Raw genomic sequence first — 72,089 nt, forward strand, 5'->3', positions numbered from 1 at the left:
ATATAGAATAGAAGGCCGTAAACCAAGAAAAAGAATATATATTAGAAGTCTCGGCCGTAAGTAAAGGTAAAACAAACTAATGTTCTACCGGCTATATCCGGTGGCTCAAAAGGTTTCTCGGGGACCGTTCGTCACTGCCCGCCGCTCCTTCCCCAGTCGGCCAGTCCCCACCCGACTCACAACAAGATATAGCCAAAAGAGTTTTCGTTCTCTCTCTCTCTCTCTCTCTCAAGCAGAGAACAAACAAAAGAGAAAACCTCGATCAGTGTTTCAGACCCAATAAACGTCGAAGTCAAAGCCCATCTGTGTATAACACCGTCCCTCCTTTCTCTATCCACCAACCTGACAGGTTTGCCTTTGCCATTCTTCCATTCTTCTCTTCTAGTTGTCCTCTTGAACAAAAATAAAAAATTTGAGTCTGCGAATCCTCCTCTTGAATCTTCTTTTTCTTCGGTTGAAAATTTGTTCCTTGGTATCATCTTGATGTACATGGAAGAAACTGGAAAACCCAGTTCAGAACTATTCAAGTGGGTTTTGCTGGACATCGGTTTCTGTTCTGAAATCATCCCTTTCTCCTATTAATTGGCTTAGAGGGTTTTCTTTGTGTATTTAGAGATGGGCGTTGGAGGTTTCTGGTTGCTTGTTATTTTTCTATGGTTTTGTTTCCAAATTCAGGTCTTGAATTCTCAGAAGGAGTCCTGCAATCCAAATGACTTAAAAGCATTGCAGGGTTTCTTGAATGGTTTAGACTCAGGGATTCCTGGGTGGAGTAGCAATTCATCTACTGATTGTTGTGACTGGGTTGGCGTTCGGTGCGAGGAGGTGAGGAGTTCAACGAGTTCTGAAGAAAGGGTAGTAAAATTGGATCTTGGGAATAGAAAATTGAAAGGTAAATTATCCGAGGACTTGGCTGGTTTGGATCATCTGCAGTCTCTGAATCTTTCTAACAATTTGCTCAGAGGTACTCTTCCGCCCAAACTGTTCCATTTGCAGAGTTTAAGGGAGCTGGACTTAAGTTATAATGACTTGTATGGCTTGATGCCGGTTGATATTGATCTACCCTTCCTCAACGTTCTCGACCTGTGTGGAAACTCATTGAAGGGTGACATTGCCACGGGTATCTGTAAGACTGCCACTCAAATTCAATCCATCGATCTCTCCATGAACTATTTCAATGGAAGTATTCCCGCAGGTTTCGGTAATTGTGCTTCTATGCAGAATCTCAGTCTCAGCTCGAATTATCTTTCTGGGAGTTTGCCCGACGATTTATTTTCACTGCAAAAGTTGAGCCGGTTGTACCTTCAGGAAAACATACTCTCTGGGTCGCTCAGTGATGGAATCGGTAAGCTTTCAAACCTGGTTGAGTTGGATATCTCCATGAATGGGTTCTCGGGACCTCTCCCGGATGTTTTCAATAAGCTTGGTCAATTACAACGTTTTTCAGTCCATTCAAATAATTTAAATGGTAGTTTGCCCGATTCGTTGACGAAATCCCCCTCACTCAACCTGCTTAATCTTCGGAACAATTCACTGAGAGGTCCAATTAGTTTTAATTGTTCATTCATGGTTAACCTTGCCTCCCTTGATCTCGCTTCTAATCGATTTCAGGGCCCCCTTCCTGATAGCCTCTCCTCCTGCAAAAATTTGAGAAACGTAAATCTTGCTCGTAACAATTTCACGGGTCAGATCCCTGAGAGCTTCAGGAACCTTGAGGCCCTCACTTACCTTTCGCTCTCAAATACAAGCCTGAGTAATATTGCAGCTGCTCTTGTCACCGGTTCAATCCCAACATGGGTGAGAAGCAGCAGAAATTTACAGTTATTGGATCTCTCATGGAACCGATTGCATGGAACCATTCCAAACTGGTTGGGCGAGCTAAAGTTTCTCTTTTACTTGGATTTATCTAACAATACGCTTTCTGGAGAGATCCCTGAAAGCTTGACTAATCTAGAGAGCCTCATCAGCCGCAATATCTCACTCGAAGAACTCTCCCCTGACTTTCCGTTTTTTATGAAACGAAATGAGAGTACAAGGGCATTGCAGTATAATCAGATTTTGAGCTTCCCTCCATTATTGGACCTTAGCTATAACAACCTCACTGGACTGATCTGGCCAGAGTTTGGGAACCTAAAAAAGCTCCATGTCTTGGATTTGAAATGGAACAATCTCTCTGGATCCATTCCCAGTGAGTTGTCAATGATGTCAAGCTTAGAGACTTTGGATCTGTCCCATAACAATCTATCAGGGATTATACCCCCTTCTTTGGTCAATCTCAGTTTTCTCTCCAAGTTCAGTGTTTCTTTCAACCACCTGTCTGGAAAAATACCCTTGGAAGGTCAGTTCCTAACCTTCCCAAATACAAGCTTTGAAGGCAACCCGGGTCTTTGTGGTGAGCACTATTCCCCTTGTCATGATGATGGTTCTAATCAGATTCCTCTTGCTTCACCTAGCAAACAAAAGCTAAACAAAGCGAGTATTATTGGAATGTCAATTGGAATTGCATCTGGGACAATCTTTCTTCTCACACTCATGTTCTTGATCATGATAAGGACGCATGGCCGGAGGAATGAAGATCCTGAAAAAGATGACATTTATGCCAAAAACAAGGATCTTGAACAATTGGGATCAAAATTGGTGGTTCTGTTCCAAGATAAGGATAACAATAAAGAGCTCTCCATTGATGACCTGTTGAAATCCACCAATCACTTTGACCAAGCTAATATTATAGGGTGTGGAGGCTTTGGTCTTGTATACAAAGCTACCCTTCCATATGGGAAGAAAGTAGCAATCAAACGCCTCTCTGGTGACTGTGGTCAGATGGATAGAGAATTTCAAGCTGAAGTGCAAACCCTTTCAAGAGCACAGCATGGGAACCTTGTCCTCCTTCAAGGTTATTGCATATATGGTAATGACAGGCTATTAATCTATTCTTACATGGAGAATGGGAGCCTGGACTATTGGTTACATGAGAAGATTGATGGGGCTTCCTCACTAGACTGGGAGACAAGGCTTCGAATAGCTCAAGGGGCTGCAAGGGGCTTGGCTTACTTGCACCAATCCTGTGAGCCTCATATCCTACATCGGGACATCAAGTCAAGTAACATCCTTCTAGATGAGAACTTTGAAGCACATTTGGCTGATTTTGGACTTGCTAGGCTTATATTTGCTCAGGACACCCATGTTTCCACAGATCTAGTGGGGACACTGGGCTACATTCCTCCTGAATATGGCCAGGCTTCAGTTGCCACTTATAAGGGAGATGTTTATAGTTTTGGTGTTGTTCTCCTGGAGCTTCTCACGGGGAAGAGGCCTATGGATATGTGCAAGCCAAAAGGGTGTCGGGATTTGATTTCATGGGTGCTTCAGATGAAGAAAGAGAAGAGGGAAACTGAGATTTTTGATCCATTCATCTATGACAAGGAAAATGACAAGGAAATGTTAAGGGTTCTTGAGATTGCTTGTCTTTGCTTGAATGAAACCCCTAAAGCAAGGCCTTCAACTGAGCAGATAGTGTCTTGGCTTGATGATATTAATCTTGATGGCTGACTGACATATGAATTGAAGTGCAGTTGTTCTTGATGGCTTCTGAAATCACCATCAATGGTCTGGTTTTGAGCTTCCTCTTGGACTAGGCCCCCAGCTTCTGCAATGACTCTGATATTGAATGGAGATCTGGTTGTAAATACTTATCTATATTCTTTAATCTTCAGAGTTTTGTTTCCTGACATGAAGGAGAGCAATCTAACAAAGACGGAGAAAAAAATCTCAAAATTTGTAAGTTTCATATTTTATATTAGTTTTTATTTGTGCTTTAGATAAACGGTGCTTCTCAAACATGTGTAAAATAAAAATACTGAAAATTTCCTTATATTACATTTGTCAATAGTTTATACGGTTGTATAAACATCATTTTTTACTAGCTTTGTGCTTTTGACAATGTTTAGCTCTTTATATAATATATCTAGCTAACCTCCAAGTGCCAATTAACCAGTTTCAAATATCAGTACATCATTTACTAATCTTGATCAGTCCAAGACTGAGAAATTTTCCATTTCTAACATGGCCTGGTGAGTTGGTATTGTGTTGCCAAGCTAAGTTAATTTTCAAGAAAATGATTGAATCAAATTGCAGCTTGGTTGTTGTCGGAACATCCTCTTCATTGGATTGAACTGAATGGGTTATGTTAAAGTTCTACAAACTAAACATTAAGCCAGTTTGCCAATTTGAAATAAAAAAAAAAAGGAAAAAAAAAGCAGCTGAGACAGTTGTACCTGTTGATTCCTTTCTAATTCTATTTGTAGCTTTCTAAGACCTTGGGGATAGATTTAATCTAATTAATTAGTGCATTCATATTTGCTCAGTGATACCAATTGTTTATCTTTCAAGTAGCAGGTAATTTTCTCAAGCTTCAATGATGCACAGTGCACCTATATCTAATAAGAACTCCTGGATGGTTTCTAGGTTTTGAGATTCTTAATATTGTTTTATCTTCCAAGACTAAAATTACTCCATATATCTTCTTGATGCAAAACTATGGTTTTAAACAAAGAACTTTGTGCAGTTAAACAAAGAATTTTCTAGGTTACCTTTTTTTTGCTGAATATTTTCTGTTCTTCAAAAACTACGGTTATAATTATGAAAGGACAATCAGTTCTAGTAACAATCAATCCAGAATGGATGAAATACAGGGAAGGGCGTAGCCTGTCTTGCCGCTTATCACTGAGAAACCAACCCATAATAATAAACTATACAAGACATAAATCAATCAATATGTAAACGTGGCAAGAAGAGCAAATAATCAAAATAAAGCATCCGGATATGAGTTGGAAGGCACTAACGATCTGTGCTAGACTCCGAAGCCAGACCAGCTTGTAATTTAATGCAACAGAATTTGAAGTATCTACTTCCCAAGTGAAATTGGTTGACTGCTATTGTAATTAATAGTGATTTTATCATGAAACTCTGTAGAAAATTGCAGATTATCGTAAGAGGGTGCAATGTATTATCATTGCATTGAGATAATCTCTATGTAGTAGCTCTAGATAAGAATTAAGCAATGAGGTTCCGGATCATTTGTAGGATATTACTGATTGGTTCATCTACCCTGGGCATCACCCAATTACTGTATTACTGGTGTGCAAAGAGAGTTCCAAGGAATGTAGAGATATTGAATGACCTTCTATTTAGCAAATGGTCAGGAATAAAGAGAAGATGGTGAAGGACTTCATAGCAAGTGGCACATATGGATAGCATATCTCACAACAGTACCTGGCTGCAGCCCCTTGGCCCAGACATACCTTGAAACCAGCCTAGAAATAGTGGATCAATAAAGTCAGGCTTGAGATATGATAGCATTTGGTGTTAATTCAAACCTAAATCTTTGTTGAAAGGCCAGTGCCCAAGATTCTAGTTTGGGATTCTACAGAGGTGGAGTTATGCCAGAGTCACAACATGGGGTTTAAAAGGGTGTGGCTTTGACTATAAACATGCTGAAGTCTGGTCCAGGTTCTGGTGCTGGAATGCTGTAAAGAGTTGTGGCCTGAACCACCATGTTCAAGTTCAACTGGTTAGCCTGGCTCAACTTGCACCAACAGTTAATGCCATTAACTGAGATGGAGGTAGAAACTGAACCAGTGTCCCTCTGATTTTTACATTGAACATGAAGAGAAAAGAGATGATAGTTAATATGAAATAAGAAATCTCGTGACTATTGTTTGTAGATGATGGTTTTAATTATAAAGGCGGTGCAAAACTCAAAATCTGTGGAATTGCTTTCAAATTGTTTCAGGCTCAATAAGGAATACCGGAGCAATAGGCATTGAATGCTTACACGCAATGGCAGCGGCAGCATTTAATTCGAGGCAATACAAAGCATAACTACATGAACACCCACCGAGAGAGAATAGACAACCTGTACTTGATGTAGCGTTGTATGCATTTAATGTTCGGTACCTTGGCGTTAATAAGGACTCGTTTGAAAGGGCCGAAGCTTTTTAAAAGAAGCTTAAACAGAAAGCCCTTGTCCTTTTTGGCTAAAGGACGGCAGTTTTGGGCTTTCCATATTTTTCACCATATATTATTGTTTATAGGCTGTTTGCCTGTTGGGTGGGTTTCACTTTCACCTCACAAAGCCAAAAGCTGCCACGGGAAAACCCTCTTAAACAACAAGAAAAACTTTGGCTATTGAGAACGTTATCGTGTGAGTGGGGTAAAATAGTTTTTTAACCAAAAAATTAAACATGGATATAAACGGGTTAGTGTCCAGTCCAACAACACTCTCAAATCTCAACAATTTAGGCTGTTAGCCCCCAACAGCCGAAGTTAACTCTCTCAAACAGGCATCGAATATGTTCCCGTATGGGAAGGCTGAAGCACAGCAGCTTCTGGCTTTCCGATGTGGGCCCTGGATAGATAGACTTTAAGCTACGTTTGGTGAAAAATCTGGATAGACCAAGTTGGCTGTCAATCAGTCATTTTTTGAGCTATCTGCTTCAGCCTCTTTAAATAACTTATCTCGTGCGCTTCAAATCAGCCAAACCGGCTTAACTCTCCCAAACAGATCTTAAATGGCTAAAGTGCTTCGATAACTTCTGCATTCAGCGACCAGACACCAGATATTGCGAAGGTGAATCAAAGGAAGACAGAGACGGAAGATCAATCATGCTTTTTGCATCACCCTAATAACAAAGAAGGAAACTCTCATTACCTTCATAAGTTGTAATCCAAACAACAAAGCTTTGCCATCCATTTCAGCGGGGATTTCTCCTTTTATCATAGCTGTACGTCTGGGTATGAACTGGTCCTCCCAATCTTGTATAACAATTCCAACTCCAAAACTAGAATATCTTGGATTTTGTGCATCAGCTCTATGATCAGAAGTTGGTCCTAAAATATTAGGCATTCCTATGTTCCCACAAATGCCAAATGATTATCACCCACTTTTGTAGCTTTTCTGCAACCCAAATAGTCGTCCAGTCCTCAACTAATTTGCTTGACTCCACATTTGGTTTGTACCCAAATATTTTTTTATAACTTTTTGTATTTTTGATAAATTTTTGTGTTTCTATTTCTTTAAAATTTTTATTATTTAATTATGACATCATGAGTTGAACCATTTGACTCATCACCTGAATAAGAAAATTGTTTGTTTTTTTTTGTTAATTTTAAATTTTATAGTTAATTTTCATCATTAATAAAAACACTTCTTGTTTATCATACTTATTTTCAGAAAATTTTTATTTTTTTTTTGTAATTCCTATATGTTTATTTGTTTTTCAATTTTATTGTTTAAGTTCTACATTTATGGCTGACCCATTGCAACCTAGATGGTTAAACTATTTACCCATCACAGACCAAAGAATGGTTTTAAATACATAAGTTTTATATTCTTAAAATTATTGTATATATATTTAATTAGTAGAATTTATTGCTGAAAAATAAAAATACCATGGTAGACATTATGTCCCTTGAGGATCCAATAAGATATTTAAACTGTTTTGTTTAATAAATGAATCATTTCATGTGTTATTGGGCATGTTTTTATGTGTAGCCCTTTACTTACATTTTAAGTTTATCTTAATTATGAGAATAATGGAGACAAACATAATCAATATGTAAACTAAATTATTCTTAGCTAGTGGGTGAACTTGGACAGCAGCCTAACAATAGGGGTGCTCATGGTTCGGTTAACCAAATGTAGACCTATTTTCTAACCAAAATGGTACCATCAGTTTTTGGGAAACTATGAACTGAAATCAATCAATTAACTAGTTGATTGGTTTGGTTTTATGACCGGCTTGGTTCTTCAAATTTTTTTTTTGGTTTTTTTATATTTATAATATTTTTAAATATGCACATACACACACACACACACCAGTCAGTTTGATTAATCACTGATTAACTAAAATTTTCAAATTGGTTTTTCTGCTTTTTGGCATATGATGAGAACTCCTACCTAACAAGGTTTATACTTGTGCTTCCTTGTGGAATGAACAATTTGTCTCAATTGCTAGGGTGAGATCCAAAGCACACATATAGATGTTTGAGAAACACTGAATTGGACCATTTCCAAGTTGTTCTTATACTATATGATTAGTGGAACATCTGAATTGTTGAATGTAATCTCACACTTGAGAATGGTACTTCGTTGATCTTTAAGCTTATCTACTTTTGATATACTAACTATAGATGTAAATTGGGCCGGATTAGGTCAGGTTGAGGCCAACCCTAGTCCAACCCTAACCCTAACCCAACCCGAAGCTAGGCTCAGGTTGGGGCCAAGCCAAGACTTCGGGTTGGGCTAGGCTCAGGTTGGGGCCAAGCCAACCTTCCTCCCTTCCCTTAAAATCTCGTAGAACTTCTTAATCTTAAATCTTAACTCAATTTTTCACTACATATATTAATTCTACACTTTATTAGTATTTGTTTGTTGATGTTTTTATTGGTTCTTTAAGTACAAAATAAGAAAAAAAAAGGTGTTTGAAATGATTATAGTTATTATGAGTTATAACTTATAATAGATATTTTATGGACAGCAAGCTATGGGTGGCAAACAATGAAGAGATAAATAATAAAATATTCAAAAACATAAAAAATGTTATTAAGGTTGTGATATTTCCAATTAGGATTAAGTGAAGCGATTATTTTAAAAGAAATAAATGATAGTATGTGATAGGGGCAATACAACTATCATGCATCTAAAAAAATCAATTTATGATATCATTATATATAACATATATTTATATATGATATGTACTATAGAATCAGGTTCGGGTTGGGTCGGGTTGCCCAAGGGGTCAAACCCTAACCCAACTTGAAGTAAAGTCGGGTTCATAAATTTTAATCCTAACCCTAACCTGAGCATCAACCCGACTTTTTCGGGTTGGGTTAGAGCCAACCTGGCCCAAGTTGCAGCCTTAATACTAACTAGTGAAGTCCTTCTGGGGTTGATACCTAGGTATGTTGGAGCTCATGAGAATAAGATCGACAAATGATCATTATGATAGGATCTATCACTCTGTTAGACAAAGACAACTTCATTGGTAATGTCATCTCTAATGAAAACTTAAATATACCAATAATGGATTTCAAATGATGTTTGAAATCTGTTTTGCAAAATATATATTATATTAAGTAAATAGTTTGTTTTGAAATCACATTTCAATATAAATTTCCACGAGATTCTATCATGGTAGAAGACATAAAATTGGATATTTTAGTATGGGGAGTAAGTCCTTCCCCAATTTAGAGCCTTTAGGCCCAAAAACCTGATAGATACATTTTTCAGTTAGAACCAATAGCTTTGGCATCTAAAGATGGTAGAGCCCAAAAGCAAAATAATGGTTAGTGATTGGGCCATATGATCCAATTCTCCTTATATTGGAAAAGATGTTTGATCATAGTGGAATCCCTTTCCTTCCAAGATTTGATACAGAAGAGGGGACATCTATATTGGCTTCAACCAGAGTCTTGTGGATCCCAAATATTTTCTTAAGATTTAGAAACTTTCTTGAACTGGTATAACCAATTTTTTCAAAGTCCTACTGACACTATGGACCTGTTTAGGAGGGCTTCAACGTTTCTTGAACTGCTGCATCGAGTGAGCCACTCGAAGAAGCTACCAAAAATAGCTTCATCGAAAAGTTGATTTTTCAGTTTATAAATATGCACATCTTTTGCTTTCTGGGGTTTTCATCAAATATGGCTAACAGCTTCTGGGCTTTTGCATGTGGGGCCTACCTTGCAATACCATAAGCTGTTGCATGAAATCCCTCTCAAACGGGCACTAGGATTGTAACTAATGACTATCTAATAGCCAATCTTAATCTTCTAAAGACTTTGTCCTACCAAGCTTTATTACAAATTTTTCTAGGTATACAAATAATCATAATCTTCACACCCCCTCCATGTTATATGTATGCTTAATTATACTCAATAGGAGTGATAATTTTTAACACAACAAACTTGTAAGTTATACCTACAGGTTCAAGAAGCAAGAAGCATGTCTAATGTCCAATATGGGTTGAGTACTTGAGTCACTCGTTGGGTCAAATAAAAGGGATGGGCCAGGTAGGGTTATGACTTATGAGTACTCATTGGATCAATTACATGAGAGAACTCGCCCTTTTAGATGTATTTCAATACATGGTTTCAAACCGTCATTGACCCAGTCAGACCATTTGGCCCAGAAACTGTTCAATCAACCAGTTCTGTTTCTCACATGAATCGGAATGTTGCCAAAAACTGTTGACTTGGCCAGCAACATGCTGACCTGGGCCATCGAATCATCAACCCATTTGACCTAGACAATGGTTTTAGCCATTTTTATTTATTTTTAAATGCAACTGGTCATCCATTCAGACTGGACTATCGACCACTGACCCAGACACCGGTGGCCAAAGTGGTTTCGGTTCCGGGCCAGTTTTTAAAACATTGATTCAATATGTTCTTCTCTCTCTCTAATTCTTTATTTATTTATTTATTTTACAATTGGGTCTAATTTTTTATATAAATGGGTTGGACAAACCTAAGTGATATGAGGCACCTTGTGAGAAACCCAAAGACATTTCTCAAATCAGGTAAAATTTTAGGTAAATGGATTGCCACGTTCCTACAATGGCAATGCTCTAATGCAACAACGATTCATGAGTTTCAAATATTTAAATGGGTGGATTAGTTGGGTTGCAACCAATGGGTGTGGGTAGTTGGTGGATTAGGTTGGGTTGCAACCAACATACATGTTAGAAATATGTGTTACTAATGGGTGTGGGTAGTTGGTGGATGGTTTTTCTTTTTGAGTTTTTTTTTTTTTCTTTTTTTCCAACCGGACACGACCCAACCCAACAGAATTCATCCATTTGACACCCCTACCCTACCAATAGACTTTTTGTTTTTTTTTTTGAAGGCCTCGTCATGGTGTAGACTAGTTTAAAACCTTAGCACATTACTTGTGTTGAAGATGATTTGAGACATGAATTTGGTGCTCCGAATATTTGTTTAGAAGATCATCACTATAAATCAAAGAGAGCACAACACTTGCATAGAAGATCATCCTTAAAACTGCAATATATGTCTGGTTTCAACTTTCAAAATCATCAACAAGTAAGCATTTTACGAGGTTCCTTAAAAACTTTGATACAACTTTCTGCATCTCACTTCGCTATTTCAGTATTAGATGACTTCTCTTGGGAAAATTGAGAGAAACTTATTGAGCATAAATATAGGTGTGGGTAAGTCAAATTAATTGTGCTGTCACCCAGTTCACAAATGGAAACGTGTCTATATAAGAAAAATATAAAAGGAAAATCTTAAAAACAATGCTCATGCTAAATATATAACATGATCACATTATCTAACTTAATCATATATCCCAAGAACATATAACAGGCATCAAACATCAATGTCATCTTCCATCTCATACACTGCTTGCAGGGGACCGCTTCCTGATACAAAACTGGTCTCTATAGGATTGGTAGGCCAGTTTCCAAAGAGACACACCTGTGGTTCAATCCTGTTCAATCGATTCCATTCCTCATCTGAGAGTGACCAGTTGAAAATGTCTATGTTTTTCCTGATCCTTTCAGGATTCAGACTGCAAGGTAGGACACTTGTTCCTCTTTGCAGTCCCCAACGCAGAATAACCTACCAAAGTTTAAAGTACACAGATCTTGTTAGTTTTGCTATTCTATCATGAGTACAAGCATTATGCATATGGATATACCAGTAAATGTGTATGTGTGTTGCACATTACAATTCTGATGATGAAGATGATGATATTAATAACAATAATTTTATTGTCCTTATCAGAATCTCCTTGTAGCTTTCTCTCTTTTGGTTTGCTATGTTCTTCCTTATAGTTTATATCAATGTTTCCAACCTGCAATCCAATTGGAATGTGGACTGGCTAACCTATCACCTAGCCAAAATTTTGGGTTCATTTCACTCCAAACCTCTTTTTTACAAAATACCATGGACCCGGCTCACAACCCAATAACTTCACTGGTTAGACCGCTAACCTCTTTGATATGATCAATGGGTCATAGTTTAGACAACTATTTTGTTTTTTCTTTTTCTATTTTTACCCATTTTCATCATTAATAACAATTATTCTCATTTACGACACATTTTTATTTAGTATGATGATTAATATAATATTAAAAGACATGCCCAATTTTTAAAAAAAAATTATGAAAATTTCTATATTTTTTTTTGTATTTTGTTTTTATTATTTAATTTATGGCATCACAAGTTAATTTGTTTGAGCTGGATGATTGAACTGCTGACCTACCACCGGGTGGGAAGTGTAGTTCCAAACTTCCAATTGGTTTCAAAAGCATTGGTTATATACCAGTGTTTTTCAATACATGGTCAAATTGGCCAATTAGACCAACTATCACCCAACTAAGATTCTAGGGTCCTTTTTACCACTAAACTGCTTGCCTGCAATAAAAATAAATAAATAAAAAAAAATAACTGTTGACTTGGTCAATAACTTGGTGGCCGGGCTAATTGAACCATTGAACTATTTGACCAGGTTAGTAGAGTCATAGATTAGCTATTAATTCTCAATCTTTATTTTTTTTTGGTATTTATTTTCATCTTTTATAAAAATAATTATTATTTATCACATTTACTTTTGTTTAATATAACGACTATATAATATTAGAGATGTGCCAAAAATTTTCCACAAAATTTCTATAACTTTTGTATTTCTATAATTATTATTTATCACACTTACTTTTATGATTATGACATCATGAATTGACCCATTTGACCTAGTGGTTAAACTGCTGATCCGCCGTCATGATAGTAAAACCAAAAACGGTTCTTTTTCCATGTCAGTTTTAAAAACATTTGTTTTTATACCATTAAAAATCATGGGGTATATGGTCAATTATGGAATTTAATGGTTAGAAATAAATACTTTAGATATAGGAATTAATGAGAGAGAATGGGAGTTAATACCTTGAAAATAGGAGTTAAAGAGATAGAATAGGATGAATTGAATCTGTTTTTTTTCTTAGTTTTCTGAATATGAAATGTCATTTATCAGCAGTCAGTAGTCATATATCTTCTGGGTTATATGTATCTAATGACCAGAATGACTCGAAATATTCAATGAACTTTGTATCTGTTTCTCACCATAGATATATTCTAATCAAAAGGGATGTTTTTTTTTTTTCAGTTTCCTTTTTTTCTCTCTAAATAAAAAGACCATTTCAACTCAATGTCCTTTGAGATAATTACCACATCATGATAAACTGTCCAATTCAATAAAAAAACATAGAGGAATAGTCAAGTTTCATGCTTTAAACATGATAATTCGTACAAATATTAATGAGCATGCATATTGAAGCACATAAAAGAAAACTACTAGTTTAAAGACTTAAAATCTCACAGAACAGTGTTTTAGCTTATGCCATTAATTTTCCTAGGAGAGTTAACTAATGTGGCTAAGAATGTGGATCAATGAAGTGGTGCAATGAGGAAGTGGGATTGCACCCTAGAAACAAAGAAGAATCTCCTAGGTCAGATGTGTCTTTCTCAAACAATAGGCAAAATTGTTCCATTTTTAATTAAAAAACACTAACATGAAAATTTCCTTCCATGATAAGGAAAAAAAACTCTATGTATGTTTAAAACTTCAAAATGCTTTTCTCTAATATAAGCTTCCTAAGAAATAGATCATCCACAGAATTTATCTGCGGTTATACTTAAAGGAATATGTTTTCCAAAATATAAATAGGAAAATTGTTTTATAATATATAAGAAATAAATTTCATCCGGGACATGACAAGAGCTCTAATTTTAAGCATACAGAAATCCATTCTCTTTTTTTTTTTGTAATAATTATAAGCATAAGAAGAAAAAGAAAGTGAAAAACCAGTCCAAAATTTTGCATCTAAAGCTCAATTTCTAGAATTCAAAGAATGACTGGAATAAAAGCAATTAACCAAGTACCTGCTCAGGTGTTTTCTTGTGGCGATCTGCTATTTGTGCAACAACAGACAACTTCATCATGGGCCCATGTACAGATCTTGATCTTCTGAATGTCATACGTGGAGTTCCAGGTTCATCTTCTCCACCAGATCCACTGTCAGGTCCTCCAGGATTGGATGCTGGTACACCTAAAGGAGTGTGAGCAGATACATGGATTCCTTTTGATTGACAGAATCTTACAAGTTCTTCTTGTCTCCAGAAAGGATGCAACTCCACCTAAAATAATCCAACCATACATTAATCAGGAGCCTATTCAACAGTCCAAAGCTTCAACTGCAGGTAAATAAAAGGAATAATGGTATTCGAATTGTATAACTTCTTTCTAAGATCTATACAGTTCAGTGTGACGAGTAACTAAAACTGCAACTTCAACATGGACTGCTGTCTGGTATGTCTAGTTATAGTTTGTTTATGTTTAAAGCTTCGGAATCGTTGAATAAGTAGGATTAGAGTATTCTTTGAATTGAAATAGGACTTTAGTTTGAATCCTACTAGGATTATTTTCATTTTTTTTTATTTGATCAGAAGTTCTACTAGGATTGTTATGAGCCTAACAGTATGAGTCCTAGAATTATTATGAGTTTGAAGTCTACAAATACATACAGTTCAGTGTGACGAGTAACTAAAACTGCAACTTCAACATGGACTGCTGTCTGGTATGTCTAGTTATAGTTTGTTTATGTTTAAAGCTTCGGAATCGTTGAATAAGTAGGATTAGAGTATTCTTTGAATTGAAATAGGACTTTAGTTTGAATCCTACTAGGATTATTTTCATTTTTTTTTATTTGATCAGAAGTTCTACTAGGATTGTTATGAGCCTAACAGTATGAGTCCTAGAATTATTATGAGTTTGAAGTCTACAAATACATATTGACGTTCTAGACAAAGATCAATGAAGTTTATTGAGTTTATGCTAATTATGGTGAGTGATTTCCATAATTACTCTACTACCAGCACCTGGATGAAGCATAGACTTATCCTACCAAATTCTCTGTTTTACCTCAAGATCTTGAGATTGATTGAATGAGTAGAATCTTTGCAAGTTCATATGCAAGTTTTGCTTGGGTTCAAAAATTGGATGGGTAATACTAACCTCCCTGCTCTTAGGAAGAGGTTAACGAGAACATTCCCACATTTATCTCATAAAAAAAATGCCCTTCTAGATTATCATCTTTCTATCCAATCAAAATTCATTCAGTGAATCCTTCATCTATTTTATTTTTTATTTTTTCAAACTTAATACTAATTTTTTATCTATTGGTACTTTGGTAGCATTGCAACGACATTGTTTACTAACTTTTTTTTTCCTGATCATTGTGTTTTCCAGAACATTGCCTCAAAAGACAATTAGGTTAATAGATGGTGTTTATACAATTAGGTTAATAGATGGTGTTTATATCCTGGATGTTGGGTCCTCACCTTTTGTTACCAGATGTCCTCTTCATGTTGGACATAATGTTTCTCCAGAGTCTGTTGATTGGATACTGTTTTGGTATATTCAATTTGGTCAGTTGTCCTTTATTCCATTGAAGTTTTTGTTCCCTGCTTTGTTTGAGTCCATTAATTTATTTAGTCTTCAGTAGTTCAGTGTAAGAGTTGTCAACATTGATGCATTTTATAATCTAAATAATAGAAGATGTTTCATTGTCCTTCATTTCATTGATGTTCTCCTTTTGATCTTGTTCATACAAATGTGTGGGATCTTATAATGTTGCTTGTAGGTGTGGATATTGTTATTTGTTATTGTTTGTGGATGATTTTTCTTGTTTTTCATGGATGTATTTAATGTATTCCAGGTATTAGGTTTTTCAACTTGTTTAATCTTTTCATCAGATGGTATTAACATAATTTGGTGTTAAGAAAAAGTTTTTAGATTCAATAATGCCAAGGAGTATTTTGAGAAAAATCTTGCATCCTATTTGAATTCTTATGGTGTAATTTATCCAAGTTCTTGTGTCTACATTCCACAACAAAATAAAGTGCAGAACACAAGAACAAACATATTCTTGTATGTTGTGTTTGTTCAAACATATTCTTGAGGTTGCCAAGGGGATTATGTTCAGCAGTTAGATACGTAACACCTTTTAGTTTGATTTATTGCAAAGTTTGTCAAGTGTGTTTTCTTGGGATATGCATTTATCCAGAAGGGGCATTATTGTTTTGATCTCATAGGTGGTATACAATTTGTTTCTATACATGTCACTTTCTTTGAGTCGACTACTTTTTTTTTTATACTTTTAGCATGAGGGTCGACTGGTTTCCAAATGATATATTCAGATCTATGGGATTGATTATGAAGAGACTTTCTCTCTTATAGATAAGATGATATCTATTCATGTTCATCTATCACTTGCTTCTCATTATATTTAGCCTCTTTGTCAACTAGATGTCAAGAATGCATTTCTTAATGGAGATCTTTATGGAGAGTGTGTAAGCTCATGGATATTCCCACCTGATTTTTACAATGACTTACCTAGGAAGAGTGTGTAAGTTCAAGAAGTCACTAAATCATTATATGGCTCAAAACAGTCTCCCCGTGCTCAGTTTGACTGTTTCTTGGTGCTTTGCTAAGGGTTGGTTATTCTCAACTTCAGCCTAATCATATACTATTTGTTAAGAGGCAAGAACAGTCCAATACATTTTGATTGTTTATGTTGAAGATATTATGTCCTTATTGGTGATGATGAGCATGACATTGCTAATCTCAAAAAGTTCTAGGAATGGGGTTTGAGATTAAGGGTCTTGGACAACTGAGGTATTTCTTGAGGAACAAGGTAACTCGATCTCATCATAGCATCTATATCTCTCAGTACAAGTTATGTATTAAATCTTCTAAAAAATACAGGGAAACTAGGAGCAAAACCCGTTGATACTCCTATTGATCTTAATCACAGGACCAGTGCCACAGAGGGGGAGTTTCTTGGTGATTGTAGGATGTATTGAAGGCTTGTTGATAGGCTGTTATATTTATGCACGACTCAACCTAAAATAGCATATTCAACAAGTATAGTGAGCCAGTATATCATATCATGCACCTTGCACCACTCATCTTGCAGTTGTGTACATGATCCTTACATATTTAAAGGGCTGTCCAAGGAAGGATATTCTATTATCTAAGCATGATTAGTTGTTTTCTCCTGATAAATTTCTAATCATGCTCTAAGCATGATTAGTTAAGGATAAAAGTGTTTATAGATATAGATTATGCAGGCTCCTTTGAAGATAGGAGGTCTACTTCAAGTTTCTATGCATTTATTGGAGGAAATTGGTTTCTTGGAACGGCAAGAAGCAATGTTTGGTAGTTCGTTCCAATATGAAGACAGAATACATGGACCCTCAAAGGATTTATGGCACATCGGGAGAGTTGGGCATTTCTTGGGATATGACTTTAGTGCTTTATTGTGATAACAAGGTAACAATTAGTATCGCCTATAATCTAGTTCAGCACAACTGCACCAAACATATTGAGGTGGATTTTGTCATTTTGTTAGAGAGAGGGTGTTGTTTGGGAAGTTTGTCTCCCTTATGCGAGGATAGATCAACAGCTAGTAGATGTTTTCACCAAAGGAGTTCCTTGGCTTACGTTGCAGGCTACTCTTGGCAAGTTAAGAATGCTAGACATTTACTCCCAATTTGAGGGGGGAGTGTTGACAGATTGACATATATCTTTTTATTTATTATTGGATCTTATATTATTTGATTCTTATTTGTGGTTAGTGGGCTATTAGAATGTTTTTATTATTGGGCCCATTGGCCATGTTTTCTTATTTGTTGTTGCCACCTTATTAAGGATATAGATGTAATTTACCTTTTAATAGTAAATTAATATAAAAAGTAGTGGGGACTCCTTCAACCCCCACAACTTGGACTGTTCTTTCACTCTCTTCTTTATTATCTCCTTTCTCTTCTCTTTATTTGCTGCAATTTCCTGCTATTTTCAGTTTTCTTGCATTGTTCTTCATTGATTTTTCTTGCTGAACTAATTCTACTAAAAGCTTGAAGTAACCCAGTTTAAGCAGTGGATCAAAATCTTGATCAAACATAATTTTCTTTGATAGCTCAAGATCAAACATAATTGCATCTTTCTTTTTGTCTATTGAAGATTTAGTCATACTCACATATAATAAATAAAATGAAACTGCAAAACTAGTTAACTACATGGCCTTTTAGATTGCAGTGATTGTCCGAACAAAACAAAAAATCTTGTCAAATCCTCTTTTTTTCCTTAATGATTGGTAGGCTTTGTAGAAAGATGAAACAGAGTTATGCAGTGAGATAAACATGATTGCTGTTGGATCACTTAAGAACAGACATGAGAGAGAAAGATAACACCAGTTTGGTTCATGATAGAGTTGAAGAAAGGGAAAGTGACATGGGTTGCTTTAAAAAGACCTGCCCTAGTTTTAGAAATTGTTTCTAAAAAGGATGGATTATTTGGTTGTAAAGATCTGGGAAATGTTGGTAGCCTTACCTTAAACCCGGGGAGATTAAATTTTCTCAAGTTGAATTGTCCAGCTTAATAGCTACCTAATTTGATTTTGGGTGTACATGTTACTACACAGAAGCCTGGAAATAGGAAAAATAAAATGAAAAATACAGTTTTACTGCACTTTCTAGTAGTATAACATCATGATGGGTATTACGATAAATGAACTTATATGAGAAGAAGAAAACAAAATGGGGATAAATGAGGTGTTCTCACCATTGAACTAAAGATTCAACTTTTGGAGAGTGATTTGGTGCAATATGAGGCCTAAAAAGTTAAGAAATGGTTGAAAAGGATTTTAGCTAAGGTAGTAATGATTTGAACGGTATTGAATGCTATCATATCATGAATTGGAAGATGACGTTATATATATATATATATAGCAAATCTGGAAACCTGTTTGCAATGAAGCCTTTTAAGTAAATCTTCTTTTCCTTATTTCAAATTTCTACAGCATAGTGCAGGGGCCTTGCTGTTTTGACCAAAGCTATGTTTAAAAAGGAGAAGCTGGAAAAAATATGACAAGAAAGCTGCAAAAGAAGAACCAGAAAAGAAAGGCAAATGGAGGTAAATTGAAAACTAAAGATTTTATAGAGGGTAAAATGAAATTATGGCCCAATGGTAAAATGTGTATCTTGGAAACTAGGCAACTTGGGTTGCCTGAAAGTCTAAGTAGCAAACAGGTTTCCAGGTTATATATATATATATATATATATATATATATATATATATATATATATATATATATATATATCCAAATCCAAGTCTTCTTATCAAATGTTGAAATTCAGCCTCAGATGATGAAATTTTCAACTGTGCCCGGTAGAAGATATAGTCCCTGATAGACAAGAACCTTTCTACATGATTCATGTAGTCAACTTCAAATAGTTTTCTTTTTTTCTCTTTTCTTTATATTCTCATCAAATGTTGAAATTCAGCCTCAGATGATGAAATTTTCAACTGTGCCTGGTAGAAGATATGACCCCTGATAGACAAGAACCTTTCTGCATGATTCATGTAGTCAACTTCAAATAGTTTTCATTTTTCATTTTTTTTTCTGGTAAGTATAGCTAATACGCAATTCTGGTACATACAAGTTCTGTGATCTTGGCTTCTCATGCTTCTAATTTTGAAGAAATATGCAAGTGACCATCCATTGAGCAAAACAATTGATTCTAGTGGTATGTTCAATTCCTAGAAGAGAATAAAAAATAACAAACAAATAAACATTGTGCTAACCTGATTTACTGCTGGTACAACTTTTGAAAATTGAAGCAATTCTTTGATCTGCTGAACACTGAAATTACTGATGCCAATAGCTCGAACCAAACCAATCTCCACTAGACCTTCCAGGGCCTTCCATACCGGCTTCAATCTGTGAGAAAATTGCCGATATTCACTCCCCGACTTTGAAGGAGGATCGGTAGCATCACCAAATGCTGAACTCTCAGGCCAATGCACTAAATACAGATCCAAGTATGATACTCCAAGGTTCTTAAGAGAAACCCTGACAGAATTCTCAATTCTCTTGACAGAATTGGTTGTACAATACAGTTTAGAAGTTAAGAAAACATCCTCCCTCTTCAGGCCACCTCTGAAAGCTTCACCCAGTGCTTCGCCAACTTCAATCTCATTCCCATAAAGGTGGGCACAGTCTATGTGACGGTAACCAACATTCAGAGCCATTTTCAAAGCTTCAATGCAAAGGTCTCCACCACTCTGCCATGTTCCAAGCCCTATGGCTGGGATCTTTTGCCCAGTATTCAATACATAGTAATTTCCTGTCGCCCCTCCTTTTCCTTTCATATTCCTAAACTCCTTGAGAAGAATCAAAGGGAAAAGTAAAACCAAAACAACAGAAAAATACTAACAAGCTGTAGAACAGAACAAATTGCAGAGATTTAAACTTTTAGAATGGAAGACCTAATAACTTGGATACTCAACCAAGGAAGAGTAAAACCCAAATCAATGAATTAACGAAAGAATACAACAGCAAGACAGAACAGTAGAGGGGAAAAGGGAAAAAACACACAGAAAAAAAAATCCAACAAATCAAGAATTATGAATATCAAAGAGTAAGACAGTAAGGCAATCTGAGTAACAAAGAGTAAGACCGGATAATCCTAAACCCTGGGGAGGAAGACACAACTGGCCGAAATCAAACAGAATGTCCTTACAAAGTCAGCAATGGATGGAAGAAATTCAGTTCAAAGAAAAAAAGACGAACAATCCAAATCCTATGCAGGAAAAAAGAAAACTTTGATGAGCCCCGAGAAAAAAAAACTGCAACTACCCAAACAACTTCAGCAATGGAAGAAACAAATCCAGATGCCGAAACAGCTCTCCTTTCCCTCCAAAAGAACCACCCGGGTAGGCTTTCACCTCCGAGAATCCCAATCTACAGGTGTTAACATAGCTGCACAGTAGTCCAACGACCATAAACAAAGAGAAAACAAACCCAACTCGAGCTCATAATTTGCTAACAGATAAAGCAGCTCCTCAAGCAACTTTTTCCCCAAGATATCACCCAAAAGCCGAAAATCCTCTCTTCTATCGTCCTGTGCAGGTCACTGTACCCAGAGCCGTGTCCAACATCACCATCACCAAAGAGAAACAAAAGCAAGAGAAAAACTTAAGCAATATTAACATAAACCTCTCTGTATCTTAGAGGTTCACTATTCAGAAAATAAAGAGGTCTAAATAAATATTTGCAGGCAAAGAAAAATAAAGCGCGAGAAAAGTCAGGAACTTAGACAAAATTTCCAAGACTCCACCTTTCCACACCTAACTGAGACGACTGGAAATCAACCAACCACCTACCATATAATAACGACATTCGTTGACGAGAGAAAACTCGTGAGCCTGCGCGGATTTAACGGAACTTCCCTTCTTCATCTCTCCCTGTCTGGGTCTCTGTCTCTCTTCCTCTCCGGGGTGTTGCTTCCTTAGAATAATATTCTGAAATCTGAGCAAAGGAAAGATGTAACGAAGCATCGCTTCAAGCCTTCCAACGGTAAAGAAAGATGTAAAAAAACTAAAAACGCTATCGTCCTCTGAACGTGTCGCGAACAACGAGGGTGGTGCCTTTTAGCCGTCGGATGGGTACCAGATTGGATCCTCGGCCGGATTCCTATCCGAGGGACAAGATAACCCCCCAAAGCATCGCTTTATATTACCAACTACCAAGATTCTCTTTTAACGGACAACCATTGTTAACTTAAACCGTTAATTTGAAGTCGATCTCGTTTTGGGCTGCTTGCTCCAAGCTTCCACGTGCAAGAACTGTTCATCAACAGAAGTCCCAGCCTGTTTGCTTGAGATGGGTCATGGGATGAATCTTCATTTCATTTCTGGTTTCTTTGTGGCTAAATTCCTCTCTCAAGAATAAACATGGTCCCATGGATTTGATTCGATTCAATGTTCCTCAGCACCATCAACATGCAAGAACATTGATTCAATCATTCAATGTTCATCTCCACACCTTGTATTGAACCATGTTCATGAAACAGTGCCTTAGACTCGGTCAGACTGGTTGGACCGGTCGGTTCTTTGAACCGGCAAATGGATAACCTGGCCAGGTCTGATTAACAGTCCCTAACCGATTATTAATCAGTGCCATAAATTAGCCTCAGAACCAGAACCAATTAGGAGCCGAATCTCCTATCCACAAGAACTCTGTCCACACCTACCCACAATACACTACCCCCCAGTGAATCGAGAATATCTCCCCCTGAATAATGCTATAAAGAGGATGAGATGTCCTCCATGTGTATTGCGATAAACATGAACAGAGTTTCTCGTAGACGGAAAATCTGGATTCAGCCAATTATCCAATACATACCCGATTATAGTTGACATCCAAATTTCCCTATGATAATAACAACTTAAGACTTTATTTTTGTATAATAATAAAAATGGCTATAAAATAGTAAACTATATATGTTGATAGAAAAAGGGTTTTAACAAAATTATCTTGTATACCGTCTATCATATTTGATCCTTTTTTTTTTGATAAAATATAACAAAAAAAAGAAAGCCAAAAAAACTTTTATATATTATTAACTATATAATCGGTTTAGTTCTTAATCCATTTGAAACAGTGACTGACCCAATTATTAAAAATCTTAATCAGAACTGATATAATCAGTTTGATCAATTTAGTTCAATTTGATAGACTTCACCCATTGACAGCCCTGCCTTTGGTCTTAAATCTAACAATACTGCGATGGACGGTTAATTGGAATATTAGATGAGATTTCTTTTTTCTTTTTTTATATTATTTTCTTTCCTTTCTCCTTAAGAATTGCAATTCTAAAAGCTTATAATCTTGGGCTTTGAATTCAATAGAGTGCATTTTTCACCAAAAAAAACAAAAGAGCTCCTAGTTGCATGAGTACAATTCTCTTTCTTTTTTTTCAATTAGTGGATGCAATTAATATTAATTAATACTGTGAATTGAGTTTTATGATGTGATGTTTCTTGGTAAAATGGACCGAAATATTTTAGTTATTATTTCTACCCTTTTTATATATTAAAAAAAAATATTTTCCACTGCTTTTAATTTAATTTTGATATTAATGGAAATAAAAGAAGTCTTCAAGAAGTGAAAATATAGCTCAATTTACAAAGTAGGAGCAGAGGATAGAGATAGAACTAAGTGCTTTAGACCGGCAGGAGCGTTGAAGAAATAGGACTGGTTGATTGAAGAACCATTCAGGCAATTAGTTATATTTTATCTTAAAATTGTATTTGGGCCAAAAATCATTGATTTGATCAGCGACCTGCTGATACGGGATGTCGAACTGTTGATTTTTCAACCCGAAAAATGGTTTTAGACATTTTTTATTTTAATTACTTTTTCTAATTTTTTAAATCAGAACAGACTGTTCATTCGAACTAGATGGTTGAACCGATGACTCAAAAACCAGTGGCCAAAACAGTTTTGGTTGTAGGTCGATTTTTAAAATATTATTATTGATAAGCAAATTCTTTCCTTCTTTGCATCATATAGACATCTATTGAGCTCTAATTCTCAGTTTTTGTTTTCTCTTTATTTATTAATGTGATTCTTGTGGTTTTTCATTTTAACAAGAACAATGTTAAAGTCATGGTTTTCAAAACCAGACCAGACTGGATAGTCGGACTGGAGAAACTGGGAACTGGTCTGTTTTACACCAAAACTGTTATTTTGTTAAAAATCATTGATTTGGTCAACAAACCATTGATTCAGGCGATCGAACTGTTTGAACTGTCCAACGGTTTTGGCCGATTGATCATTTTTTATTTATTTTTTATCAGAACCAGACCAGACCGTTTGAATGACCGGACCATTCAACCCTAAAAACCATAGACCCCTGACCATTTCATTGTCCGATTCGATTTTAAAAACCTTAGTTAAAGCTGCATAGAATAAGAAATCAAGAAACTCCAAATCCAATGGACTAGTCCCAAAATGAATATTGAAAGCCTGCGACTACATGATCATCAACCGATTAATTGTTGTGTTCTGTCCACTTCACGGAGACAATACAAACTGTGTTCTGGGACCAAACAACAGATGGACCATTTAAGTTTAACACTTCAACTCGTTGATCATCAACCAACTAATCGAAGAGTTCATTTTTGCTAGGACAGTGTTGTAACGCATGGCTAAAATAAAAAATTACGACCTTAGATTTATTGTTATGGGTCTATTAAGACGTTACACTGACTTTATAGATACATGTGTCTTCTTAATTGAGTATTGAAATTAGAAAATAAAAAAACCAGGGACCTATCTTATAAAAGGACTTAATTGTCCTTTGAATTAATTTCATCTATCATGAGTTGATGGTGGAAGGTATGTTTATGTCCTTTGTGAAAAGACAGGGTATATGTTTTAGTTTTATGAGAAAACCCAGGGGCCTTTGAAATAATTTGACTTCTGCAAAAATGAAGAATGTTTTAGGTTTTTTAAGCAATTTTTCAAATTCCTTGCTTAGGAAAAACAACCAAAAATATGGAATTGACAATTCCAATTCCACTTTGATAGTTTTTACCGAGAAAGATGAGAACACAATGCAATTAAGGCATTACGTATAATTGCTGGCTGTTCCAAGTTGACATCTAGTCATCTAGATGAGAATCCTAACAGTACTACCTAGGGCTGCCATTCTGCCCATGTTTTTCAAAATAGGACCGGATTGGACGGTCAACCTGGAAAAACCGGGAATTGATAAGATGACCGGTTTCGTTTTTCTCAAAAATTATTGATTTTGGTCAGTGAACCGTTGAATTGGGCGGTTAATCGTTTGAACGTTTTGAGTTTTTTTTTGTCATAACAGGGCGAACGTTCGGTTCAAACGGTCAGACAGTTTTGACCCAGTAATCGGACCCCTGACTGGGTCGGTTTTAAAAACCGTGATTGTGCTAATGAATCCGTTCTATTTGACCAAATCTAACTGATTATATTGATTTTAGTTCTGTGATTTTATTGCAATTAATTAATTGGATCAGTTCTGGTTCTTACTTGTTTTTGAACCAATTAAGACCCAAACATTGAGTTAATAATATATAAAGGTATCCTAGTTTTTTTTTGTAATTTTCATTATATTTTATGTCTAAAATGATAAATTTAATAGATAAGAATAAGATAATTTTAATTAAAATACTTGATTTATTAACATATAAACAATTTACTCTTTTACTATATTATCAAAGATAAAGTTTTAAGTTGTTATTAACACGAAAAATTATTGATATCAGTGCAATCAGGGGTCAATCCAATTATCTCAATTAATAATCGGGACAGTAACCAAAATACTTGATTTATTAATAAATCATATAAAGAAATTACTCTTTTACTGTCAATTTTATTACGATTATATTATCAAAAATGAAATTTTAAGTTGTTATTAATATGGAATATTATTGATATCAGTGTAATCAGGTCTAATAGGGTTAATCCAATTATCTCAATTAATAATTGAGACGGTTCTGGGTCTATGACATTGTTCCAATTAATAACCGGTTTAGGACTGGTACACCTTGCCCCGAATCAGATCCGACCTGTTGACAGTCCTAAAACTATCTTATAAAAAGTATGCCCTTGGCCTAACCACTGATCCTACAATATAGTCATGATACCCCCTCTCCTTTTCAAAAAAAAAAAAAAGGGCTTGTCTAGTCTGCCTTTGATGGTGTTCTGGATTTGAGTCAAAATAGAGACCTTATTTAGACTTTGCCCAATTGAAAGTGTAGGCCTTCAGTCAAGCACCTCCAGCCAAACCAAGATGAGAGCTTTCTTTCAAAAATATAAAAAGTAGTTTGGGCATCTCAAAATGAGACTGAAGTACTACCAGACTTGGTACCATTTCATGATTGTCACTAAATAGAAGGATGTTTTGGTCCTTTTGGATACCCAACTTAATTAAGATTGAAGGAAACTCAGTCAAATCTTTCATACTAGGAGGAATGGAACCTAAACTTGTTCTAAGGAACCTTTCATACTAGGAGGACGGTTGATGGTTTGATCGTTTGGTTCGAATGGATGGTTCGTTTTGATAATAAAATTTTAAAAATAATTAAAAAAAAATGGTCAAAAACTGTTGAATGGGTCAACGGGTTGATGGTTAGACTGCCTGGGTCAATGACCGATTCAACAGTTTTTGGCCAAGGATCAGATTTGGGCTAAAGTGGAATCAGTTGCCTAGATGATTCTCGGGCTAAACCATCCGGGTCAACGGCGATTCAAAAACCATGGTTTGTGTTTCATTGGAGAGTCACAAAAAAGTTGAAGCAGATATGCTCTACCAGGGGCTAGGGGTGATCATGGCCCGGGCCGGGCTTTGCACTTATGAAAAGGGCTATAGCATAGGCCCGGGCCTGTAATACAAGCCCTAGCCCAGGTCTACACGGTCCCAGGCTGGGGCCAAGCCTGATTCCGGGCCAATGTCTTTTATATATAAAACATTACATATCTATAATGTTTTATATTAAATGACATAACATGCATATAAACTTTTATTATATATATAATATAAAATATTACATATAATATAAATTATACATGTCATGTTATAATATATATATATATATATATATATTATAATATAATGTAAAATAATATGTATACATTATACACAAAATGTGTAAGTTTAAATATATACGGACCAGCCCGAACTTAAAAAATTAAGCCCAAACCTGACCCTAAAATTTACAAGCTTAATATGGGCCCGGGCCTGGGCTTGTACACATTGGGCCAGGCCAGTCCAGGCTGAAATGATCGCCCCTAACTCTACCTATACATAGGACTGCGAATAGGTCGAGTCTACCCGATACTTAATTGAATCGAATGACTGTTTACGTTGGTTCCGGGATGCATCTTCCTGATTAATATTTGGGTCAGGATTGGTTTCTTGCTATTTTGAATTGATTTTATAGTTAATAATTGGTATTTTTTCGCATCTTTGGTTATATTTTATGTTCAAAAGAACAAACTCCATAGATTGTATATAAGATAATTTTGGTTAAAGACATATTTTATCAATATTATTATTTTTATTAAGGTTATAATGTTATCAAAAATAAAGTTTTAAGTTGTATTTTTCATAAAAATATAATTATCGACCTCAATTCTCAGGTATAACCGGGTTAACCTAATTGTCCCGATTAATAAATGGGATGATTTCTACATGTCATATATATGGAACCGATCAATGGTTCGGGACTGATATGACTGGTCCGAACCCATCTAGGATGCAGACAGACTGGATCATGATCCAATTCGAATTAAAATCAGATCCTATTTTACCTCCCATGGTAAGCTACAATTTGACCAAAAGTCACATGATTCGAATCTCCTACACTTGGATGCATTGGCCTACACTAATTCACGGAGTTAGATCACCTCCCAACAAAAATCGTTCCAACAGATCCTCACTATAAGATTATGATGCGAGTCTGATTCACCTGCTAATAAAAGATGTTTTAACACCCTCTCGACATGATCTAACACTGCAGGTCCCACTTTTAAGATGGGTCCCAGTCTCATGGTAAGATGTGCGGTATGAGATCGTATTGGAAGAGTGTGGAACAACTTTTGTTGGTAATCCCAACTCTTCTTATGATCCACTTTAAGACTGGACCCATTATGTATGAGATCTACAGATATAGACTATGTTGGAACATATTGAAATGGTTTTTTGTTGAGATTTGAGAAGACATCCGGAACACACAGAGGCAGTTTTAATTAATCAAACTCTTGAAAGTAAGAGTGGGTGATTATCATACTAGAAGATATCTTGTTTGAGAGTCTAATCAATCAAAATTATGCCTTAGGTAAGAGTTGGAGATCTGGACTGAAGTAAAATTATTAACAATAATTCTCACTTTTCTTTGGGCCCTCTATCTTCCTTACGTGCAAACGTGCAAGGTTTATAATATCGAAATGCACGATACTAGTAAATTTAGTATTTAGTATTTAGTATTTTATACAATGTGTAATTTTGTATAAATATTATATGTTATAATATATATAAAATATTATGCATATTGTTTCATACATACAACATATAGAAAATCTGTGCTTGGGCCTAGGTTTTTTGTTAAGGCCCAGCCCGGGCCCGTATCAGGCCTGCAAAATTTAGGACTGGGCTTGGGCTTAATTTTTTAGGCCCGGTTCGGATGTTTATATATATATATATATATATATATATATATATATATATGTATGTTATTTAAAAATATTTAATAATTGATGTATTATATATTAAATAGAGATTAAAGATTTTAATCCTATAGTCTTAGACCTTAACAAATTCTAATTTAGTATTTAATGAAATATAAAAATTACTAAAAACAAATTAATAAATCCTAATTTTCTCGGCTCTCTCTCACCAATTTCAAAAAACCACCGTCGCACCCAATCTCCCCCTCTCACTAAAAGACGAATCTTCTAGTGATGAAGACTCCATTGGTGAAGATAAATCTGAAGTTTAGAGTGGTTGCAAGTTTTGGATAATTTTGTAACAATTTTAAATATTTTATTACTTATTTATTTACATTAATTTGAACTATTTTTTCTTAGTTTGCTAGTATCTTTTTTATTTGTACGAGTTAAATGGAAGATGGAGTCCCTTATAGAGATGTTTAAAGTTGTTTTGTGGATATTACATGACAATGGATGGTTATTTTTTGATAGATATTATAGGTTTTAGGTTGATTTTTTATTGATAGAAGAATTGGTTTGTTAAAATTATCATTTTTAGCATACTAATGACCAATTGAAACTTATAAGTTACAAGGTATAATTATTTAATTTCTTTTATGTTAGAAGCTTTTATCTTGATATTAAGTTTAAAGTTTCTTACAAGTTACTATAATCTCCATGACAATAAGTGAAAAAAAAAATACAATTGTTTAATTTTGGAACTAAAATACAATAATTAGGCCCAGAATCTTGGCCAAACCTAGATAGGGCCCGGGCTTATATTTTTAGGCCCATAATACAGGCTAGGCCAGGCCCTAGCTTAGCCTAAACCCGTTGTTATGAAGGCAAGGCTCAGCCTGGACCGGGCCCGGGATTATATTTTTAAGCCCATAATACAGGCCAATCGGGCCCTGGCCTAGCCTAAGCCCGTTGTTATGAAGGCAAGGGCTAGCTTGGACTGGGCCCGGGCTTATATTTTTAGGCCCATAATATAGGCCAAGATGGGCACTGGCCTAGCCTAAGTATGTTGTTATGAAGGCAAAGTCTGGCCCGGCCCATGATCACCCCTAGTTTCAAGCCTAGAACATGGACCAAGCCGAGCATGAGCCTAGGTTATAGCCCCTATAGAATTGTAAAGCCTACACCATCATTCCCCCTATTATAGGCACAAAGTTGGTATGCAAAGAGTGGTCGACAATAGACCATGGAAGATAGAACTTCATCAAGCAATTAACCATTGAGTAAAAAAACAGACCTAGTATCAATACAATTCAGCCATGGTTTACTTTGGCTCAGTTTGGAAGGAGTACAAATATAAATTTGTAGAGTACAAAATCTTACATTTTATATTTATTTTGTACTGTACATATTTGTATTTGTACTCCTTTCAAACTGAGCCTTTGGATCAAAATATACATCTTACCAATGAAAGCAAAAAAAACCCAATCATGGGGATTAAGGTGGTGGAGGCAGAAGGGTAGCGGTTCTCAATGGTTATATGAGAGTTCAGGTGGAGGTGGATTTGACAATCACTGCGAGTCAATGTTTTCAAACTGCCATTGACTAGAGCGGTTGGATCATTTGGCTCGAAAACCATCCAGGCAACCAGTTCCATTTTACCCCAAACCCGGTCCTTTGCCAAAAACCGTTGAATTAGTCAATGACTCATTGACTTGGGCGGTCGAACCACCGACCCGTTTGACATATTCAATGGTTTTTGGTTTTTTATTTTATTTTGTCAGAACGGATTGTTTGTTCAAACTGGACGGTCGAACCATTGACCCAAAGACCGGTGGCCAAAATAATTCCAGTTTAGGTCAGTTTTTTAAACATTGTTGCAAGCTACAAAAGGTTTCAAACTGAAAAGAAGGGAGCGCACTTGATGGGTTCAGTTTTTCTATGAACATCTACTAAATAATTCTTACAACTACAGACCTTTTGTTAATTTAAAGGATTTGTTGCAAACTTGCAATGCACACTAAAGCTGCATTTGGTTGCAGTGAAATTTTATTTGTACTAGTACAAATGTATAAGAGTGCAAATGAAAAAAAAAATGCAAGTTCCCGTTTAATTTTGTTTTGGGTTTTAATTTATATTGTTTAATGTCTTAATTCATTTTAAAACCAAACAAAATAAGCTAAAATTTAAAACAAAAATAGGTCAGAATTTACATTCAAATCATTTTCACTATCATAGTTTTGCATCAATAAAAATTTATTTGAATTGCAACCAAATACAGCCTAAATAATTAACCTTAGTGCAATGCGTGGCCATTTTTATAAGAGTTTTAAGGTGATTCTTTAAAACAGTCATCATATCAAAAGGGAAAAAGGAAGAAATGCTCCAAATAAAAAATAAAAAAACACACTAAGGAATTGGTAAGATGAATTAATTGGTAGATTAATTAAAGAAAAAAGGTTGAAGGAGTCAAACTCTATTCATATTCATTAATATAGTTTAATAATTTTCCATACTTAAATGCTGATTAAAATCCAAAAAACATCAACACAAATGTTTTGTACATCTTGATACTTGGATTGTTCCTATATTTTGAATATTGTAAGAAATTGTTGTATTTTTAGTGGTTTTGAGGAAAATTCAAAATATATAAATCTCTCTCTCTCTCTCTGGTTTTGTCATTTATTTATTTTGTCTTTATCTCTTATCCTAGCCTCCCACTTTGCCTAGGAAAATATGTGTTGTCCAACTTATAAGTTACCTTGTTATCTCTATGGGTAGAAACCCATTAGAACACGCTATACATTGTGTTAACATATTTGTGTGAAGTTGGGGGTGCTTTCACACCTGTGCACACATGCCAAGCCAATCCGGGCCAGGATAGGTTGAGATTTGGGCATGGGTGTAGGTGCAAGTATACAAACAGCTATGTTTTAAACATAAATCCTTTTTAACCGTTGCCTAAGGGAAACACATTTATCTATTGAAGTGCTTTTGTGTTTGTACATTCTCTATAAATAGGGAATTAGACAACACGATGACACACAATTACTGCTATTACATTATTTCAACACTATCATCCTAATAAGAGCACCATCTAAAGTGATTCAAGGAGGACTGATAAGTGAGTGTACATCCACTAGAAGCCTATAATTTGTTTCATCTTATAAATTGATTTGAAAAATCGAATTGTACTACAAGGGGTGAATGCAATTTTAAGAAGAATGACCAAGTGACATGATTCAGGTCATTTCACACCGTTTTTGCACTTTCAATTTACAATTTTGCAATTCACAAACATCTTTTGCTTTGTTTCACACCTCAAACTTTTGTTTTTTTTTTTTTCGCGGCTTACATGGGTTCAAAGAGTGCAAAAATGGTCAGTTCTATTCACCCTTTTCTACCTCTATATTTACAATAGTTTGTAGTTGTCTTTCTAGATGTCTTGAGAAGTTTTTGTTGTTTTTTAGTTATAGGTATTTCTAGTGTCATGTGTTGGTTGTTTATTTGTGCACTTGTCCCTTTGTTGGCTTTTAATGAGTACCAAAAAGGTAGAGGAATTCAATTTGGATAGAAACATATTGGAAAGAGCAAAATCTTTGTGTATGCACACACGTGCTCAAAATGCCTCATTTGATGATTTTAATGGTTAATAAGTTGGGCAGATTTGGTTGGATCCAACCCATTTAATTTCAATTAAATGCATTATTAATGGGTTGGTGTATCATATGGTTTGGATTGAGGCTCAACTCAACCCGCAACCCACCTAATTGCCACCCCTAGGTTGGATAAAGAAGAAAAACAAATAAGCCCTAGTGTGGCCCTATTACTTGGTGCAGAATTTTTAAGCATATCCTGGTCTAATAAAGATGACCTTGGGAGGGTTCAGCTACCATATCTATATTTATACTACTTTTAAAAGTAAGAATGAGAGTGTTGAACTTTTGTTTGACTAAAATACCCCTATTTTTGAATTTGGTCCCCCGTTAATTATGAGGACAAAATGTAATTTGAACTACTACTTTGCACCTCCTCTAGTTTTTTTCTCATTAAGTCTTATATTTAATGCACCAACTCCCATTATCTTTCAATGAATCCCATGTTTAATTAAAATACACATTTTTTAATTTGATACCTCTTTAGTTGTGAGCGGACAAAATGTAACATGAACTACTACTCTTGACCCTATTCACATCCCTCTCATCAAGTTTTATATTTAAGGTTTTAACTCCTATTCTTTATGATTGGATCCTACATTTAATCTACTTTTCTTCGTCAATAAATTCTATCATCAATATATCCAATACTTTTAACAATATAAAACCCATAATTTTTAAAATTGACCAAGAAATAATATTATTTTTCTGTCTAGCAGCAAGTAAGCATTTCAACCATCTAGGTTAGATGGGTCACCCATGATGTCATAGCTAAATAATAAAATTTTCAAAATAGAAATAAATACAAAAGATATAAAATATATACAAAAATTTGAGCACATCTATAGTGTTTTATTTTAATCAAGTTAAAAAAAATAAGTGTGATAAATAATAATTTTTTATTGATGTTGGGAATGAAATACAAATCTTAAAACTGGCCCAAAATGAAATTAACAAAATTTTTCTCTTATTTGGTGGCAGGTCAACAATTCAACCTTTTGAGTCAAATGTGTTAACCATTCATGTCAAAATTAAATAATAAAATTGAAAAAAAAAGGATCAAAACACAGAAAAAATGGAAATACAGATATTCAAATATATTTTATACTAATATTTTTAAAGAAAAATAAGTGTGATAAACAATAATTGTTTTTTATTAATTATGGAAATGAAATACAAAATTTAAAAACCAACTCAAAAATAAAATTATTTTCCTATTTCTCAGCAAATCAACAATTCAGCCTTTCAATTCAAATGTGTCATCCATTGATATCATAATTAAATAATAAAAATAAAAAAGATAAACAAAAAAGGATATGAAAAGAATACACAAATCATGTAAAGAACATTTGGGCACATTCCAATATTTCATCTAAAATTGAAAACATGTTAATAGTTTATTACTATCATCATCATAATTACCATCTAAAATTGTCATGAGAGTATACATACTTTCCTGTATATAATAAAGTCCAAATAGACCCCAGGATTGCATATCTAAGTAATCTAACCGTTGAATGAGAAACCCCACACTCCCGTTTAGGCCTTGACTCAATTGTATCTCATGATCTATAAGTGCAAAATTTTGGTTTGGTAGGCCATAACATTATTAATCTTGACAAAGGCACTTTTCCTTACCAATGCTTTTTCACTCCGATGTTGTCATTGAGATGTCGACTTTAAATGATATGATTGTTGTTGTTTACTAAGAGATAAATTTGAATTTAAGAGCTAGTTTTAAATAAAAAGAAAATATGATCCCTAAGTTTTTTCTCTTTTTTTACTAGTGTAAGGACATAGGTTTTGCATGTGTACAAAGCTAAAGATATAAGTTAACTTTTATGACATGCACCAAAACCAACCAGGGAAAGCATCCACTTTATATGGTATAGATTTTTTGTGATAAAGAACATTATTGCTGGTCGCCTGGTCCCTCTTGATAGAAGTGTTAATTTTGACCCCTTTCATATCCTTCTACACTTGGGATTCTGTTTCTTTAGACCTGAGAGAACTTGAGTTCGAAAAGGGCTTTCTTTTGCATGGATCGCCACCAATCTTACCAAGAATTGTTGCAAAAATCCAGGAGTCTTCTGCTCTCAACTTAAAGCGAAGTATGCAGTGGAGAATGATTGTACTCCCTCTTCTGCCCTTGCTCACAGGGCTTCAATTTCATCAAACGATCAAAATAAGAATAGAATGACACTAACACCCGATCCCATTACAATCAACGAGCATAGGTAACGGTATGGAAGGTACCGATATCTCGAGCTCTGGAAGTGGTATAAATTAGTTAAAGATTTTTGAAAACATGGCTCTTTATTGAGTACAATGGGGAACAGGATTTATTTGGCCAACCCCACATAGTTTAGTAGACTCGAACCAGACAGTTTTTAACTGGTGGCTTGGTGAGTTTTCTAGGCCTCGGTTTATTTTAATGGCACATACAGGTTGACCATTGCAACCGGACGTTTAACCAGCAAAACCATGACCCAGTTAGTTTTTTCTTTCAACTTTAATTTGACAACATTGACCACAATGGCGAGTTTAATTATACTGTAGGATAGGGAATCATGTAGAACAAAAGAGTTGGAACTTGGAAGTTCTAACAAAACCTAACATTCCAGGACATTGAAGACTGTTAGACACAATAATGTGATCCAACAACCAGTCCATTTGCAAAACCAGATATTTCTGCCATTCAAGCATCCACGAATAACTGTTTAAGGCGAAGAACGATGCTCTCTCTCTCTCTCTCTCTCTCTCTCTCTCATGGATCGTTGAGATACAGCTGCAAACACGCAGGCCCGATGGGAACCCCGTCTTAATAGAGTAACAGGCACCAGGTACGCATCTTTACATGCATTACGTCTGCAACTGTCGAATTTTAGCTGCAACTCTTTTGACCTGATTAACATGCGACCCTTTTCAATTTCTTCCTCCCGGAGTTCTTCCATATGTGTTCATCTCTCTATGTTCTGAATCACGAGGTTGCACCCCAAAATAGAATACGGTCACAGAAAAATAGGCACCATGTTTAACAGGTAATCCATTTGAAAACAAGATCTAACGTGTTCGAGTTTAGTTACCAATAAATATATGAATTAGAACGACAAAGCATCTCTTAAAAACATCTCTATTAACCAGACCAAAACAAAGGTAATACTACCTTTCTCTCATCAATGTTTCACAATCCTTTCAAATATATTTCCCTTCACAAATCTACAACACTTATTGGCCCGTTTGAATCCCACATGACAGCGTTGTGGCTCCACAGTGGAGCTTTAAATTTTTGCCTTTGTTAGCTTGCATCCTCTATCTAGAGGGTAGATGAGCTTCTCCAAAAGTCAAGCCATCCCATTGCCCCTAAGCAGGTTTTCCAACCAGTTACTGATTTTTCCTATCCTCTCAACGAATTGGATGATACTGAGTAATCCCACGCTTGGGAGGAAGCTTCCTTAAAATGAAAAGCACCAGAGAAGAAGGCAGAATCTCCACCAACTGTAAACAGCATAGGAAATAAAAGAAGAAAACAATTAAAAAAGCCATACTGCTACTTCAGCCTTCAGATATTAGACTTTGTTGGTTGAAAACTAATTTGTAAAAAAGAAGTAATCTCTAGGAGAATACATGACAATCCAGGAGAATACCTGACTCACCAAGAGGAAACACTAGACATCTAAAACAGAAGTAATCTCTAGGAGAATACATGACAATCCAGCACCAACTATTATGCCAGTCCTTGCACTGACAACCAATGTATTCATTCCTGTCAAAGTAATGGATCAACCTAGGGCAGGTCCTCTTGGAATAGCTACCAACCAAACTCTAGGTGGTTATAGCAAACAGCCAGAAATCGACCATATAATTAGAAGTTGAATACAACATTGGAGAGTGAATATTAAGGGAATGAAAATCACTATCCTACTCCAATGTATCAATACTCCAGTGCACTATACTTTCTTTTCCCCTTATAATGATCAAAGCCTCAGGAACCCAGCACTGCTAAATTGGGCATCTTGGTTTATTTCAAGATGGTAAATAAATTTTCTCCATTTTCCTATATCCATTACTTGAATATGATCACACCTCTAAATGAATTGGGAATAGAATATTGCCTGCCTTTCCATAAAATAACAAAATCAACCTTGGTGGCAGAATGCTGCCATTCCCTACAAGAACAGAGATAGGGTTGCCAAGATGCTATTTTACCATCTCAATACTATTTTCCTTGAATACATAGTAATCAATATCCTAAAATAGCTACAAAACAAAACTTACCAAGTAGTACACTAAGTTTAGAACTGGGTGGTTCAAAACATCAAGGTCCGCAGCTTTATCAAATGCGTTGAAGCACATCTGTAGCATAAGAAAATTATAGTCAACCTTAGTTGTTTGGATAGACTAGTAACTGTTTATCATAATTCAATATATCTACATATACTGCTTCAGTAGTACTGATGTGACTGTTGCCAGCAATCAGTTGAAAACACAAACTTGAACCATCATTTCAACCAATCAAAAGTAGTGATAGAATCCTAGGTTATACTGCTAAAGCAGGAAAAACATTGTCCACAAAGAGAAAATTTTCTCATGTGCATAAAGCATGATTATGTAGATCAGATCCCATTTGACAAAGGACTTACCATAATACATCTCACTAAGAAACATGAGAAACATATAGTGGTTACATAGCCAACCTGTATAAGACAGAAAACAAATAATGAGTTCTTGACACCTGAAGATTATGGGCATACATTTGAAAACTACTATACAGGACAATAATAATACCTCCTGTAACTTTTTGCGCCGCCCCTTTGACTCAACAGGAAACCGTTTAAGCATCAAGAAAAGCCTACCACGCGATGCCAAAATAATGAACAAATGAACAAGTATTAGAATTCACCAATAACGTGGATTCAAAAGCTCAAAAAAAAATTAAAAGATTACAAATAAGCCCAGAACAAAAACCAAATAGTTGCATCTTCCTGATTGGATGCTAGCATAGCTCAAGAAGTAGTCATAATTAGAGAACAACTTCACACACTGAATAATCAAGTCTTCCACCATGGATCATGTACCAGAACCAAAGGAAGATACAGACCCAAATGATAAGTTAATAACTACTTGTAAGATATACAGAAAATACAGGGGGACTAGTTTTACTCCAATCCAATTTTGACAAACAGAAGATCAGCTAAGAAGATAATTAAACAAATATGTTTGACTTGGTTTCTTTTTTTTCCTTACCACCTAGGAATGAGTTCATTTTTTATATGACATTGCATTTTAAGTTAAAAGACAAAAAAAAAATTGCTTCCATATTATCTGGAGTCCTCAAAAGATGTATACTTCTGCCAAACTTCCTTTTTAGTCGGCATAAATGAACTTGCATACTCTGGCCTCGATCAGATAATCAATGATCAATATTGTAAGGGTGTACATTTATAGGTAAATTGTTTGGTTGGATGCAAACAATTATGCAAGTTCAATTCCTTGTATTGACATAGTTTAGTGCACTTATGCATGGAACCATGTGGTCCCAACCAAAAACCATAGTCACGTAATACTACTGGAAAAGGAAAACTGAATCATAAAAAATTACCTCCCTCCATAGAGAAGAAACCCAAGAGCTGCAAACAATGAGACACCTGCCAAAAAAACATATTAAGGTAACAAGAATGGAAGCAGTTAAATGTGGCTAGTAACCTAATATGATATTATTAAAAGAACCAGTTAGACATAACATATAAAGAGCTTCCGTTATGGACATAAATACCTGCAAAGAATATCTTGGACAAGATACCCATAACTGGAATGGGCTTCCACCACAAAATCAGCCATAAAACTATCTGCCTCCAGTTCAAAGAAAAGGTCAATCAAGTAATTCATTTCAATAGCAACAGGCAAGGAAATTGACATTCCAAAGCACAAGATCAACCACAAATCTGTGCCCATTTAAAATAAAAGACCAATCACGTAAGCCATTCCAACAGCAGTAGACAAGTAAAGAGACATTCTAAATTAATCATAATTGTACTTATATCCTCAAAATGTTATGTATGACAGTATGAGTATACCTATGTAGTACAACTGATCTCACTCTGGTGCATTCAAATGTAAAGCAAAGCTAATATTATAGCATGCAATATATCAAGTGTCATCACAACTCTTCCAAATTGGTTATGTAAAAACTTTATGGGGATATATGATGCTAAGATACTGATATAGATCTAAACACGTGTGTTAGAGACGGGGAGTCAACCTAACATCAGCAGAACGTAAAACTAGGAGACAGACATGGGTATGAGTGCAGTATCAATTTTTTGATATAAACTCATCCTCCTTTATTATTGCTCTTCTAATCAACAAATTAAACACTGTTTCATTTAATAGCCAGGAACATTATTGGATAATAGTTCTTCTTTTTATTAACATCATATCTTTATAATGTACTCAAAGAAATATGAAATTTGAAAGCTAACTACAAACGATGTCCAGAGCAGAAAATCCTGGAAAGTAATACCCCAGTTGTAAACAATTATTTTAAGAGATGTCATGAGGCCAGACACAGCATTCAGTGTCTATTTTTATGCCCTACTCATTATATTTTTTGGTGGGCAGGGATTTGTTTCTTAAATGAATAAAATTCTCTTTATTGTTGATCGGGAAAATTTTATGATTACCCAAAGAGCTTTGACCACCCCAGTGAATTTTGATGAATACCACCTGATCAGTATCATACATTGATTAGTTGTACGTTTTTCTTTTCTTTTTATTTTTATCAGCATGTTTTTTGGTATCATAGTTGAGCACTTGTTGATGATCTCAAAAAAAAAATTATTAACCACACAATGAAACTCTGAATGAAATAATTAAGCAAGTGTTATGGAATTATAAATAACAGTTGCATTGTGGATATCAATATGAGAGAAGATGTAGAAAAGCATGGCTAGTATTTTGGGATGCTCAATGACCCAATAGCCATTGAGGTACCTAGGTCTCTACCTAGAAGGTAGAAAGGTAAACTAGCCACCTAGAAGAGAAGCTATATTTCATTGGGTTGGGGGTCGCCTTAATACACGCAACTCTAGCCCTTTTTTTTTTTTTGATAAATAACTCTAGCTAATTTGCCTATGTATTACCTCTCAGTTCCTATAACTCCTGTGTTGGTGGCAAAAAGATGGGAAAAAGCAATGAGTGACTTTTTATAGAAACCAAGGGATTCTAAGAGAGAATTTAATTAAGTGGGTAAGTATGCAAAAGAAAGGAATGACATGAATTAGGCAACTTGGTTAAGAGGAATTTTGTTCCTCTTGGGAAATGGTTGTGGAGGCTTCCAATGCACTTAGACAAGCTGTAGTATAGTGTGGTAAGCAGTATACATAGGGTATTGGCTAATGGATGGGATGCAGAAATCTAACGTAGTGTTTCTTTGACTTCATCTCAGAGACTCAGACAGCTGTATCTGCAACAACCTACTTCCACTTTTCTTACAATTTGTCGAGTATGATGTTTGTTTTGGGAATAAAACGAGGTTCTAGAAAGACATGGTGAGGGAATATTACTTTAGCAGACGTCTTCCCATATCTATTTTCAATATCAACCTATAAGTTAAAACCTCTCTCATTTTGTTTCCTATGCCAGTAGGCTTAATTGGGATTTTGGGTTTAGGAGAGGTCGCAAGGAATTTGAAACACTGGAGGTATAGAACTTGTTATAGCTTCTTGAAGGGGGTTTCTCTGATTTTTTTTTAGGTATATATAACTGTAACGAACCTCATTAATTATGAAACAACAGATATAGACAATATAACAAGCATCCCTAAGAGAGGTGTGGGCTACAACCTCTCAAGATAATTCAATTTCAACTTACGATTGGATAGCAGAGTTTAGACTCTTAGGTCCTTTGGTTCATTCTCTTGTACTTCCTTTTCTAAAGTCTTGCCATCTTCTTCAATCCTACAGCAGGCTTTTCCAATCAAAGAAATCTAGAGTGGACCAATTCCACAAAAAATTAGGGCTTTGTATTAGAGGTATTCTGTTTGAGAATTAACATGTGAAACCCTTCAAAACAGAAGACCTTTCTGGTGCTTATGTCCACATATTTTTTTGCTTTGTGATACAAGTGGTGAAACTATCTATCATTTATCACCTACAAATCCCCTGCCTGTTTGTTTCTTATATTTGGAAAGAGTTCTCTTTATTTGATTGCAGGTGGGGCCCACCATCTGGTGTGCAAAGCCTCTCCATGCCTTTCCTTTTCATGTTGCCCAAGAATAGAAGAAAGACGGTATGGGAATGTACAAAGACAGAAATATTGTAGATGATATGGAAAGAGAGATGCTAGAATATTTGATGATAAGCATGGTCGAGGAATTGTGGACAGCATTTCAATCAAAATGGCGCATTGGATTAAAACCTTAGAATCTTTTGCCCCTTTGTCCATAGATGGCATCCCTAGGAGTTGACAGCACATGCCATCCTCTTCCACAACAAGATCTACTCCCTTAGGGCAATGGAACCCTCTAACACATAACAGATCAAGTTAAACTTTGACAGGTGCAACATGGCTAATCCTTGGCTGAGGCATTGGGGGAGTTCCTAGCAAGTAACAAGAGATTATGTTAGCCACTTTCAAATCCAGTAGGCATTAGACGTTCTACAAAAGCTTAAGCTTTGCAGTATTGTGGGGTTTGAGTAGAACAACTCAACATCTGGAACATAGTGGTAGAAAGGGACTCTAAAGTGGTACAAACTTTAGTGAAAGTTTTTGGTGACAAAGAGATGTTATAAGAGAAATAAGGCAACTAGAAAGGGAGCTGGCAATCACCTATTCCTGGGTTCAAAGGTCAGCAAATTCAGTGGCTGATAAAATGGCTAGACTAGGGGTGAGTAGGGCTCAAATGCATTGGGATTACTTGTAATCTCCATTAATTGAATCTACAAAAAGGAATGAGATAGGTGGTAAATGTAAGCCTATATTTTGGAGTGTTGGCACTTGTTGTACATATTCATTTTTATCACTCATAATCAATAAAAATTTATTTGTTATCAATCAGGAAAAAGGGGTATGGCATGAAACGTGTCAGGAAATCAGCTTGGTTTTATGACAAAGAGATAAACCATGGAAGTGATCTTTCAATTAAGATGATTCATGGAAAACTTTCAAGAGAGAAGTCTTCACATGGTATTCATTAGTCTATGAAAAGCATATGATAGAGTCCCTAGAAAGATAAGTGAGTTTTGGAAAAAGAGAGTACCAAATAGGTATATGGTCCCAATTAGGACACCTATGGTGGTGCAATGAATAAAAAGCTAAACTTCATCTGAAGAATCCAATATTTAATATCAATTTAAGAGTATCATTTACTATTTTTTTATCAGCAAGAGTGTCATTTACTATGCTATATGGAAAGAATGTTTTACTATTGTATCGGAAGTGTAGAAAAGGGCTTATAGTCCCCCAAACAAAATGGAAGAAGAATATTTCCAAATAACAATAATGAAGCCAGGGCCAAGAATCATCCCTCCAGGGAAATACACACATTTAAAATAACAAATCCATGAGATTCTCTATTGATCCACAACCTAAGCCATGTGTTTCTCTTTTTAAGTTTCCTTTTTTTTTTCTTTTTTTTTTTTTTTTGCCTATGATGGTAGAACTCGAACACAAGACAAGAAGAGTTCATTTACAACAAGAAATGGAAAACTATACTACTCCATAATAGGTTGCCAAAATTCCCTCAATTTGCACCCCAAATACCATACCCACCCAAATAAGAGAACCGCAAGAAGATCCTGCTGTTCCTATTACTTCTATTATGAGGCAGATGATCCAATCCTTGTTTTCTTCTTGCTCTTCCCCATCATCATGGTCCTCATTCTCATCATCATCATTGTAAAAATTTAAATGACTTCTTAACATCCATGCCCTCAACCTAAATTTAGGTAGGTTCAATCAAACTTCCCAAATTCAAGGACCTTAACTAATAATACTCCATAACTTAGGAAAAGGAAACTTTAGCGAAGTCCACTTTAGGTAACAAGATACTACTACTTTCCAATGCATTTATTATTTTTCAGTCATATTGAATGTATTTATTCCTGTCAATTTCAAGATCTCATCATTTATTGTGTCTGAAAACTTGGTAACTTGTATCAAAATTAATGAAAAATAATATAAACTGAAAATTTGTTATAATAGTTAAAATATTGATGTGTTAATAAGATTCGTTGAAAAAATAGCCCAATTTTCCAATATTTCAAAAAAAATCACTTTAGTTCGAGGGTACTAACTGGTTGGAATTTCCATAATTTATAACCATTCCAATTTCCACACCTCAACTCAAGTTCTCCTCTAAGCTCTAAAATCTCCAAATTCTAGGATACCATAAGCAGATTAAACTAGCTTACACAAAAACAGAACGCCTTCTATTTTCAGCACTCACGTATTTCCCCTATCTTATTAGCACTTGGTTACTATAAAAAAAATGGATATCAAGATCTCATTTTATGAACTAATATTATTATTACCAACGAAAAAATAAAGAAAACTGAAGAAATTTTCCAAATTTAGGAGACGTAAGATGTGTGCACAACCTATGAATCCCTTGTTTCTCTCTTTTGGTACCTATAGCTGATGTGCACTGTTAACCACTGAATTTAAGAAAGATCTTGATACATTGAATCAAAAAATCACCAGATCTAAAAAAAGGCCGGAGATTTTAAGTCAAAATATCATGATTTATGAATATAAAATGGTTAACAATTCAAATCATGAATCCAAAGGGTTTTGATTTGAATCTCATGTATAAATCCTTTTATTGAAGGAGATCATATGATTGCTATTTGAACCTTGCAATGTGTACACAACGTGATTTGAATCAATTCAACAAACCTAGTTCTCTATTTCATCATTCCTTTGTTCTTTTAAAATATTTTTTTGAGAGGTACTCTTTTGAACATATTATTGGAATGAGGTTTATTTAAGCTATTGAAGACCTACTTAAAAATCTTGTAAGTTTACTTCCTGTAATGCTAGTTAGTGGCATGTGCAATAGGGGTGAGATAGAGTGGGTGGGGAAAGAGAAAAGGAACTAAAAGTTTTTACATGGTAGCCTAGACATAAAGCCAAGGCAAGTATCTCCATTATATAGTAAAGGTGTAGATTAAAGGGCTATTATATCCAGGTTAATTGATTTTGAAGTCAAAATCAATTATATCACCTTGCATTCTAGTGTACAATCAGTAAAAATTTCTGTATCACATATATATTTGGTAAATGTGGATTAAAGATGGTGTAATTACCTCAAGTTTTAGTGTATATGTTTTTTAGTTTTCTAACAGATTTCTAAAGAACACGGATAAAAATAAATAAAAATAAATAAAAAACAGATTTCTAAAGAACATAGAAACAATCTTATGCTTTACAGGAAATTCACGAACTGAATTGATTTAGCATTCTCTATGATTTACGATACAACTACACTTTCCGAACATTAATAACATAAGACTATATAATCTTGGGAAAAATAATATATCACTTTTTGGTAAAATTTTGTTATCTTGTTCAGTAAAATTATGGTGGGCCCCGAAGAAAAAATCCTGGATGCCCCTGAGCAAACAAATAATTTAGTGATTCACCAATTCCATATTTGTCATTGAGGATTGCATGCGAGGAGATTGTATAATCCAAAACATTTTTCATCTCTAAGCATATCATAAACGTTGGCCTTTTTGAATGCCACTTCCAGCCAAAATTCTTAATCTTAGTAGGGGCAAATCAGAGGTTGATGAACATTAGAACAAAATGCACAGAGTGTTCTCACAAAGAGAAAATTAACTGTCTCATTTTTCCCCATACACATAAGACCTATATTGAGCAACAATGCTTTAACACTTGCATTCTTTGGAGCACATAACATGTATTAGTGAACCCTCTAATTGGAAAATCCTGAGCTTCAGAAGGAATAGAATGCAGCTCTTTCTTTTATTGGAACCGGTAACCTCATTTTTTTTATAATTGAAATAATTTTATTAATCAACAATAGACAATAGTACAAAGTCCCCAAGGAAAGGCACAAGTTGCAACCTCTCCGGGCTAGTTAAGTACAGATTTCCAAATTAATAACAACTTACAAAGAAACACAAAAAAGATCTTCCCTAGAAACCCCATGTTTGGCTAAAGCATCAGCTAAAGAATTAGCAAACCTACTAACCCATTTTACCTCAACTCTCATATTGTTGGTTAACCACTTTACTTTTTTTATGAGATCTTTGTAGCCCTAAATGGTGGTATCCAAGTTTAGGAGCCACCTTGTTACCACCTGAGAGTCCCCTTCAACTAGGAGATGCTCCACCCCAAGCTGGTTGGCGATCTGAATTCCTTGTACTACAGCAAGGATTTCTGCCCTTGTGGAATCCCCTACTCCCACTAGTCCTGAGAATAGGGAAATTATGTTGCTGTCCTTATTTCTCAGGAGACCCCCTATACCTGAAGGCTCGTGGTTGCCTTGGCTGCTTCCATCAAAGTTCAGCTTGATGACACCTTCCAAAAGCGGAACCCATTCTGACAGAATTCTATCCTTCTTTGTTGAAGTGTTAGCTATTACTAGCCAATTCCTCCACAAGTCATCAAAGGAGAAGTCATAAAAGATATCCACAGTTTTCAGCCAATGGATTGCTCTTGTTAGGATACAATCCTTCATTTCATCTAACCCTCTTTCCTTCTCTAAGAAAATTCTTGCATTCCTTTCCTCCCAAAGAGTCCACAGAGTTGCTGCCCTGACACATTTCCACATGACCTTACCTCTTCTAGTGTGCCAAACAAAGACAGATGGGTTGAATAACAAGCTTAAATCAGAAGGCATAGACCACCTACCTCCAAATAAACAAAGGCTCCACCTCCATATAACTATAGCAAAGGAACAAGAGATCAACAAATGGAAATAGTCCTCATTCTCGGCCTTACACAAGGAACACCAATTTGGGGAAAGACAAAGCGAGGGTCTCTTTTTCTATAAGTTTTCCAAAGTAGTGATTTTCCCATAGAAGACTTCCCAATAGAATACAACAATTTTTGGGGGAATAGGTCGCGCCCAGACTTCTTTGACAAGGAATCCTTGGGAAATGGGGTTAGAACTGAGGGATTTTAGTAAAGAAAAGCAAGTAAAAGTACCTTTTGGAAGAGGAGTCCAAACCCTTTGATCATAAAAAGTGGGGTCCAAGCAAATGGATTCTAGTAAATGAATTAGCTCAATAACACAACTCGAATCACCATCCCTTAACCCTCTACAAAACCCAAAGTCCCAGTTTAAAGATAAGGGGTTTAACGGGCTTGGGAGAAAAGTTGCAATTGGCTCATGTTTGTGAAGGGAAAGGGAATAGAGCGAGGGGAAACGATCTTTGAGGGGTTGAGTACCCACCCAAATATCCTCCCATAACAGAATAGCATTACCAAAACAAGCATCATACCTGATGAACATGAGGAAGCGAGGTAGAATACCATGTATAGCCTTCCAAGGTGTAGTAAGGGTAGCTCGGCAAGATATCCAGGAATCCCAACCATTTCCTACACAACCATGAATGCTTTCCACCACCTCATGACATAATCTCTCTCGGGGCCATCTCCATAGCCACTTCCCTAGAAGGGCTACATTCTTCAGCACTATGTTCCCTATCCCTAAACCCCCTTCTTCCTTTGGTTTGTTAACTATCTCCCATCTGATCAAGTGATCCTTTTTCACCTCTCCTGGTTCCCATAAAAAGTCCCTCATTCTCTTCTCCAGTTTCTTAGCCTCCCTTGGAGGAATTTGGGTGCTGCCCCTTATAGTTAATAATTAATAACTAAAAGTATATCTCACACACCTAGAAATGGTGCTGCCCCTTATAGTTAATAATTAATAACTAAAAGTATATCTCACACACCTAGAAATGGTGCTGCCCCTTATAGCCAAAAATATTACAAAATAGCCCAAAAAAGATCTTCCCTAGTAACCCCTTATTTAGCTAAAGTATCAGCCAATCCATTTGCTATCCTTCTAACCCATCTAAAAGTTAAGCCTTATTTCCCTCACAATCTGCCTATGAGTCCAAGTTCCTAAGTTATCCACTTGCATTCACCCTATTACCAGTTTGGAATCCCCTTCCCCTTCAATCTGTTGGAGTCCTATCTGTTTACCCAATTGCAAACTTTGGATTAGAGCCATCACTTCAGTTCTTAGAAAGTCTCCCACCCCTATCAGTCCGGAGTAGAGAGCCAACAATTTTTGTCTTCATATCTTAAAGATCCCCTTATGAATCATAGACCCAAATTACCATAGGAACTTAAAATCTAGTTTAACCTTTTGCCGCAACGAAGGAGCCCAATCTTCCAGCATCACAGCCCTTGAACTTGAGGAAAATGCTAACGCTCCATCCCCTTGAAAAATCAACCACTGAATACTCATTGAATATGTCAAGAGTCGTCAACCAATATGCTACCTTGATAGAAATGCTGTCAATTACTTCTTCCTTGATAGGAACTGCAGCTTTTTTTGCAAGGAAATATGAGTGAATATGGCAACAAGATAAAGAAAGATATGACGGCTCAGGAGTAGAAACTAACGTCTCCAATATAAAAGGAAAAAATAAGTTATCAGCAACAAGGATCAAAACAGTACCGTCAAAACTCAAAATTATGCAAAGTGAGAACCCCTATGGTTTGGGTGGAGCCCAGCCACCATGCTTCAAAAAGCACAAAACACACACACACACACACACACAATTTAATTGAGGCAGATGCCAGAGCTGAAGCGCAAAGTACACCAGCCACAAGCCTAGGCACACCAGGTGCATACCTTTCAAAGGGATTGCGCCTGCAGGGCTGCAAATTAGTTGGACCTGACCCAATTTGAATCTGAATTCAATCCAAAGAGCTGGATCCAGATAAACCTAAAGTCTAAACAAAACAAATCAAATCAAACCAGAAAATCTGATCCGATTAGATATCGAATCGATATATCCCCAATTCGATCTGATAAGATCCATTAAATACATGCATATTATATATATACACACACAAACACATATACATATACATATATATACTTTAAAAATATTTAGTTGCTTTGACATTTATACCCTTACTTTTACATCTAACTTTTACTTATAGGCCTGTAATTTTATACTTTTGTCGTGTCTAAATGTGTAAAATCATTTCTAACTCATTGAGACTTTAGCCCTAATTAGATAATTCTCCTTGTCCCCCTTCTTATTTCTCCTTTGTTTGGAATATAGAACACAAGAAACCCTCAAACCTCAAACCGCCGAACCATTTTCAACTGACAAGCTCCCATTGATCTCCCATCACCCCGTCTATTCTTTTCCTTCTTCTGTAGTAAGCCAAACCCTAAGTTGTTCTTCTTTTCTTTTATTTTGAAGATCATATTTTACTAGAGAGGACACCAAATGCCAAGAATCAATTGATTAGCCTCTACCTTTCAACCAGGACAAGTGGCCATGTAAGTTGTATTGTTCCAAACCCATTTTGAAGCTCCAAGAAACGAGAAACAACCAGGCAATTTTTCTATTTGATTAGCCCTTGTGTTTTGAGAAGCACAAAAGGAGGGGCAGGATTCTATGGAAATGCACAAGGACAGCAATGATTTGGACTATGTGGGAAGAAAGAATTACAAGAACATTTGGGGAGGAGAGGAGTAAGAAAGCAATGATAGGGGTGATCATCGAACACTGAAAAACCAAAAACCCCGATTTTGGTGTTTTGGAAAAACCAAAGGTACCAGCTCAGTTTCAATTAACATATATGAAAACCGGCAATTAAACAAACAAACAAACAAATATATATATATATATACTTTTCATATATTATGTATTAAATATAAATATATATGCATCATATATATATAAAAATATATATTATATATTATTTAGTATTTAGTATTTATAATATAATATATTACATATATTTCTAGTATTTAAATTATACAATTATATATTTATTTATAACATGTATTATAAATTCAAAAAACCAAAGAACCAAAGAAACCAATCAATTAGTAATTGATTGGCTTCGGTTCAGTTTCAGTTTCCGGTTTTCCAAAAACCGGCGGTACCATTATTCATCAAAAAAACGATGGTACCAGTTTGGTTCGAAAATAGTGCCACAGTTAGATTCATAAGCGACCCTAAAGAGTGGCACATTGGGTAAAGACCTTGAAACTCTTTTCAAATTTTAACATGGACTACTTCAAGAGTTGGAGGCAATAATTGGCTCTTCCTCTAGGAAACAAAATATCCTAGAGGTTTGGTCACCCCTAGTGGGTGGTTGGATGAAATTGAACTTTGATGGCTCTAGTGTGGGTAATCCGGGTCCCTTAAGAATTGGAAGGGAGATTAGAGATGAGGGCAGTATTATATGTGCCTTGTTTTTAGGCCCAATTGAGCAAGGTGATTTGATAAGAGCAGAATTTTTAGTTGCAGTTTTTGAAGTTGAGATAGCTAAAGTGATAGGAATTAGTAGTTTGATCATTGAAGGTTGATTTGAAGATAGTAGTGGGATGATTGAAAAAGGGTGAGGGGGTAGTCTGGCAACTTAGAAAGGAATTCAGGGGCTTCAAAAAGCTATTAAAAGACATGAACGTTCAAATAGGATGGGTTGAAGACCTACAAACAGCTTAGCGGATGGTTTAGCTAAGCAAGGGGTTCAAAGACAACATATGTACTAGGCACAATTTAATACAATGTTGGATGGCTTGTTCTGTAATGGGTTTGCTAGTTTCTCACAACTTCTTGCTGTAATCCTTTTCTTTTAAAATGTTAATGAATAAATGATTTTTTGTGTTGCTAATCAAAAAAAAAAAAAAAGAAAATCAAACAAGGGTGATATTCCTATGGATCGGATCAAATTTGAATCATGAATTAAAAAATCCGGTTGTAATAAATTTTTTTCTTCGTTTATCAAAAAAAAAATTACAAAATCCAACAGATTCTTACCAAATTCAACTCGACCGAATTTTTTTATAAAATCAAATCGGGTTTGATCCATTTGCAGCCTTATGTGTCTCAATCTAGTCAAGGCACGGACCTCGAAATGTGCCTCACTTGTGCACCTAGACACGCCTCAAGCACACTTTTTAAATCACTAGGAACAGAAGGTATAGAACAAAACCAATCTAAAAAAATGAAGAATCAGTGGAGAGAAGTAGAAGAAAACAACTAGATTGAAGAAGTGGTTATGGATGAAACCCATACAATTGATATATTAGTTGATGTAGAGGTAGCATAGTTGTCAAGGTATCTCCTGGGAACCCACCTAGATGACTAGGCGCCCGCCCTAGGGGACAAAAATGGCAAGTCAAGTGCCTTATTATAATATCATTCATATTGTCGTGTCTTACTAATATCTGTGTTAACACATTCTATTTTATACTATATATTATCACCCGTACTTTATTTTAAAATTTTACTATTAGAATTTAAAAGACTAAAGGGTTTTGAGAAAAAGAAAGAAAGAATAGAAGTATAGAGAGGGTTCTTTTTTTGGTATTTTCTACCCCCCCCCCTTCTTACATTAAATAAAGTAGCATCTCTCTTCTGGCTCTTTTTCTCTTATACTTTTCATCTTGAATTTTTATCATATAAAGTTATAGCCTTCTTTAGTTGCTAATTGATATGATACTGCCCTAATAAATACTTATTATATTAGTACTATTTTTGAAAATATCAAATTGAAACTAATATACATATAACATTTTATCTTTTAGATATGATGATTTTCCACGTTTCAAGAACAAATTTAATGTTCTTAATAAAGAGAATTGCTATAGTTTCAATTAATATGCATGTTGAATGATATATAAAACTAGAGAACTAGCCAAGAGTTAGTATTCATTATATAAAATTCTCATTGCCTAGGTATCACCTAGGCGGGCATCACCAGGCACCCGCTGCCTAGGTGACTAGGCAACTAGACACCCCAATGACACCTAGAATCGCCTAGAATCAAGGAGAGAAAAAAACACTAAGCCTATTTTTCTCTAGGAGAGTAGTTTGCAAAGAAGGCTTTTTAAGAGTTAGAAACAAGAGAGAGAGAGGGAGAGAAGATGAAAATATTTCTGAAAAAGGAAAGCTCAAGACAACTTTGAAAAGGAATCACAAGGATTTTTTTTATTGGTAGATCTAAGGATAAAGATTAGAGCGATTAAGAAGATTTCCAATGCTATCAAATGCTTTAACAGTCAAAAAAATCAAAGAGCCATCCAAGTTTCCAAGGTATTTGCCAAGATGAAAGGAGGTTTATTTGGGGTTGGTCTTCATAAAAAGGTGAAGAAAATTAAAAAGTTAGTAAAAGGAGAATTAGATTGGATTCTAATCAAGTCAATATAGCAGCAGAATTATTGGACAAAATCATAAAAATATCAGTGGTACTAATATGGACTCCAGTTTTCATCAGTAGGATGTCTTCGTTGTATGTGAGTTGAATGGGGGTGAATGATTTGGGAAGCAGAAGCGGTCTATCAGATGAGTGTAAGGTTGGAGCTGAAGATTGGGGATGGAAGAGGCTGATGGACATGTGTAGATCCACCACTACCACTCCTACTAGGCTGGGCTCCTCGAGCCCCACTTCTACCACCTCGACCTCTCGACACTGCAAATGCTGATTTATCGGAGACATTCGAGTCCATAGATCCATTGGAAGCCCTCAGAAGACGAGCAAACACCTCCTCTAAAGATGGAAGAGCAAATCCCCCTAGTATCTGGGCTCGTACTGGTTTATACTCAGACTTCAGCCCCACCAGAAACCGTGTCACATCAAGCTACTCTCGTTGTTGCTGTTGAACTTTGACATCAGAAGTGAGAGGATGATAGACATTTAGCTCATTACGGATATTCCTCACACTGGCATAGTACTCCTCAAGGCTCTGATTTCCCTGTTGCAGATTGAAGTATTCTTGATATAGTTGATATACCCTAGTGGTATTATCCTGACCTGAATACAGTTTCTTAGCATGATCTCACACCTCTTTGGTTGTGTCAAGAAACATGAAGTTCACATTGATTTTGAGTTCCATACCATTCCACAACCATGTAATGATCTGTGCATCTTCCTGTTCCCGGTCTTCATACTCCTAAGAATTAGCGGGGGGTTTCTCCTCTCTTATATGCTTCACTTTCTTCTTCGCCTTCAGAAAAACCTCTACAGACTTCGCCCAAAGGACATAATTCTCTCCATTCAGTTTAATGAAGGTCATTTGGACATTCAGGTAGTCAATAGATATCATGACACTAGGTTTACTATCACTGTTATCTGTCATTGCCGAACTCCCTTATCACTGAATTCTGAGCACTGAATTATGAGCACTACACACTGCACACTACACACTACACACTACACACAAACACCTCACCGAAATCTGCACATTGATTTCAACGGTAATTAATGCTGATAACTGCAACACCACAAACCCTACTCACTGAAATCTACACACTGATTTCAGCAGTATTAAATGCTGCAAACTGCAACACCACAACCCCTACTCACCGAAGTCTACACATTGATTTCAGCGATATCAAATGCTGAAAACCACATTTGTAACACCACCAACCCTAATCCACAACTACAGGAAGTTTCACCATTAAGTAGACACTATTGCCCTTCGAATCACACACAAACCAGAATAAACCCTAGCATAAACCCTAGCATACTGCAATCTGAAAACCCATCATGCGAACTATATTACACCTCTCATGTATTCCATAACAAAAAATATGCATAAAAAAAAAAACTTTACCTCATCGCCTGAAGGCCAACCACACGAAGGGCTAAGACACCAATGCACCACACGTACCAGCCCTAACTAGGGCTTAGAAACCACAGCAACCAATCACCAACGACACAATCGGAGGCATAGGAACCTCCTAGGGAAGAGGGTTATCACTCCTTTTCAACCCTTTTCCCAGTCTCCAACTCACAGTTGAGAAACCCAAGAGAAACCCTAATTCGAATGCGCAGAAAACAGAATTCCAGCAAGTCTGACTTGGTGAACCTCACTCTGATACCATGTTGAAGTTTGACTTGCCCTAGAATTTTGTCTTGTTCGTTGATTGTAAAGTAAAGTAAACAGCAAGAAGTAGGAGAGGAAAGAAGAAGAGAGAAAAGAGAGGAAAGAGAGAAAGGTTGGTTCGAATTAGAGAAAAAGTTATCCCTAGATTCGGCCAGACCTGTTATTATATTATTAACTTATTGGAAAAGACTTGAATGCCCTTCTTTAATTAAGAGGCACTCGAACTAACATAATCGTACACATCAACATTCTCAACAAGTACAAAGACTGAAATACCCCTTCACTAACACCACTAACAGTAAGGTATGAAAGAATAAACAATGATGCTATTGTATTTGCAGCATTTAAGCTGGAAAATAATGCAAACATACTATTTGGCATTTGATTTGAAGTACAATGTGCACATAAAGAGGCATAACTTGATATAAAATAAACAATCCATTCAATTCAAAACATTGGACTGGTTTGCCAGGTCTGTTAAACGAGTTCATTTTAATCCCTTCCCATTTGTTTATGATTGCTAGCTTGTTATGCACCATCTTGCCCGAGCTCCAACTATGATGTCACGTGTCTGACAGTCAAACTTAGACATTTATCAAAGAAAGGGAAAAGAGAAATGAGGGGGAAAACACATAATAATTCCATATTCATGAAACACTAGCTGCCATGCAGAAATGGCTAATGTTACAAACTACCCCTTTTTCTGGGACTTTACATTAAGTGGACCTTTACATTGATTAACACAAGAAACCAAGGCTATACCTGTATAGCATAAACCACTGCATTAATTGTATAGAAGCTAGGCCTAAGCCCATCAGTAGAAACAGCACGAGCCTGTAAAGCACTATGTCAGACGAGGAAAAACAAATTTGTTATCCAACAAGCACTGGAAGCAAATGAACCAAATCTGGATCTCCAACCTGATAATATATCTCTGCCCAGAATAAAACCAAAAGAGCATATGTTGTGAAGAAAGTAAGGCTTGGCATATCAAGCAAAACATGTTGGATAATCTGACAACCATCATTGTAGAAAATTAAACAGAAATTTCCAAGCAAGGATAAGCAGGAAATAGTAAAACTCAATACACTTTTTTATTTTGCTTGATCAGTAAATTCAAAAAACGTTTATCCATACCTCAGGTTTTATCCGCTGAACATTCCGACGAAACACAAAAACCAACGATCGAACTGCAAAATGCAAGCCGGCATATTTAATAAGAATACCAAAAAGACCAGACATTCTCTTTCACAACGTAACCATGCACATAAACAGATACAAACCCCCATTCACCAGGAAGTTCAGAAAATGGAAAACCTTCTGCGTGGTCCAACCGTACTCGGGAACTCTCAATTCTATTCGTACAAGTTGGATCTGCAAATCTAACTCCATCAATTCCAAATACACGATAAAGCAAAATATCAAAATTTGCAATCCCAGCGAAGAAAACAAACCTGAGTACTACCAAACATGTAATCCATCACCTATCGTCAATGACCCTAACCATTCTTGTTTCTACAAGAACATTCTGCTACTTTTATTGTAATAAACCCTAACACAGAATGACGCTAAGGAACAAAAAGTCGAAAATTTATCGAAGCCCTAGTCAACATAATTCTATGAAATTCAAACCAAAATATCAATTCAAATATCAGTAATATTGAATAAAGGCACAAATAGGTATCGACAGACAGACAGACAGACAGACAGACAGACAGAGAAAGTGATTTACCAGGGCGATGGCGGCGACAAGGCCATAGAGTCCGGCGAGAACATGAAAGATCCGATTCTGCCACATAGGAGAATCGTTGATTTCTTCCCACCAGTCAGAAGCATTTTTCAGGCCGTAGGCCATAACCGATGACAAAACTTCAGTGGACTCCATCAATTCGGGCCGGAAATCAAATTTTCCGGCGACTTCACTGTCAGAAAATTCGGAGAGATTCCTCGGAAAAGGTATAAAAAATCGAAACTTGAAAAGGATTTACAGAGATAATAAAATCGAGATTAATTCTAGAATATTCAGAAAGGGTAGAGAATTCGCGAAGACGGTGGTTTTGTTTTGATTCCAAAGCTCCAAAGCGAGGCCGACCGAATTATAAGACGAGAGACAGAGAGAGAGGCAAGGAAGGAAGGTGGTATTCTTTTCGTTTTCGTTTTATCTGAAAGGGGTTCGGAACAGCGCCGTTGCTCTGTTGCTTACGGCCACGTGGCAATTTCTAAGCGGACAACGAATTTGAGAGTCATTAGGATCGTGGGACGAGGGTTTCGCCAGCTTGGCAAACAGCTTGGCTCATAATATGTTCCACTACGTCCAATCTCAGCTTTTGGGTTAAATTCTTGAGGTACTTTCATACTTTGGCACCACCTTATTAAGATAGATCGACGACACATCCCCCGTTCGATTAAGATGGGTACTCCTGTTTTAAAATTCCGCTTTTTGTTGGTCCCGATAAACCGTTGGATTAAACTTTAAAGCTTCCATCCAAAAAAAATTATAAATCTTAAATATCGAATTATATATTATACTTGAAAACTGAGAATCTATTTCAGGGACGAGGGTTGTTTGGCCAAAGGATTAATTTGTCTTTTAAATTTTAATACATTGTAGCGGGGCCCCATGATATCCAATGCTATGCGATGATCAATTAAAAATTTTAAATAATGTTAATGAACCAATTATTCATAATTTTAACTTAATTAAGGAAACAACTGTTTAGTTGTTTGCACGACTCAAAACTTAGGTCCGTTCGGTTAGCGGGAATAGCCGAATAGGTAGTTGGAGTTGAGTTGGAATTGAAATGGGCCAACTATTTAGTTGATCCGATTGGAAATCCCATTTTCCACGTGGAATGGGATTCCTCCGTTCGGTGAATGGCCATTCCCAAACGAACCCTTAGAGTAATAGAGGTAGGGTTGTAGCTTGGGTGAGCCCAATTTGATACTGCATTGACCCAATCCGTAAATTTATACGAGTTGGATTTGGATTTTCGATCTTCAAACTATGCCCAGTCCCAAAAGTATGAGTTTTTCTTTTAGGTTGGGCTTCAACTCGGCTTGAGCCCAACCCGACCCTATCCCAATACATGTTTGTCTTGATTATATATACTAGCCTAGGGGCCCCTGCGATGACTTGTATACATTACTACTTAAAAAAATAGTTTCTTGAAATTTATTAATATGTTGGTCTTTAAAGTAGGATACATGATGTCTTGGTTCCTTAAAAGTTGCACCATAAAAAAAGAAAAAGGAAGTTCGTTAACATTTATGAGATTGACAATGAAAAAAGGGTGTAGTATCTCATGAGAAATGTCAATTTTGATGACAATATAAGTTACGTGGGTTAGGTTCTAGCAAACATGCATGAGCGAACCTTGGTGGATTGTGAACTTCAAATTCACTAATTCAAACATGACAAGGTAGGCCTAGGTGGGTTGTGAATTAATCAAATTCACTAATTCAAAATTATTAATACATTAATTTTACATCAAATCTGAATCCCATTTGAAACTTCAAAGAAAAAAAATTACAATGAATAAAGCAAAAAAACATAATCAAATAGAAATTACAAATTTACTAAGAGTTTGACTTTTGAACTTCAAAATTTATTCAGAAACACACATCGGCAGTGCACATAAAACAATTTGTTCTTTCATTGTCAATTTTCTGAGCATCATTCTTGGTAGTTCGCGAAGGTCTGGGAAGCGAGTGAACGACAGTGGCATGTGGGTTGTCTTATCTTAATGACCGATTTGCAATTGCCCAACTACACCATAGGGGGCAAATATGGTTTTAAGAAGAATGACCAAGTGGCACGACTCAGCTCTCATTCTCTATGCAATTTCTCTTATTTACATTTCTGCAAATTCTCGGTTTGTAAAGCGGTTACCGATAAGTTCCATTCTGCCTTATTTATTATTTTCCAACAAGAGATCCCCTTCCTCCCCTTTTCTTGCCCTATAAACACACAAACCCATGATGAGGAAAATTCTTTACATTAGCATTTTAATTTTTTAATTATATAAGAGAGAGAGAGAGAGATTCATATTCATTCTCCTGGAAGAAAAGGAAAAACAATTGGAACAAATTCAATTGATTAATAATTAATTAATAAAAAGTTGGAATCAGCATAAATTCTAGAAATTTCCATACTTGAGTAGTCATGCTGTAATTGTTTGTATCAATCTTTGTCTTTCTACAAAATTTTATCATTTCTGTGCTGTCAAGAAAGTCAGTCACCATGAAAAGGTTTAAGCATTTTTTTGATTACTTATCTAGAAAAATAATATGAATGATCCATCTTCAAACTATGCCCAGTCCCATTAATCTATTCCCTATAAATGTTGGGGTGTGAGTAAAAGGGCTCTAGATAAGATTAAAGGGTGAAGATCTAAAGATGCATTTTCATGGAGAGAGAGAGAGAGAGAGAGAGAGAGAGAGAGAGAGTGGTGAAGAGACAGAAAAGAGAAGTCTACCAAGTAAATCTTATTAATTTAGACATAAACCCTGACAAAAGAATTTCATCTCTCCCTATCTCCCATTAAATGGACTAACAACAACAAATTTGAGACAAGAAAACCTTTCATAAAATCAAAGCCTCAAAAAACACCTTCCTTAGAAGAAGCCAACTGTCAAAAAATGGGTTCAAATTTGTATTTGGCAATGGTCTAAAGTCTAGTAAACTAAATATACAAAACCCAAAATACTATAAATCTATAAGATCACAAATAGAAGCTATGGCCCATCATACTTTATTAAGGCTATGTTTGGTTTGAAGGAAAAGGTAGAGAACGGAAGGGAAAGAATAGAAAACCAAAAGAAATAAATGAAAAATTACAATTAAATTTGTAGACCCATTTCTCTTCTCTCTCAAACAAACAGATCCACCACTGGGGAAGGTATTACATACCATGACAAAACCTTGCATATGGGAAGCCAGTATATGAAAACGAAAATCTATTATTTAACAGGCTCCCAAACAACTAAAAATACTATCTACAAGAGGTTAAAGGCTCCCAAATGTCAAAATAACGATATCTACAGTGAACAGAAACAACCAGTAGTTGTGAAGCCACTCAAAAAAGGGGAAAATAAAAAAAGGAAAAAAAAAAAGCAACTATTCCTATAGCACTCAATTTTACCAGCCGAAGAATCCATGCAAACTCCTTTGAACAACAGATGCAACCATAAACTTCCTTGAAACATTGTTCTTAGAATTAGATAAGAAAAGAAATAAGATAAACTAATGATTAGTGGAACCAGAGTCCAAAGAAAATAAATAAAGTAAAGCCACATAGATAAATCGTCGAACTAAACATACCGGATAAAGAGGAACTAAACGCGCCAATTGAATAACCCATGAAAACTCCTTCCGACAATAGAGCCAATCCTATAAAATTCCCTAAAAATCTAAAATAGTGTTTCTTAGAATTAGATAAGAAAAGAACGAATGATTGAGGGCATTTTATTTTCGAACAGCATTAGGGGAGGCAAAGCCATGGTGTTAAACGCAAATGGGTGTTCCTTTGGGTTATTTCAGATTAGTTTCCAACCCAGGGTTTCAAATGCGGATGGATATTGATTCCGATGCCGGTTAACAGTTAGGTAGGGTTAAGGTTGTTCTGCAAACAAAAGATTTAGGGGAAGGTTAGGGTTTCTGTTCCAGTGCGAGTTAACGACAAGCTAGGATTTGGGCTGTTGTGCAAAGAAGATTTGGGAGTCCACTGTTCTAGGTGATCTCTTCCATGATGAGATAGGAGTCGTTGTTTGGAGTCTACGGTTCCTAGACGAGAGAGAATGAGAGAGGGGCTAAGAGCAGGTAAAAAGTGATAAACACGGATAGAAACAAGAATCCAGTTGCAACATATGGATCTAGAGCTTTCCGATAGAAGGTTTTTCCGGAAAAGAGAGAGGGGGCCGGGAGTGGGGAAGCAAGAAGAGAGACTGAAGTGAGAAGGGGGTAGGGGAGGTTTCCCCATCGCACGTTTGGATGGTGTATCACGTGCGTAAACAATGAAGATCCTCACACGCATACTTTATGGCTCACTCGTGGGGATGCCATTAACTGAAAATCGGTACTGCCACGAATCACCATATATACACGAGCATACAGTTATATTAAAATCTATGACAAATTGTTTGACCAACTTAACTCTGGTCTGAGCCCAAGCCCAACCTGAGTGCATCTGCAGGCAGGGCCCAAGTTGGATAATTCGAACTTAAGCCTTAGACCAATAGATTAAGATTGAACTTAAATCCAAACTAGCGTGCCTGACTTGCACCCTAAATAGAGGGGAATTTAAATCATTATGAATCAAGTAAGTGATAATTTAACATTTCTATTTAAAAGAAAAAAGACATAATCAAATGTTGGCTTGTACATGACTCAAAAAAAAGAAGGAATAAAGTGGAGGTTTAAGTAATTATTTAACTAATATAATTAAATTAATTATTTTAACATAATTAATAGAATTAACAAAATTACTGATACTTGCGAGTAACCCAATAAAAAAACAAAAACCCTATTAATTATGATTACCTGAGACAATATGGACTCATGAATCATGATGCCTTCCTTTTAACATATTGATAGGTCTCTTGCCTGTTATTATTCTTTTAAGAGGAGGCCTAAGCTTGTCCAAATTTTCAGTCATAATTAAGCTAATTATGTTATGGGTCGGATTTGGCTATGGTTGTAATGTAAGACCCTTTTTTTATTATTTTTAAAGGTTCGTGCAATTTCCTTACTTATAATAGAGAGAAAGAGAGAGAAGAGATCGAGGCACCTATGTGTAAGATATATTTTAAAATTCAGAGGAGTGTTGGTATTTAAAAAAAAAAAAATCAACAAGGGACAAGGGAGAGATGAGAAGGATGCTATCATTTTTTCAGCACGATCCACAATATCAATACATTAATAAAGAAGAATTTGATACAATAATGTGAGCAAATTGCCCTGATCAAAAAGTTGCACATACAGAAGGAATTAGCTAATATTCTATAGTTGAGAATGATGGTGGCAGTCTTCCAAGAGAGTTCGAATCAGTTACAACACACGGTACCAAGAGAGCCCCAACCAATTATTGCAGTCGTAAATGAAAAAAAAATAATAAGAAAATAAATTAGGGAAAGGAAGGAAAGCACAGGGAAACTTATACAATATTTATAAATGTTTTCCTATCTTTTTCTTCCATTCCTTACTTTTCCTTCAAACCAAATACAGTCTTAGCGAAGTTGAGAGCTATACCAATATGAGCCGAGGTGGGAGGAGGAGATGGTGATTAATCGTACGTCCCTTCCACGATTTTATTGTACGTCCATTTCCAAGCATGTCAAAAAATAATTAAACAACAAGCAAAAAATAGATAATTGGATTCATCATTATGATTTTTTGTTTTTTTATCAATAATTCCTCAAAGAGGTTGGATCACTAGCAACATTAGTTAAAAAGAACCCAATGACAAAGAAGATCAGCTAATCGGATGGTTGTCCATCAATTTTACAAGCTAACAGAATAGCAATGTTTCTTTCAACAAGAAGGTTGTCCATCAAACACCTCCAAAATTAACATATTGGCACGAGCGGGAATGCCTTTCGACTTCAAGAAAGCTCAACAACTAATCTATAATATCTATAAAATTGCTAATGGCGGGGTCTTGGCTTCTGGAATTTTTATTCAACAGTTTTGGATGTTTCCGAATCTAAGCCTTTCATAAACGATATATTGTGGAAATGGGGCCATGGGAACAGTTGGTTTACTTATTCTCCTCAGATGATCAACTCCTGTACTCCATGTGATGGAACAAGATACAAGCCAGCCTCCTCTAAATTTCCATGAAATTTAATCGTCTAGCTTCGAGTTTTTATATGAAATTTCATGCATTATTGCAAACAATGAATTTTATAGGAAAGTTGGCTTCAACAAGAGGGGTTTGAAGGAAAAAGTAGTAAGAGCGGAAGCTAGGTAAACGCTGGGTTGTTAACCCTTTTCATCATGGCTTGTTTGAGTAGTGATGGCCAGTATTTTCAACTCGTCTTTGACTAGCCAATTGAATTACAAGTCAAAGACGGTTGGAGAGAGGTTAAAAACCATTGACTTGATATAAAAAAAAAAAAAAAAAACGTCCAACCCAAATGGCTGGACAGTTGACCCTTTCAACCCAGTACAGGTTGTATACTAATCATGTAAGCAAATTTTGGGAGGCCTAACTTGGCATTTTGATGTCCGATTGTTGTGATTTTTTTTTTTTGTAACTTTTTAATATCCATGCATCCCAGTGTGCCAAATCCCCTTTTTTTGCCTCAAATTATAGTTTTTAATATTGTTTATGAATACAAATTTAAAACTAAATAAAACATGCATTAGACATCCTATTTTTGTGCCCTTTAGTCTTTTAGGAAAACTTAAAGTTTTAAGTATGCTTTATCTAACATCTCAACTAACTTAGGGACATTTTTGGAATTCTATAAAAGTAAGAGCCTCACAAATCCGAGACCATAAGTACGTAGAGCCAAAAAATACAAATCTCAAGACACCAAGGTCACTCGAATCCAACACCATTTACCCTTTCATCCTAAGACCTAAAGCCGAAACCAATTCTAATTGTCTGATCATAGTCATTTTGATCATAAACTTTGTTTTATGTCAAATAAAAAATGTAAAATCATAGGTACGTAGATCCCATAAATCCAAATCCAACGACACAAAGATCATCCAAATCTGACACTGTTTACCCCATCATCCTAAGACTCGAAGCTGAAATTGATTATGATCGTCCAATCAAGATCATTTAGATATTGAACCTCAATTCATGTCAAATCAGAAATCTAACACCATAGGTACATAGAGCCTAAAAATCCCAAATCAATAACACCTACATCACTAAAATCCAACACCATTTACCTCCATCTTACGACTCGAAGCTAGAGTTGATTCCGATCGTCTTATCGGAGTCATTTTCATCATAAACCTCATTTCACGTCAAATCATAATTAAAAAATCATAGGTACGTAGATCCCAAAAATCCAAATCTAACGACACCAAGATCACCCGAATTCAACACCAATCATCCCTTCATCTTAAAACCCGAAGCCTTAACCGATTTCAATTGTTTAGTCAAAGTTATTTTGATCTTGAACTTCATTTCACATCAAATCATAAATCTAAAACCATAGCTACTTAGAATTCAAAAAATCCAAATCCGATACTGTTTATCCCTTCATCTTAAGACCTGAAGTCAAAATTGATTCCGATCATCCGATCGGGATCATTTTGATCATAAACTTCAGTTCATGTCAAATTAGAAACCTAACGTCTTAGGTATATAAAGCCAAAAAATCCAAATTCAACAACACCCAGATCACTAAAAAATCGACACTTTTTACCTATTCATCTTAAGACCCAAAGCAAAGCCAATTCCGATCATCTTATCACTGTCAATTTTTAAACCTTAGTTATGTCAAATCATAAATTTATATATATATATATATATATAAGTAAAAAATGTTATTTTACATATTCATTTAATGTTTTTATACTATTATTAAATGTGTGAATAATGGTGTGTAACTTTGTACTATAATGCCTTTATTTTTTTAATTTAGTTTCTCTCTAATGGTGAGTGTACAAAATGTAATTTGAACTACACTATATTTCTTTTCATTCAATTACCTCTCATTAAATTCTATTATTAACTCCCATTCCTTAATTGAATCATATATTTAAGATATTATTTTCACATAATGAAAATATAAATTTTATCAATTAAATCTACATCCAATGCTTTTAACCATATAAATACATGTTTTTTTTTAATTTACACAAAAAATTGAACTATTTTTCCATCATGGTGGTGAAGAAGCAATTCAACCATTTAAGTTAAGTGGGCTAATTCATGATGTCATAATTAAATAAAAAAACTTTTAAAATGTAGATAGATAACAAATGTAAAAAAATTGGGCACACACACAAACACACACATATATATATAAACAAAAATAAGTATGATAAATAATTATTTTTATTCATATTGGAAAGCAATCCAAAAGTAAAAATTATTTTTGTGGTGGTGAATTAACAATTCAACCTTTTGAATTAAATATGCCAACTTTTAATATCATAATTAATTAAAAATGAAAATATATATATAAAAAGCACAAAAGCATTATGTATTGATACAAAATTTTGTAAATAACATTTAGGCACCTATCTAATATTTTATATTAATCATATTAAAAAAACAAGTGTGATAAATAATAATTGCTTTATTGTTGTTGGAAATAAAATATAAAATTTAAAACCAACCTAAAAATGAAATTGTTTTCTTGGTGACAAGTCAACAATTCAACCTTTTGGATGATATGTGCCAATCATTGATTTCATAATTAAACAATAAAAATTAAAATATATATATATACAAAAAAAAACTCTATAGAAAAACATTTGGTCACATCTCTAATATTTCATATTAATCATATTAAAACTTAGATACGATAAACAATAATTGTTTTTAACTTTTTATTGATGATATAAATAAAATACGAATTTCAAAATTAATCAAAAAGTGAAATCAGTTTCCTATTTGATGGTAGATCAATGTAACATTTTAGTTCAAATGTATCAACTTGTGAAATTATAATAGATGATAAAGCTTTGTTTAAAAAAGATAAAAACACAAAAGTATACAAAAATATATATAAATTATGTAAAAAACATCCAGGTATATTTCTATATTAATGAACTATAATAAGTGTGACAAATAATAATACTTTTATAGAAATAAAAATATAAAAAAATGTAGAAAAATATGTAATATACTATCATTATTATAAAATTTGTCACACATATACTAGTATTAGAAAATGCAATGTGATGATCAATGGACAATTAAGTACTACCATTTACAAGGGATTTGTACATGGAAGATCATGAAAAATAGCCATTCTTAGTAAGAGTCTAAACCACCATATATCTAAAGCCATCAGTAGTGAGTTCACATTAGCACCCCACAGCGTTTCACAACACATCCCAGTCGTACATTGGAAACATCTCCTGATGACAATACATGGAAGATCATGAAAACAACTGCTTATTCAAATAAGAATTTATTTGCATTTGGCACATTTGGCTGTCTTTTTCTCCAATAAGTACTTAAGTAAACATTTGTGACTAATTTGGCTTTCATTTTCTTTCAAAATTTCAAAACATACCTTTATGAAAGTCATTTTATTAAATTAATTTTATAAAAACACTTTTATGAAAGCACTTTTACAAAAGCACCTTTATTAAAGTACATTTATAAAATTACTTTTATAAAAGCACTTATGTTTAAGCATTTTATGAAAGTACTTTGGTAAAGTTCTTTTACGAAAGTACTTCATGAAAGTACTTTTATAAAATTCAACTAGGATAATTTTAAAAGATAAAAATTGAATAAGTGCTCATTGTATAAGCACTTAAAAAAAGCTATAAATTTGGGCTTAAAAAATAAGCACTTATTTCAGGCTTATTTCCCAAATACCAATAAGTGCTTAATGGCCCATATAAGCACTTATTTTTAAAGACTCCCAAACATGGCCTTAGATATTCTAAATGCTAAAATTGCATTCCTTTTTTTTCTATCTTTAGCTCTAACTAAGAGTGTGGCGTTATGTTTCATTGATTGGATACCAAAAGAGTTAGCAAAAAGACTTATGTTGTGCTTGTAAATGTTGTGGTTTAATAAAATAGATGGTTTATTAAAACTGATTGTTTGGCCACTTGAAACATTAGTATATCATTTGTTAAAACTATATGTTTGATTTTTCATGCACCTTTACCAAATTGAAAGCCAACAAGATTTCCATCATCAATTTTAGCCATGAACATATGAGAGAGAATATTAACACAATAAGTGAAGAGGTATTGGGATAAGGGGCACCCTTGTAGACCTTTAGTGCAATGTAATTCATTTTAATGTCCCTAAAATTGAATAATTTTGTATTGAGAATATGTAACATAAGACTTTATGAAATTGCAAAAATAGTCAAAGAATCCTCTCAATTTTAGAGGAATCTAGATCGATAGATCTACCACCCACACTATTACTTTATACCAGGAACATCTCCCCATAAACGATAACATATGAATAATATAAAATCTCATTCAACTATCTCGTATGTCTTGGTAGGGTCAAGTTCGAGAAGGAAGCTCCCAAGTGGTACAGTCATTAATTTAGCATGGTAAATGGAGTTTAATACTTATCTTTCTCTTGTGAAAAGGTGGGTTATTATTATTATTATTATTTGGCTTCATGGGCTACACAATGGGGTGTATCCATCTCTATTCCCTTAACCCCCAACCAATGGTAATGGGATTTGATCACAAGTCTCTGCTACAACGAAATAGAGAAATTGATTTCTAAATAAGGTCTTGATTGCACAACAATGACTTACATTGTTTTGTAGGGCCAATGGACTAATATCATTACAAGTTTCACCTACATTCTTATTTTGAATTAATAATACTATAGTAAATTGCATATATGCACCTTGTACTTTGGGGTATTCTTATTTTAGGGCCTAAATTACCAAATATGTCAATTTAGTACTTAAACTTCAAAAAATAAACATTTAAAGTCCATTTCTATTACGGCAAGGGATAAAATTACGAAATGCCTATATTATGACTCTTTTCATTATTCTTGTTTTTAAAACCTTAGACTTCAAATACAAATTAGTGGTGGTAATGTAAGCTCATGTCGGTCTATCCCTTGAGGGTAGCATATTTTTATAATTTTACCCCTCATCATAACATTAGTTTAACGGAGTTGGACTTAAAAGTATATTTTGAAAGTTCAACAACAAAGCATATTTTTCCAATATGATAAATTTCAAGCATTACCCCTAAAAACTAAAAGGGTCTTTTAAAGTTTTAAACCATCTATTATTTTTTCTTTTCAAGTTTAGGGTTTGAGGCATAAACATTTGGACTTTATTTTGGAGCAAGTTGTTAGATCGTGGAGGAAATCGAGGAGATGAACCTGATAGAGTTCTTTCCTTCTATCTCTATTTATTCTAATGTTTTGAAAGATAAAACACACTTGAGGAGATCTATATTTTGATGTTTTACAAATTATAACCTCTAGCTTTTTTAGGTATCTATTTTCTCTTAAAATGTTAAAGTGTAAGTATTTTAATATCGTTTCTCATGTTTTAATTACTCAACATTATGAATGTGTTGATGTTATGATAATGTATCTCCCCCCCACCCTTAGGCCTCTTTCATTTTCCAATAAGTAGGGAAAGTTGGTAGGTCCCATAGAAAATAAATAAACCTAAGTTCATTTTTTGGTATAAGTGGGTCCCATGGAAAAACAATTCCCAAGCGATTCATTTACATGGGAAAGTAATATTGTCCTTAGATTTAGATAAATTACTTACCCATGCATGTCGAAAATCACAAATATGTAAGGAGACAATATTATTTATTTAATAATGTCACTTTTTTTTGGATAAATCCATCATTGTACACCTTTAATTGGGGATTTAAAAAAACCTCTAAATGCTTTTTTATCAGCATAAATGTTTCCCAACAAATACTTCTCCTATTAAATATTTACTAAAACGTGAAGAAGGCCTTAATTCAGTAACTAGTGGGGCCCCATGTGATGCATGGTTTTTTTGTTATGCGATAGAAAATAACAATAAATTAAAGTTTTGTTAATTTTAGAAAATTAAATAATAATAATTCTACATAGTTTATATATTTTTCAACAATTAATTAAATAACAAAAAATTGAAATAGTTCAAAATCAGTTACAAAGTTTAGAAAAAATAATTTATCACAATTAATTACCAAAATTACCAATATCACTAAAATTAAATTTGCAAAATCATCAAAACAAATTATTAATTTTTAGTAAACAATTTGACATACTTTATTATTGGTTTAATTTTCACTAAACTAATACTTTTTAAAATAGATAAATTACTCAAAAGGTGAATTAATAAATTATATTGAATTAATAAATTTCCATGATTATCAAAATTTTTATATGATACATTTTGAGAATTATTAATTTCAATTAAATTCTTAATTTTCCAAAACCTCAAAAGTATTTTTATATTAATTTTAAAAATCAAACAACAATAATTTAGTGATAAGTTATGATATTTTATTTTTTTTTTAAATTAAAATTATGAAATTTACCAAAAATAATTTACCACAATTAATGATCAAAATTACCAATATTACCAAAAAATTATCAAAACACATTATTATTTTTTGGTAAAAATTTTACTTAAATTAATTATTTGTAAACAAAATTTTGGTATATATATATATACACACACAATTAACTACATTAATTTACATTAATTAGTGATTAAAAATCAGAAAATAACAGTAAATTACAAAAAAAAATTAAATAACAAATTGACCAAGGACGCAGTTGGTATTATACCATGAACATCAAAAAGGAAATTTTAAGTTAGTGTGCCTTGCACCATAATGAAAAAGGAAATATGCCAAAAGAATTTCTTAAGTCTAGCACGCTAACTTTTCTTCCCAAAGTGGATTCGAACTCCTTTATTTGTCATTCACCCCAATAGACTTTGTATTTAAGTCTATGCCTTAGTTTGAGTAATTATGTTTTATGCTTTCTAAGATTGCATTCAATATCATATATCTCAAAGCCTTTATAATATTCTTTAGGTTGGGGTAGCAGTGGACAAAACCATAAATCAATGATAACATAAACTCAAAGAAGAAGATGGAGGAGCAAATACATAACTTTCACACACAAACCTTGGAGAACCACCCAATAAGTGAATTGTTTAAAGAGGTCATGTTTCCGAAGAAGAAAGGCATGATGTTTGATGAGGGCAGATTTGGCCCTCCAGTAAAATTGTGACACGTGGCACCTCATGACAACTAGGAAAACACCCAGCCAATAAACTTACAAAGTTGGTGACCCACCCAGGCACCAGTCTGGCTGGCCTGGCGCGACCTGCACGCGGCCTGACGCGTGCCTGCGCGACCTGCGCACGGCACATGCGAACTGCCCGCGGCCCAGTGCGCAACCTGCGCGAACTGCGCACGGCCTGTGCGACCTGGCCGACCTGGACCAGCCTAGCGCATGATCCGGCCAAGGCGCCAGTTTGACGACCTGATATAGACACTGACCCGCCGACTGACACAGGCGACGACCTAACGACCTGGCCTAGACACTGACCCGCCGACTGACGCAGGCACCCCTCTGACAACCTGGCCCAGGCGCCGACTTGGCCGCCTGACACAAGCGCCAGCCTGACGACCTCGAGGAGTTCACCACCGTACCCCGGTTTTGACAGGATGCGACGAGTCTTACCGTTTGGAGGCTTTTCACCCACCTAACCCGCGAGGACTTCGACATATAAAGACCTCACCCCCCAAAGGGGAAAGGGGTGAAAAAGAAAGGGAAGTAACCCTGCTCTCTAGCTCTCTCATATTATCTTCAAAGTTCTCTACAATAAGAGTGCTAACTTAAGCATCGGAGAGCCCCCACTGGGAAAGTACCCCCGGGACCTCTGATTTAGTTCTCGCAGGTCCTTCAGCTCCCGCCGCCTACGAAGAGGAGGAAAAGATGCAGTTCTCAGAAGTCCCTCAGCTCCCCCCACCTACAAGGAGGAGGAAGAGATGGAGTTCTCGGAGGTCCCTCAGCTCCCGCCACCTACAAGGAGGAGGAAAAGATGGAGTTCTCGGAGGTCCCTTAGCTCTCACCACCTACAAAGAGGAGGAAAAGATGGAGTTCTCGCAGGTCTCTCAGCTCCTGCCACCTACAAAGAGGAGGAAAAGATGAAGTTCTCGCAGGTCCCTCATCTCCCGCAGCCTACAAAGGAAAGAAGACCACCTCATGCTGAGGGCAGTCGGATTGTGCCGCACCAGGGAGCTCCAACATTCTCTAAGGCATCGACCGCCTAGTAGGGAGTTTGCCAGGCAGTTCGCCCACAGGCAGTTCATCCCCAGGCAGTTCGCCACCAGGGAGTTCGCCACCAGGCAGTTCGCCCCCAGGCAGTTCGCCACCAAGGCAGTTTGCCCCCAAGCAGTTCACCACCAAGGCAGTTCGCCCCCAGGCAGTTCGCCACCAGGGAGTTTGCCACCAGGCAGTTTGCCACCAAGGCAGTTCGCCCCCAGGCAGTTCACCCAAAGGCAGTTCGCCCTCAGGCAGTTCACCACCAAGGCAGTTCGCCCCAAGGCAGTTCGCCCCCAGGCAGTTCGCCACCAAGGCAGTTCGCCCCCAGGCAATTCGCCACCAGGCAGTTCGCCACCAAGGCAGTTCGCCACCAGGCAGTTCGCCACCAAGGCTGTTCGCCACCAAGCAGTTAGTCACCAAGCAGTTCTCCCCCAGGGAGTTCGCCACCAAGTAGCTCGTCACTAAGGCACGCCACCACCGGGTCGAATAACGAGGTACTTTGCCAAAAAATTTTACATCACAAAACATTGGTACGTGGCCGAAAACGGTTACATCAATGTCCAACTTCTGAACATAAAATCAGTCATGTATAAAGTTATGAATCCTTAATCTCATCAAAACCCATGTCTTAATCACCATGGAAGGTCCTGATGTCCAACTTAACCAACAAAAGATTTAACCAGCGCCATTGCTAATGGCCCACATTACGGCTAGGAAACACAAAGCAACCCTTAAATCCTCCTCATCGCATCTGATACCTTGACAAAAGTGCTACACCAAAGCCATCAACGATACCGGAGAAGTACGGATGCACCAAATGCAGATTTTTTATTCCCACTACACATTTATAAACATTCAAAATGTCTAAAAACCACAACCTATGCACCATACTCGCCTGTGAATTGGCATCAATTCCGAGCTGGCACCTATCCCAAATATACTTTGAACCTACAAATTCTGACACTGGGGGTATCGGTCATTCTCCCTCAACGATACTCCTAGAAGGAACCCGCTTGACCCCCCGCAAACTATCAGCTGTGCTGACGTTGATGACGTCTCAAGCTTAAACACAAACATCTCATAGGCAAAGATTCCTAGATGTGCACGAATCTAAAATTAAGGCGGTGTTTGGCACCGTATTCATCTCGTGAATGGGATGAACACTTGTTCAGCTAGCTGTGGTCGTGGACCGGTTCCGTCCATACCCCAATTTAGTGGCAATAGGAAAAACTCGTAGATAGGACCATTTGTAGTCTATTTTTGATCCCCTACTTCACACTAGATATCCCTGAAAGGTTGAAACCCTATATTGTTTGTTTCACATTTTACTGTTGGAGGTCTCCGCTACCCGCCTGCTGAAGCTCTCCAGCACTAGTCCACTTACCGATGTAAATTTCTCTCCACTCGCTGAAGTTTCTTTCTCTCTCTCTATTCAGTTCTGTTGCAACTCCACCATAAACTTTGTGCTTATGAAATTACCGTCTCTCAAACTTTAATATTTTTGTCAATAAAGAAGTAATTATTTTACTTAATTTTTTAATTTGTATAAATTTGTAATGTTTTATCAATAAAATATTTTTTAATATTTAAAATATATTTTAATTTTAAATATTTTGCTATTGTTTTTATAAAAAATAATATTTATTGGCTGGTATTAATTCATTTATGCATATTTCAATATATTTATCATATAGAATGCAAAAATTATATATTTATAATTAATTGTGTAGATCATTAATAAAATGTATATGAGATACATGAAATCAAAAAGTGTGGTGTGGATTGGTCCACACCACACCTACAGAACACCAATGTGGGTGTGGACTAGTCCAATCCACATAGTTTGTCCACAGTTTAGAACAATTGTGGACTGGACTGATCCACACCCATTAATTTCTCATCCACACTATAGAGCACCCCCTAAATCTCTATTCGACATGATATCTCGTTCAATGATTATTGGCTTTGCCACTCGTAAGCCATCTCTGCAACTATTAATGGATGAGTAGATGTCGCAAGATTTGGAATGGCGAGCTGGTCTGATTTGGTTGCCAGATAAGGAGATATCCTGCGAGAATTAGGGTAGTTGCTTGTTAATGGATGAGTAGGTGTCGCAAGATTTGGAATGGCGAGCTGGTCCGATTTGGTTGCCAGATAAGGAGATATCTGCGAGAATTAGGGTTTTGGAGGGAGTTCAATGGTGGTGAATATAGGTACATGGGTAAGACATGGCCACGACGAGGAGAATGGGTAGAGGGAAGAGTTCGGGTTAGGGTATGAAGAGTGGATATGGGAGAGTAGGCGATGGCAAAGCAAAATTGTTGAGGTCTTTCATGGAAAAACTTTTAAGATGGGGAGGGGGGGAAAACTCTCTTAACCAGAAGTGTATTTGATCTCAACTACAATAGTGTATTATAAATATATTTTTGGTTATGAGAGTCATCATCGAACCCTTTACTCTTCAAACGTTCCTATAATTCAAACTTGCACCAATTTAACAATTCCTTCCCAATCAGGTCTCTAAACAAGTCAACATAAAATTCCTTGCAGGTGGAAGATGGGCATAAAAGAGGAAACGCATATTAGGCAGACATAGGTTTCCAAAACTAAATGTGAAACAAATGGGAATTGGAATAAAAAAAGACAACAAGGTGCTCTATTGGTTCCCTATCAAGGATCACTAGCTTTTGCCTAGCTAAGGATTCCAATTTAGATCTCCATCTTCAACAGCAGTAGCGACAATAGTTGAGCTCTGGTCTGATGCGGTATCGCTTTGCTCCAAGCTCATTCTTTGTGAATTTCATCGACAGTAGTGGCGTTGGTGTTGACGAAGGATATGAAGGTTTCCTCCATCATCGACCTTCAAGCCTGGAGACAAAAAGCATGTTTGTGAGGTTCATGTCTTCTTAGGAGGAGGAGGAGATGGTATTGGTGGTGAACCTACGCTTCCTATTCGCCGAGAGATTGGGGAGAGACCTCTAGAGTAGCCCCTTCCAATACAGTTCTTAACCAAAGGGATTCTTAGTTCATGGCGCCAATGGAATGTGAGGGCAAGACTGTTTCGCATCAAAATGGGTATTCCTTTACTTATCGGATGACTAGAGAATGACCCCATACTAAGTACGGGGTAACTAAATGTGTGTATAATTTAGTTTGAAGTTTACTATTTAGTTATCAAAAATCAAATTAAAAAAACTAATATAGGTCTTGCATATTTGTAATTGACAATTTATTATGACCTATTTTATTTGAAAACCATTATTAATTTATGTTATTTTAATTTGATTCAAGATAATATATGAGATGTGATTCGTAAAGAGTAATCCATTTTATTTGGTATTTACTATTTATCTAAAAAATCTACTTTGAGTTATTTATTTTTAAAAGCTAAATTAGGTTGCTTCCTAAAAGTTAAATAAAGTTTGTAATCACTAAAGTATTTTCTTAAAAAAAAACCATTTAAAAACAAATGTTGGTTTATGGTAATCTTTTAATGGGTCTCACCATTTGTATTTAATAGACCATGGATAAACACGTGTTAAGCTAATAAATAACTTTCTATTGAGAATGTTTAGGAGTGAATCTACCAATTTTTTGATTCCTATTTATTGGGTTGTGAGCTTTAGTATGATCTTCTCAAGAATTTCTCAGAAATTGCCACGTGTCTAGCTTTTTAGAAAACGAGAATGCCACTTATTTGAATGGTGGTAGTGGGTTGTGGGCTTTAAGAACAATTTTTGAAAAAAATGCCACATGTTTGGATTTCAAAAAAAAAATGAGAATGCTACGATGATGGGGGTTGTAGCTTGAAGACCTTATATATATATGTTAGATTTATTTTTCAATAATTGTGTATTTTCGCTATAAATTCACAATAATTATTGGATATTTAACTATTGCTATTTATTAAAAATTAGACTATTAATTTAGCTAAAATTAGAAGTGTTCATGGGTCATTTTGGTTAGATTGAATGTTGTTTGGCCAACTAATATATAATAATAAAATTAGTAGTGATAAATGTATTATATATTATAATGTATATAATATTATAAAATATATAATATATTGTTAATAATGTATAATAATTAATATAATACAAAATATTTGTCTAAATCAAGCTTCGGGTTTGGGCTCAAGATCTAGGCCTGGTGGTCAGGCCGGGCTTGGGCTTAGGCTTGGTCATTTTCTATTTATAAAGAGGAAATGCTCGGCCGAGGCTTACCTATGTTTGTGTCTACTTGAAACCAATTGACCATTAGTAAAATTCAACCAACTCGGGTTGTATTAATTTGGCCAATCAACTCAAGA

The 72,089-nt window shown here is 35.5% G+C and overlaps 3 protein-coding genes and 2 long non-coding RNA genes across 5 annotated transcripts; 2 read left to right on the forward strand and 3 right to left on the reverse strand.

The window, feature by feature from the left end:
• The first annotated feature begins 227 nt into the window (after window positions 1-227).
• PSKR1 (phytosulfokin receptor 1) lies at window positions 228-3,919 on the forward strand. The gene has a single exon (XM_088975228.1). It carries the CDS (start codon window positions 616-618, stop codon window positions 3,544-3,546), a length of 2,931 nt encoding a protein of 976 aa, XP_088831354.1. The 5' UTR covers window positions 228-615; the 3' UTR covers window positions 3,547-3,919.
• A 7,287-nt stretch (window positions 3,920-11,206) lies between these two features.
• On the reverse strand, window positions 11,207-21,493 carry LOC148864217 (aldo-keto reductase family 4 member C10-like). The gene is made up of 4 exons (XM_088980622.1): window positions 21,305-21,493; window positions 19,724-21,054; window positions 13,960-14,214; window positions 11,207-11,640 (listed from the first exon to the last, which is right to left on the reverse strand). Exons 2-4 carry the CDS (start codon window positions 20,288-20,290, stop codon window positions 11,389-11,391), a joined length of 1,074 nt encoding a protein of 357 aa, XP_088836748.1. The 5' UTR covers window positions 20,291-21,054; window positions 21,305-21,493; the 3' UTR covers window positions 11,207-11,388.
• Window positions 21,494-34,490: 12,997 nt separating this feature from the next.
• On the forward strand, window positions 34,491-40,850 carry LOC148864218 (uncharacterized). The gene is made up of 2 exons (XR_016109240.1): window positions 34,491-34,629; window positions 40,000-40,850. It is a non-coding gene; the product is annotated as an uncharacterized LOC148864218 (long non-coding RNA).
• TOM3 (tobamovirus multiplication protein 3) lies at window positions 34,818-54,247 on the reverse strand. Its single transcript, XM_088975266.1, has 11 exons — window positions 53,581-54,247; window positions 53,132-53,222; window positions 52,986-53,038; window positions 52,769-52,861; window positions 52,611-52,682; window positions 37,563-37,635; window positions 37,389-37,434; window positions 36,575-36,638; window positions 36,430-36,483; window positions 36,065-36,142; window positions 34,818-35,284 (listed from the first exon to the last, which is right to left on the reverse strand). The coding sequence occupies exons 1-11, from the start codon at window positions 53,731-53,733 to the stop codon at window positions 35,192-35,194; spliced, it is 870 nt and encodes a 289-aa protein (XP_088831392.1). The 5' UTR covers window positions 53,734-54,247; the 3' UTR covers window positions 34,818-35,191.
• A 1,013-nt stretch (window positions 54,248-55,260) lies between these two features.
• LOC148864220 (uncharacterized) lies at window positions 55,261-57,776 on the reverse strand. Its single transcript, XR_016109241.1, has 2 exons — window positions 57,169-57,776; window positions 55,261-55,805 (listed from the first exon to the last, which is right to left on the reverse strand). It is a non-coding gene; the product is annotated as an uncharacterized LOC148864220 (long non-coding RNA).
• Between the last annotated feature and the right edge of the window lie 14,313 nt (window positions 57,777-72,089).

Source organism: Nelumbo lutea, chromosome 3, assembly GCF_056320005.1.
Source record: "Nelumbo lutea isolate HS-2025 chromosome 3, American lotus-T2T, whole genome shotgun sequence".
In the NCBI taxonomy this organism is placed as follows: Eukaryota; Viridiplantae; Streptophyta; class Magnoliopsida; order Proteales; family Nelumbonaceae; genus Nelumbo; species Nelumbo lutea.

What these genes read in the sequence shown, in the direction of transcription:
- PSKR1 (XM_088975228.1), top strand. Translation starts at nt 616, where the DNA reads ATGGGCGTTGGAGGTTTCTGGTTGCTTGTTATTTTTCTATGGTTTTGT.
- LOC148864217 (XM_088980622.1), bottom strand. Translation starts at nt 20,290, where the DNA reads ATGAAAGGAAAAGGAGGGGCGACAGGAAATTACTATGTATTGAATACT. An exon ending in TTGTACCAGCAGTAAATCAG is followed by an intron (nt 14,215 to 19,723) that starts GTTAGCACAATG and finishes GGATTATTTTAG; the next exon opens with GTGGAGTTGCATCCTTTCTG. An exon ending in ACAAGAAAACACCTGAGCAG is followed by an intron (nt 11,641 to 13,959) that starts GTACTTGGTTAA and finishes AAACTTTGGTAG; the next exon opens with GTTATTCTGCGTTGGGGACT.
- TOM3 (XM_088975266.1), bottom strand. Translation starts at nt 53,733, where the DNA reads ATGGAGTCCACTGAAGTTTTGTCATCGGTTATGGCCTACGGCCTGAAA. An exon ending in GGCGCAAAAAGTTACAGGAG is followed by an intron (nt 36,484 to 36,574) that starts GTATTATTATTG and finishes TGTCTTATACAG; the next exon opens with GTTGGCTATGTAACCACTAT. An exon ending in TCTTAGTGAGATGTATTATG is followed by an intron (nt 36,143 to 36,429) that starts GTAAGTCCTTTG and finishes CTTATGCTACAG; the next exon opens with ATGTGCTTCAACGCATTTGA.